Source organism: Lactuca serriola, chromosome 4 (genome assembly GCF_051521515.1).
Source record: "Lactuca serriola cultivar US96UC23 chromosome 4, Lser_US96UC23_V15, whole genome shotgun sequence".
Classification (NCBI taxonomy): Eukaryota; Viridiplantae; Streptophyta; class Magnoliopsida; order Asterales; family Asteraceae; genus Lactuca; species Lactuca serriola.
Window position 1 is genome coordinate 395,562,156 of NC_136411.1, and position 72,089 is coordinate 395,634,244.

Below are 72,089 nucleotides of genomic sequence, written 5' to 3' on the forward strand. Positions count from 1 at the left end.
TACCTTGTGATGGTGTGTATGAAACAGTGACTTGTGTTGATAGCTTAGGAAATATTGTACTTAATATTGACTTGTCTAATAGTGTAGACAAGGCATGCTTGTGGCATTGTCGTCTTGGACACATTAACAAGAAACACATAGTCCAACTCCAAAAGGATGGAGTGCTGGAATCATTTGACCTAAAATCAGATGATATGTGTGAGTCTTGTCTTTTGGGAAAGATGACAAAATCACCATTCACAGGGTCTTGTGAAAGAGGTGAAGGTATGTTAGATCTCTTACACACAGATGTGTGTAGGCCCTTCAGATCAACCACAAGGGATGCTAATCGATTCTATGTGACTTTCACTGACGATTATAGCAGATATGGTTACATCTACTTGATCAAACATAAGTCAGAAACCTTTGAAAAGTTTAAAGAGTTTAAGTATGAAGTCGAAAATCAATTGGGCAGAAAGATAAAGATACTTAGATCCAATAGAGGCGGGGAGTATCTTATTACCGAGTTCAACGACTATCTAAAAGAATGTGGGATAGTCTCACAATTGACTCCTCCTAGGACACCAAAGTTAAATGGTGTAGCTGAGAGGCATAATCGAACCTTGTTAGACATGGTTCGTTCTATGATGTGTCGTGCCTCGCTTCCTATTCACTTTTGGGGTATGCCTTAGAGACAGCCGCCCACATCCTCAATCTTGTCCCTACAAAGAAGGTTGCCAAAACACCTCACGAAATGTGGTCAGGGAAAGTTCCCTCGTTAGCACATATTAAAGTCTGGGGTTGTGAAGCTTTCGTAAGACGAGAGACTCACGACAAGCTAGCAGCTAGAAGTGAGAAATGTGTTTTCATTGGTTACCCAAAGCAGTCTTTTGGATATTTGTTCTACAGACCTAGTGAAAACGTTGTGTTTGTAGCTCGAAGAGGAGTCTTTTTGGAAAAAGAGCTCATATTCAAAGAGGACAGTGGGAGTACCATTGACCTTGAAGAGATTCAAGAGTCAACCAATGAAGGAACCTTAGATGACACTAGCACTCAACCAGAGGAAACAATTCCTGTTGAACCAGTTGATAAATCATTACCTCTTCGAAGATCCACTAGGGTGAGTGTGCCACCTGAGTTGTATGGTTTTCATATTACTTCAGATGGGGACACATTCATAAGTGAGGGAACACTGGTAAACTTAGATGAACCATTCACTTATAAGGAAGCAATGGTAGGCCCAGAGGCTTCCAAGTGTAAAGAGGCAATGGACAGCGAGATTAAGTCCATGTATGACAACCAAGTTTGGAATTTGGTTGATAGTGCACCAGGTCGGAAGACAGTTGGGTGCAAATGGATCTTCAAGAAGAAGACAGACATGGATGGGAATGTGCATACATTCAAGGCTCGACTGGTTGCAAAAGGTTTCACTCAAACCCCAGGGGTTGACTATGATGAGACTTTTTTGCCAGTAGCTAAGATTAAATCTATTAGGATATTGCTCGCCATAGCTGCCTTTCATGACTATGAAATCTGGCATATGGATGTCAAGACTGCTTTCCTTAACGGGAAGTTGGCTGAGGATGTTTACATGAGTCAGCCAAAAGGTTTTGTTGATGAAAATTTTCCCAATAGAGTGTGCAAGCTTGAGAAATCCATTTATTGATTGAAACAAGCATCTTGCAGCTGGAATCTTTGCTTCCATGAGAAATTCAAAGAGTTTGGTTTCTCTAGAAGTGAAGATGCGTTTTTTGTGTATATCAAGGCTAATGGGAGTATAGTAACTTTTCTGGTGTTGTATGTCGATGACATATTACTCATTGGTAACGACGTTCCAACCTTGAATGAAGTTAAGTCTTGGCTTGGAAAGTGTTTTGCCATGAAAGACCTTGGAGAAGCCGCCTATATTCTTGGGATTAGAATATTGAGAGATAGAAAGAAAAGACTAATTGGACTTAGTCAGAGCACATACTTGGATAAGGTACTAAAGAGGTTTAGTATGTAACATTCCAAGAAGGGAGAACTACCTATCCAGAGCAATACCAAATTGAGTAAGACTCAATGCCCAAGTACAGATGAGGAAATAGATGACATGAGTCGTGTACCTTATGCTTCCGCTGTCGAATCGATCATGTACGCTATGACATGTACTCGCCCTGATGTGGCCTTTGCTTTGAGCTTGGTCAGTCGCTATCAAGGAAACCCAGGTAGAGCACATTGGATAGCCGTAAAGAATATACTCAAGTATTTGCGAAGGACGAAGGACTGGGTCCTTGTGCTTGGTGGCAATGATACTTTGAGAGTAGATGGTTACAGTGATGCCAGCTTTCAGACGGATAGAGATAACTTCCATTCTCAGTCGGGCTGGGTATTTTTACTGAATGGAGGAGCAGTTACTTGGAAGAGTTCCAAGCAAGATACAGTGGCTGATTCTACTTGTGAATCAGAGTACATAGCAGCAAGTGAAGCATCGAAGGAAGTAGCTTGGTTGAGGAACTTCATCAGGGATCTCAGAGTTGTTCCAACCATCCAGGAGCCTATGGAACTGTTCTACGATAATGAAGGAGTGGTTTCCTTGAAAAAGGAACCGAGAGATCATGGTAAAACCAGACATATCGACAGAAAGTACCATTTCATCAGACATAGAGTAGAAGAAGGCCATCTTATAGTCAAGAGGGTGTCATCTGAAGATAACCGAACAGAACCCCTCACAAAGGGTGTGAGTAGGGCTAAGCACATTCAGCATGCTCAGATCATAGGACTGAAAGATGATATTAGTTTTAGTAGTTAGATTAGTTTTGAAACTTGTAACAAAGTAAATGTAATTGACTTTTGGTGATTAAATAATAAAGTATTATTTATAAGTTTGGGTCCTGCCTTTTGTCAATTGTTTATTATTGTGTTTCATTTTTGCATGTTTTACTTCCTGAATAATAAGATTATTCAAACTCCATAGTCGCTCGTACTTTTGGAAGTAAGTAGTGAATCAAGACTGTCATGAACTGGATTGTAGATTGTCTAAGGATAGACATGGAAATGTATTTGCTGCAACGTTCATGAGTACTCGGAAATTGAGATTTGAGTATTGGATAAACCCTCGCTCAGAGTATTACTTCATGGAATTCATCACGAGTAATACCGAGACGATAATATCTTATAATCTTGAAACAGAGATATATGAGTTGTGATTTGCAAGTCGGCTATGCATTGGTGATACGAAAACGCATCAGTAACTTGGTGTTATAAAACGTATTATCATGTATGGTTTGATGAGTAAAAGATACAAGCATATGAGTCAATGTTTATTCGTTCCTTTTTCCCTAACAGGAAAAGCGATATCTGTGGGCCTCTCGATGATTTGGTGTTGACTTATGTGCTGGGCCCAGCCAGGACTAAATTGATGTGTTCAATTAGAAGTCCTACATCATCACAAAACAGGAATAGGGAAACATAGATTCTGGACAAAGAGGTTGATTGCATTCCATGTCTTTTGTCTAGGGATATCTAGCAGAACGAAGGATTATATGATCACTTATCTTAGGACACGTAACTGACCGGGTCAGAGTTCGGCAGCAGCTTTTTGGAAGCTACAATTTGCTGGTCAAATTTAGAAGGCATACTAGCAATTATAGTTACAGACTTATCCAAGTGGGAGACTGTTGGATTAGGTGTCTAAGCCCATAACTATAATTGGTATGTACTTGAATAAATAGCAGCACAGTCCTTTTGGGTTGCCCTCAAACCTAGCAACCGGACAAGGAAATTATGAAAAGGAGAGATATTAATTTATTATAAGATTAATAAATTTATATAAATGAATTTATTAATATGTTAAAATATTAATATATTAATAAGAAATCATTATGTTTAATTAATTGTTAGCCAAAAATTAATTAGAATTAATTTTGGGGTTAAAAGAATTAATTATAAGGTGCAGGGACTAGTTTGCAATTATCTAATAGTTGAGTGGAAGGCTCTAGAACCCCCTTGGATAAGGGTGGACGAAATCTTTAGGGGAAAACCTAATAATTTCGTCCATAGGGGCTTGGATAAGGCACTTGGGTTTGCTTAGGCCCTAAGCAAAGGATAACTAGGGTTTCCCCTAAACCCTAGATCCCTCAGCTATATAAGGAGCCTCCTGGTTCATATTTTGGTCACTCTTTCTTTTGAAGAAACCCTAAGGGCCGAAATTTTGCATACTCCCTCTCCCCTCTCTCTTCTACTTTCCTTCTTGCTAGTTTGGGTGTGATTCCATTAGAGGCATTACACTTGTGGTGCTAAGCTTCCAAGAAGATCAAGATCAAGATCAAGGGAATTATCAATTGTTTACTATAACAATTGAAAGGTATGTAATTACTAAACCCTAGTTTATAGATTTCAAAAATAGCCTCTCTCCTCTAGGTTTCTTGTTTTGCAATTCAAAGTTGTATGTTCAATAGTTAAAACATAGATCCAAAGTAGGTTGCATGTGAACTTAGGAATTGTTTTTCTAGTTTATTTGTTTTACCTAAAACCCATCAATACGCACTTCCAATCAGACTAACCGGGCCAAACTCTGCCAATGTTAAAGGATCGTTGACCTTGGGCAGAAGAGTAATAAAGGAAGAGTTACTACCTCTCGAAAAACATCCAAATTCTTCAAAATGTTTCACAAACCTCATAACATCATCATGTATAAGGTCCCAAAAATGTTTAAAAAAATGGAATGTGAAACCATCAGGCCCGGGAGCCTTGTCCCCGCCACAACTCCAAACCGCATCCTTGATCTTAGCAAGGTCAAAAGGCCTCTCTAGGGAATCTCTATCACACCCAGATAAAACCTTGAAATTCTCATTAATCAGAAGAGGGCGACGAGGGTAATTCTCATGGAATTTAGAGGCAAAGAAAACTTGAGTCTCATGTTTTATGACATTTATGTCAGTGATCCATTCCCCATTGACCATTTGCCCATTAATATTGCATATTCTGTTCCTATATTTGATTGAGTTATGAAAAAACCAAGAATTCTCATCCCCATCGACAAGCCATGTGATCCTTGATTTCTGAATCAGGTCCGATTTAGCAAGCTTTTCAATCTCCAAGATTCGATGTTTTTTTCCCTCCTTTCAACAAATTCGAATTCTGATAGAAGTCTATCTTCAGCCTCAAGCTCCAACTAATCAACTCTAGCTCTCAAGTCCAACAGGGACTTATTCTCTTTTTCATATTCATCACGTCTCTAATTTTTGATACAACTCTTAACAAACCTAAGTTTATCAGAGAGCTATCGAGCCGGAGGACCTCCCCCATTGAACTTATCCCAAGCCTTAATGACAAGCTGATCAAAGCCATCCCTTAATAACCACGATTTAAAAAATCGAAAAGGGGAAGGACCAAAATCCAAGAAACAAGTTCGAAGAAGAATTGCACAGTGATCCGAGTGTTCCCTTGGCAAAGCAAGAACAACAGCACGGGGAAAGACCGCCAATAAATTAGGGCATACAAGAAAACGATCCAGTTTGCTCAATTTACAACCATCCTCACAGAAGAAAGTGAATTTTCTGCCTCCCATGTTTAAGTCAATTAATCCCGCATCCAGGATGAATTTGTTAAAAAAAAAGCAGCGATATTAAGGCATAAGACGAAATTAAACCTCTCCTCCAGATTTCTTACAACATTAAAATCACCAAAGAAGACCCAATTTCCTTGTCTAGAACTAATCAGATCTACAAAATTATTCCATAGAATATTTTTCTCACTAGGAGCCCGAGGAGCATATTTTTCTCGGCGAGTTGACAAGCTATGCAGGGACTCGGTGAGTGGCTGGATGCACTCGACAAGTCAGGTCAACCTGGACTGTTGACCTTGACCATTGGCCTTGGCTATGACCTAGGATTGATTATGTGACTTTTGGGGGTATCTTGAGAATTTATGAACTTTTTGATGTGTTGGATATAGGCGGTGGAGTTTGTGGCGGTGATCCGAGAGTTAAGCTTTCTATTTTCAGTCGGCAGTTGCAAGGTGAGTTATCCTCACTATACTCATGGGTCTAAGGCACCAAGGTCGACCCTTTGGATTTTTATCTAGTTATGTTATGCTAGTATTATCTATTAGATCGGTATCCTAGAGGGTAGGATAATATTATATGGTATGTGGTATGATCTGTTAGATAGGTATCCTAGAGGGTAGGATAATATTATATGGTATGCGGTATGATTTGTTAGATCGGTATCCTGGTAGATAAGATGGTATTATGTGCTATGTGGTATGATCCGTTAGATCAGTTGTTGCCTATAGACTGTTATGTGATTATCTGTTATATGTGCACGTGTTTGTTTGGCGGTTGAGGCTTATCTGCTTTGTGTGAAAGCCAATAGACCTGGGCATTCCAACCTGCTGGTTGTGGGCCGTGAGTATTCCATCCTGAGGATGATTGGACTCATAGTATGTTGGCATTGCAACCTATTGGTTGTGGGCCTGGGGTATTCCATCCGAGGATGATTGGACCCACAGTATGTTGGCATTCCAACCTGTTGGTTGTGGGCCTGGGGTGTTCCAACCCGATGGTTGACTGGACCCATAGTATGTTGTTTATGATTATATGTGTATTGTCTTGGGTATGGGTATTTTGGGGGAACTCACTAAGCTTCCAGGCTTACAGTTTCAGTTTATTGTTTCAGGTACATCAGGGGATCACGGCAAGGCAAAGGCGTGATCATACAGATACTCATGTTTTGTAATTGTTTCTAGGAAAACTCAGATATAGACTATTTTGGAAACAAATTTGTAATAACTGTTCATTTTAAATGTTTTTGAAAAGTTTTAAATTGGTCTAAATTTTATGGGTGTTACAAGTTGGTATCAGAGCCTTGCTTTGAGTGAATTGGAGGAACATTCGGGTGAATCCTATCTCAAATCAAGGAAAGAATTTTAAAATAATTTCATAATAATAAGTAAAGGGGGATGTAGGGTGTACTATCAGCTGGAGCCAATAAGTAAACCCCAAAATACCATACAACTATTTGATTGTGTGATATGTTAGAACAACATGCTAGTACTAGGCTAGGGATCTTCAGGAATTGCATGATAGAGTTTCCTGATTATATGATGTCTGCTAGCCTAGGGTTTTCCTTATATAGGATTGACATCATTACTGTAGTCACTTGTGTCTGTATCAAGGTTGTACATAAGTAAGATCTTATAGCCCGAGAATATTAGATTTGGCCTTATGTTCTATTCTTAATGATTAAGGCTTAGGGTAGGATCCGATATTCAAAAGTCTATAGGGTCCAACATTATGTATGGTTAGCATGCACTACTGCTGTAGGGGTCGGTGGAAGTCTCATGGATGAGTGAGGTCGAGCGACCATCATATGCATGTATAGTGTTGGGGTGTTGTGACAATACTTGAGACAAATATGGGTAGGTGTGGAAGGTAGTATGGGCCCGTACTACTGAAAGCACAGGATCCATACACATAGAAAGGAAGTCACAACCCCTAGGGTTTGGTGGGGAGTTAGTTCCCAGTTATTTATGCGGATTATCTGATATCTTCCTGTTATATTTTCAGTATGGTGGTTACGAGGCGTTTTGTGTCAGGATCCGGATCGGGATCAGGGCAGGGTGATCAGGAGGCCCCAGTAGCCCCTGAGGTTATCGGCCAGGAGGGGCCAGTATTGACAGAAGATCAAGTCAGGGAGATCATCCACGAGGAGGTGGTCGAGATTGTCCAGGGTCAGATTCCGGAATTGTTTGGGACTATTAAGTTCGCCATGATGGAGTACTTTGATGACAGATACACAGCCCTTGCAGAGACGGCTGCCGCTGCAGCTGCATCAGCTGTAACAGCGGCAAGAAGTGGAGTAGGATCCGGCCAGGCCTTCCAGTACAGGGACTTTGACAACACGAAGCCCCCTACTTTTGATGGGACTCAGGACCCCGTCAAGGCTATGAGATGGGTTTCCGATGTGGAGGGATGTTTCTTTACATGTTCATGTCCTACTGACCAGAAGGTCAGATGTGACATGAACATGCTAAGGCTCGGGGCCAAGGACTGGTGGAGGCTGACAACAGGGTCGTACACTGATGAGCAGAGAGCTGCTGTTACTTGGGAGCAGTTCTGGGACATGTTTCGCGCCCGTTACATTCTACAGGTCAAGCGAGAACGTTTTGCTCATGAGTTTTTGAGTTTGAGACAGGATGGGGAGTCGATGACGGAGATCACCCGTATGTTCATTGAAAGGGAGATGTTCTGAGCAGAGTTTGTGTCTACCCAGCAATGCTATACTCTTCTGGAGTTACAGAAGGCCGCAAGGCGACGTGAGTTGGAGATCGAGCTGCAGTTGAAGGAGTAGCGGCAGGCCCCGGTACAGTCGCAGCCAATGCCAAAGCGGTCTAAGACCACTGATACCAGGATTGGGGAACAGTCAGGCCCACTTATGGAAAGTGTTGAAAGGGTCATTCAGGGACATGCCGATCAGGGAGTGCGTGCCACCGATGTGGCAAACAGGGCCATTTGGCCATGGATTGCAGATAGCATACTCTGGCTTCCAGAGTTAGACTTTGTTATCATTGTGAGAAGGTGGGCCATATGAAGGCCAATTTCCTCTTCTAGCCGCCAAGCCAGAACAGGATGCTCTGAGGATTACAGATGGGAGGCCAGTTAAGGCAGAGCCTCCGAAGGAGGCCAGTGCAGCACCGGATGTGGTTGCTAATATGTTTCTTTCCTTTATCTCCATTATTATATCTGTGTCATGCTTATCTATTGTACCTGTGTTTAGGTACATTTTTAGTGAACTCACTGCCTGCTTTGGTTCTATTTGACTCGGGGTGAGTTGGTCTTTTGTATCTCAGACATTTAGTAGGAAGTTTAGTGTGCCACTAGGCGAGCTAGAGTGTCCGTTGTGAGTATCTATCGCCAACGAACATGGAGTTTCTGCTTCTTCGAACGCCAAGTGGGGGAGAGCTGATTGTATATGGCGAGGGCACCAGAATGGGATCAGGGTTCTATTCAGCTGCCAGGGTTCGGCAGTATATTCAGCACGAGTGTGCGGGTTTTCTGGTGTATGTGGTGGATACGCGAGCTAGGGATCAGATTTCAGTTTCCGAGGTTCCTATAGTCAGGGAGTTTGCATACGTGTTTCTAGAAGAGTTGCCAGGGATACCTACGGAGAGGCAGGTCAAGTTTCAAATCGACCTAGTGCCTGGTGCGGCCCCTATCGCCAAGGCGTCGCATCGATTGGCACCATAAGAGATGCAGGAGCTGTCGTCACAGCTATAGGAATTGCTTGGCAAGGAGTTCATTCAACCTAGCAGTTCTCCATGGGGAGCACCGATCCTCTTCGTCAGGAAGAAGGACGGATTGCACCAGATGTGCATTGATTATAGGGAGTTGAACAAGTTGACGGTGAAGAACTGTTATCCACTCCCAAGGATAGATGAACTCTTTGATCAGTTGCAGGGTGCATCTTGGTTCTCCAAGATTGATTTGAGGTCGGGGTATCATCAGGTTCGGGTTAGAGATGAGGACTAGGAGAAGACCGCGTTTTGGACTTGTTATGGTCATTAATAGTTCGTGGTGATGGCGTTTGGGCTCACCAACATGCCAACAGTATTCAAGGACCTGATGAATCGGGTCTACAGACCTATGCTTGATCACTCGGTCATCGTATTCATAGATGATGTCTTGGTGTATTCCAAGACTCGAGAGCAGCACGAGGAGCACCTTAGGGAATTATTGGGAGTTCTGAGATGAGAATGGTTGTATGCTAAGTTCTCAAAGTGTGAGTTTTGGTTGCAAGAGGTCCGGTTCCTAGGACATCTCGTTAATCAGGAGGGGATTTTGGTCGACTTGGCCAAAATTGAGGCAGTCATGCAGTGGGAGATGCCGAGATCTCCCTCGGATATCAGGAGTTTTATGGGATTAGCAGGGTACTACCGGAGATTTATTCGAGATTTCTCCAAGATTGCAGTACCCCTCACTCGTCTGACGAGGAAGGGAGTGGATTTCCGGTGGGGTCCTGAGCAACAGAGGGCGTTTGAGACCCTCTGTCAGCGGTTGTGCGAGGCTCCAGTCTTGACACTCCCGGAGGGAGTGGAGGATTTTGTGGTGTTCTGTGATGCATCCATCACAAGTTTAGGGGAAGTCCTCATGCAAAGAGGACGGGTGATAGCCTACGTGTCACAGCAGCTGAAGCCGCATGAGACGAGATATCCTACTCATGATTTAGATCTGGGAGTGGTGGTGTTCGCTCTCAAGATATGGAGACATTACCTATTTGGGGTCCGTCGTACCATATACACAGTCCACAAGAGCTTTAGATATCTCATGGATCAGCCGAACCTGAATTTGAGGCAGCGCAGGTGGCTAGATGTAGTCAAGGACTACGATTGCGAGATCCTTTACCACCCTGGTAAAGCGAATGTGGTGGCGGACGCTTTGAGCCGCAAGTTAGGTGGGTCTTCCACCCCAGCGGTATGTATGAGGATAGCGATGGATTCTTCGCTTGTGAGTTTGATCAGAGATGCTCAGGTCGAGGGCATACGGCCAGAGAACTAGAAGTTGGAAAGGATCAGGGGTGAGAACACCCGGTTTGTGCAGGATAGTCGGGGATTATTGACCCGATGCGGTCGGGTATGGGTTCCGATGTCTGGTGGGGTCAGACAGACAGTCACGGAGGAGGCTCATAAGTCTAACTTCTCTATTCAACCGAGGGCCACCAAGATGTACAGAGATCTAATTTTGAGTTATTAGTGGTCATGTATGAAGCGAGAAATCGCTTGGTACATCGAGAGGTGCTTGACCTGTAGGATGGTGAAGGCCGAGCATCAGAGGCCACATGGTATGCTGCAGCCCCTAGAGATTCCCATGTGGAAATACGAACAGATCACGATGGATTTCATTACCAAACTGTCGAGGATGGTGAAGGGGTTTGATGCTATATGGTTCATCGTAGATCGATTGACCAAGAGTGCCCATTTCTTGGCTATACAGGAGACTTCTTCGGCCGAGAAGTTGGCCGACGTGTATGTTCGCGAGATCGTCGCTCTCCATGGGGTTCCGGTCTCCATTGTTTCCGACCGAGATGTTAGATTTACCACCCGTTTCTAGCAGAAGTTCCACGAGGAACTGGGCACTCGATTGCATTTTAGTACAACATTTCATCCGCAGACCGATGGTCAGAGTGAGCGGACCATCCAGACCCTTGAGGATATGTTGAGGGCATACGTCATTAACTTCGGTGGGAGATAGGATTCCCACATACCCCTTGCGGAGTTTTCCTACAACAACTATCATTCCAGCATCGGCGCCCCGCCTTTCGAACTGTTATATGGGTGGAGATGTCGCACCCCAGTTTGTTGGGGTGAGGTCGGACACAAGGTGATGGGATGGACGTAGGTAGTTTTGCAGACTACCGAAAAGATTTACCGGATTAGGCAGCGATTGCAGACCGCTCATAGTTGGCAGAAGAGTTACACCGATAGACACCGATCTAAGTTAGAGTTTTAGGTGGGTGATATGGTACTCCTGAAGGTCTCACCCTGGAAGGGTGTGATCCGCTTCAGGAAGAGGGGGAAATTAGGTCCCCATTACATTGGGTCGTTCATGATCATTTCCAGGGTCAACAAGGTGGCATACAGGCTAGAGCTACCGGAGGAGCTTAGTGAGGTCCATAGCACTTTCCACATTTCACAGTTGCGAAAGTGCATTATGGATCAGGTGGCAGTGGTGTCATTGGATGATATTCATGTTGATGAGCGCCTGAATTACGTGGAGAGGCCTGTGGCCATACTGGAGAGGAAGATGAAAGTTCTACGGGACAAGGAGATACCTTTGGTAAAGGTGCAGTGGGAGCATCGGAGGGGATTCGAGTGGACGTAGGAGTCGGAGGCTAAGATGCGGGAGCATTACCCGGTGTTGTTTACCTCAGCGGACTTTGAGGACGAAGTCTAGTTCAAGTGGGGTAGAATTGTAACGCCCCTATTCCCATGAGATTTATGATGTTACAAGATCTTTGTGGTTTCAAGGTCTACTTGACGAGTTGGTTGCTCGACTCGTCGAGTAGCAGCGGGTTGGTCCACGTGTCTAAGTGACCTACTCACCAAGTCCAAAGAGGGACTCGACGAGTAGGTGCTGGAGGATGAAACCCTAATTTACGGGGTTTTGCACCCTATTTAAAGGATCATTGGCTATATAAGTAAGACTTAGCCATTTTGGGTTCATTTCTTACATTTCCAACTAGAGAAAACTCCCTTTTATCTCCCAAGGATCTTCAACCGTTCACCCCCAGTTGTAAGTACTTCAACCCTAGAGTGTATTAAAGGGAATTACATGCCTAGATAACATGAAAATCATCCATAAATCCCAAGGAAAAGGTGTTCACGGCCCAAGATCCTCTTGGACCGTGAACACTAAAAATGAGGCCAAAAGTGTGCCCTATGTCCCTATAGACCTTGGAACTCAACATAGAACTACCCTTGACATGTCTAGACCTTAGAAACATCATGAAACAAGGGTTAGAAGAGAGTTCACGACCAAGGATGTTCTTGGGCCGTGAACTCCCTTTTATGGTGCAAAGATGCCCCAAATTCCTTCCTTAAGCCTAGAGACTAGCCTAGCACTTTACCTTGATGTGTTTAGGACTGAAAGCAATCAAAATACCATCACCAATAGGTGATTACAGCCACAAACACATGCCAAAATGGTCCATGGGCCAAAAACTCAAGTTAGGGGAGTTTTGATGCCACAAACACTTCCTAAGGCTTAGACTTGAAGTTAGGATGCTTCATTATGAATTTTAGGACCCTAAACAACTCTCATAAACCTAAATGGCCATGAGTTTACGGTTGTAAACTCATTAGGGCCGTAAACACCCCTAAAGCTTCAAAGAAAGTGGTCTTCCTCATCCTAGGGTAGAGCTAAGGTCCCTAATGATAGGTTTTGGTCATAAGAAGATCCTATGTGCTCATACAAACCCTAATGCATGGATCTAGGTTTCTCTATTGTACATGCAATTCATCCAAGACTTCAAACCCTAGATCTAATATACAAGTAATCATATTAACATAAGAAATAGGTTTAAGATATTACCTTGATTGTTATGTATCAATAACAATCTCAAATCCTTCTTGTATTGACTTTAGAAAGCTTAGAGTCACAAATGTCACTCCTCTAATGGTTCACAAACACCAAGAGAAAAAGGATGAAGAGGAGAAAAGAAGGAGGCTGCCCAAAACGTGTGGAAACCCTAATCAATTAGTTCACCACGTTTTTGAGGCTTAAGGGTACTATATATACATGTAGGCTATTAGGGTTTTGAACTAGGAAACCCTAATTTTGATGCTTAGGCCCTAAGCAACCCATGGACCCTTCTTTAATAGGCCTTGGACGATTTCTAATGGGTTTCCCCATAGAATTCATCCAAACTTATATTATAACGTAATCCATAGCCCAATTGCAATTATCTTATAATTACAATTCTATTCCCTAAAGTTTAACTAATCTCTTTTAGCCACAAACTTAATTCTTGAATAATATTAATTAAACAATATGATTTCTCTTTTAATATATTATTCTCATAATATATTAATAAATCATATTTAATCCTTTCTCTCCATAATTCATCCTATCAAGTTGCTTTGCTGAAGGCAACCCAAAAGGACCATGCACCATCGAGTCAAGTACATACCAAAATAGTTATGGACTTAGACACTAATGCAACAGTCTACCACTTGGATAAGTCTAACAACTATTCCGCATATGACTTCAGATCCTAATCTGCAATCGTAGCTTTCTAAAGCCGCTTTTAACTCTGATCTTATCAGATACGCGTGTCCTTTAGATAAGGGATCATATATTCCTCCATTCTAGATATTGTCGTATAGACTGAGACATGGATCTAAATCATTCTCTCTATCTATGTGTTGTTTCCCGAATTCAAATTTATGACGACTGACAACAAACTACAATTGAACACATCAATTTAGTCCCGGCTTGGCCAAGCGCTTAGGTGTCATCACTAAATCATCGAGGGGCCCACGGATATCGCTTTTATCCTACTTTGGATAAAAGGAATGGATAAACTTTGAGTCAATGCTCACTTGCACTCACTCACCAAATCACACACAACAATATGTTTTATAACACCAAGTTACTGGTGCGTTTACATATTATCAATGTGCAACCGACTCGCAAGATACAACTCACACATCTCGGTTTCAAGAATATAAGATGTTATCGTCTCACCAATCACTCGTGATATAATCTATGAAGTGATCCAAGTGAGCGTGGGTTTAATCCGATGCTCAAATCATATTCATAAGAACTCATGAACGTTGCAGCAAACATTTGCTTATGTCTAATACACTTAAGACAATCCACACACCAATTCATGACAGTCTTCATTCATACCTACTTCCAACATATGAACGACTGTGGCCTGTTTGAATAATTTGACTATTCTTAACCAATTAAATTATTCAGGAAGTCAAAACATGCAAGGTGAAACATAAGAATAATACTAATCCCATATGGCCCCAAACCTTTGAGTACAAATAAAACAACTTTTATTTATCACCATATTGATTACTCATTATTTGTTGTTTCGGTTAATCAACTTCTTTACTTGAATTATTACACCACTTATCCCATGCTCTTATCATGCACCTAATGTTTACCTACGGTCCTTACTTTGTGAAATAGATCACAATTCCAATTATACTCATTTCACAACTCCCAATCCTTATCACAAGTGTAAGAATATCAAATTCTTGCCACTTATAGAATACGCTAGATTCTAACATTTTATGCAATGATCCTTTCGTAATGTCACAGCACAAAAGTCACAGGGACTATTGCCAATGAAATTACAAGGTCCTCTATCGGAGATTGTTACAAGACAATTCCATAGATGTGATGTCTCTCACTCAAAGTACATTCCTTTGAACATCCTTTTGCATAAGAGTTTCTAATCTTAGACATATATTCTCAATATCTAACTCCCAATATGGAAACCTTTCCATACTTACCATATGATAACTTATTCTCAATAGAATCTTATCTATTCATAATAATGTCGATATGCTCCATCCAATATCATACTTCCAACTACTCACAAGCGACCAATCCTTAGCAAGCTTTGGATCGTCCTTTAATTATCTTAGTCAAAACCGATTCTAGTCCTTTTTCCCTCTAAATGCGCTAGACATTTGGAAAATTTTAGAATGGTCAAATATTATAGCATTTGCAATCGATCCCATACCCGAAGCGTATTGGACACGATGCATAGTGTCTTTCATGAAGATTTAATACTTTATCAATCTTCTGCCATAATATTTTACGTGCTACGTTCTTATAATTCGAATTATGAAGAGGAATGTCGTAATCATAGTCGAAATTTAAGAACGCACTATGTATCCTTTGACTAAATTTATTAAAATTTGTCAATCTAAGCTTTAGATTTTTGAAACAAAGTACCATATTCTCTCCCTTAAATATAGCAAAACAACTATTCAACTTTTACGAGTTTGCAAAGTATGACTCTTGTTTTCTATAATTAATATTGCTAACTTGCAATACTTGCCTTAATAATCATACAATCATAACATTTATGCTCCCACTATCATGATGATTATTATAAACATAAACACTTATGCTCCCACGAGCTTTGACATGTATTCAGAAAACAACTTAACTTACAGAAAAACAATACCTATTTGAATTTCTTAAGTTCATGTTTCTAATACTTAATGCTTTGATAATCCTTTATCAAGGCTTCTTAATCTCATATACCTTTATCCAAAATAGCTCATATGTGTCTTAAACAATTAAGACTAATTGTCAAATCTCACAATTCGAATCATGGAGAGGGATACCGTAACCATAATCAAATTTGAGAATGTAATTTTACAATTGCTATCTTCTTAAAATCTCTCTTAGTGAAAGCATTTTCCCACAGTCATTTTCATGAAGGAGAAAATCTTATGACACTTAGATTTTAATGGTGTATGTGTTCCTATACATGTGAATTTGTCAAAAACAAAGTTTACGACAAATTCAAACTCATATGGACCGAACTTTCTTAATCTTGATTTCTTGCCTTATGGTAACACAGCTGCCCACCATGTCTTCCAAGTAGTTAAGCAGCTCACCCTTTCTTATCAATGTACTTTTCATTGATTAAGATGCTTGCCTTTTATGCGTTCAAATGAGAACTCATAGAACTTACATGCATAATTAACTTAATTGGAATCGCACAAAATCAAGATAGTGTCAACACGATAGGTTGTAAACCTCAAGTCGTGTGCTAGTGATGTTCGATAAGGTTTATTTTGATTTGTTCTTGAAACCTTTCAAGACCATTAAGACTCCCACTGACTCCTTGACATATAAGATTCTCTTGTCAACAAAACATTTCTTGACAAACAAATATTCAAGAGTTACTGTAGTTTTATCAAGACGAAACACTTCACAAAATTGGTCCTAGTTGATCTTTGTCTTATCCAAGACATCACAACTTTTCACATTTTATGAATGTTATAAACCTTCTTAAGACTTGTCACTTAATGTCATAATCTTAACTTCAAGACTTGTTTTGGAACGAAGTATGATTGGCTTCTTGATTTAACCATTTCTTCAATTCTTGATTCCTCTTCTTAGACATACAATTGCACTAAGACTCACTTAGAGGATCAACTGAGATATGGTTCTTAATCATTAAGACCTATCATAAAACATAATAAAAGGTACTCTTTCTTCATAGAATGGAGAAACTTTTATCTTTCTTCCTACTTGATTCTTCTTATTCATTCTGCTATTGTTTTAAACTCTTTTAAATCAACTAAGAATTACACATAATCTCGTAAGTGTAATCATATTTACTTAACCTTAGTAAATCATGACGAATATCTTTGTTACTTTTGTGGTGGACTTGATCAACACACGACCTTGTATACTTGATCTCCTAGTCCTTTACTTGACACTTTGTCAACGAATTAGTCTAACTTCCAAATGTGAAAATTTTTAATTCATCATACAATACTTGTTGCATGATTCCAAGTTTCTGTCCACTTCAAACTAGGTCGATGAGAAACTTTCCCTATTTGGTAAATTCTTGACCTTTCCACAAATAACATAATTAAGAATCACATCCATTCGTTGTAGAAACATGCAAACATCAATTTTTCATAACGATTTCATTGCAAGGAAATAAATAAATAAATGAGTCAAACCAAAATTTATTTTATTCAAAAAAGCAGCGGAAAACATTTGTCCTTACAATGCAAAATCAACTGAAAAACTATGTAATAAATATTCCTAACAACTCTATCATAACTTTCTAATCTCAAAATCTAATCTTTGAATCCATGCGATTGAGATCCATTTCTTCGTGATTAGACCCATCTTGCTTTTCCATCAAGCTTCCTCTCTTTTCATTGATCCTGCAAAAACATTCAAATGCAATCTTATCACATTATGTATTAAGAATCAATGAATATGAACTTAGATAGTGGATTTTACCTGAAGCACAGCCATACTCTTTGACTCTCCCATCTTCTGGACTCTTCAGGCTCTTAGGGCAGACTTGTACCCAACGCCCTTTCCATTGGCAGCAAACGCAAGTCGGTTCTCCTAGAACGTCCTTGGAAGCATGGTTGGTTGACTTTCCCAACAAATATGCTCCATTGCTTTGCCAAATCATTTCTGATTCAGCAGCAATGAGCATGTAAGTTAGGTCAATGAGGTTTGCGTCATGATCCATCATATAATACTTTCTTTTGAACTCATTATATGATTCAGGGAGTGACTGTAGAACCCAGCCTATAGCCAACTCATCAGGGAATGACGCACCCAACATTATCAACCTATCGATGTGTGATTTCATTCCCAAAACGTGGGCACACACGGGTTTACCATCTTCATGTTTCATTTCTAATAGGGCTTTAGTGACATTGAACCTTTCAATTCTTCGATCTTGTGGGTTAAGGAGAACAACGGGAGGAGGAGGAGGAAGTGAAGCATGATTTCTTGTTCCGCGATCGAATCGTGGAATATCATCTTCATGTGGAATGCTTGTTCCACAGGATTTGGGAAGACCATGATTGTCGTACTTTGACATCTACAAAACGGGAGAAAACAAATTCAAGTTAGTTGATTTATTGAGTCCTTATTAAATCACCCAAATGATATACTAAGGCTAGGACCCAACACAATATTCTATAACTCGGGAGAGGGATGCCGTAACCCTAATTGCAGAACATTTGAAGGTAACTGAATGACGATTCACTAATTTTCCACCATTAAAAACGAAAAAGAAATTTTAAGTTTTAAATCTATGAAAACTCCTAGATCCTATGAGATTCATTGAACATTTCAATGGCATGTTTAAATCTCAATATGCCCCTCTAGTTTGTGACTGGGATGTCGAGGATCACAAAGCGGGTGTGAATAACCATGCAAATCTACATGGTGCCCCCACATGTTACAGTCACCTATTCGATGTGCCGGTAAACCACACACGATCCACTGAACTATGACAAACATTGAGTCACCCTTTGTTACCTTTGCTTAGAACCATTTAGTGTGCCGGTTAACCACACACGCTCCACTAACGTCTTAGCAAGGGCACAAAGTGTAATTTCATGGAATTGCATCAATTCACTTTTGCCTAAGGTAACTAAGATTGGGAATTTTTATGAAAGCATTTAGTTACTTTGTACTTCATTATACTTATAATGGAAGGTTTCTGTCCTATCCTACCCGTTCAGCTAACGACCCTCCACTAGTCAAGAGTGTGGTGGGTAAGAATGGATACCCATTCAATCGCCATTTTATAGGCAATTTCCTTAAACACCCCTTATAGACCAACTTCGTGAATGAGGCCTACTAACGGTAAGACTGACTTTTACTCATACATATATATAATGTTAGACTTTTAATGTTATATATAGTATAGGGTGTAATTTACACTTTTAAAATACTAGGTGTTCTAATATAATAATTTATACTTTTAATTTAATTAAATTGTACACCAAAACTATATGGATTTATTAAATCTCCTTTTAAATTATACACCTTAATTAATTAATAAAACCATAAGGGTGTGGTTTGAACTTTTCAAAACAATATTAGGGTTTTAGAATTTAACATTCCTAAATTAAACCTTTTAATCAACTTTTAAATTCCAAAACTTGAGGGCAAGTTTTGAAACATTTCAAAACATTAGGGGTTAGAATTTAAATATTTCAAAATCAAACCTTTTAATCAAAATTTAAATTCCAAAACTTGAGGGCAAGTTTTGAAACTATTCAAAACATTAGGGTTTTAACTATTTAAATTTCAAAAACAAAAACTTTTCAGTTCAAATTTAAACTATAAAACCTAAAGGGGAAAAATTAAAACTTTTTTTCACAAGATAATTCAAATCTAAATTACAAATAATCAAACTTTATCTAATAAAACAAGTGATTATCTAAATTTTGACAATTATCTTCTATTTAGGTAAGGATAATCACCAAATATGGATAAAATTCGGATTTTATAACAAATATGTTTATGGTAACTATCCAAAGCTAAAACAGGAAGAAAAACGCGAAAATTGGCTGTCAGACGTTTCGACTCGTCGAGTCTGGGCTTGGACTCGTCGAGTACAGCTGACTCGGCGAGTGCACCAAGTGACTCGGCGAGTCAAACACTCAGAACCCAAAAACTTCGATTTTCAGTGTTGATTTCGATCAAATATGCATCAATACAATAGAAACCAATCTAGTCTCTAATACCATTGTTGGGTTTTGGTCATAAGAACATCCTATGTGCTCATACAAACCCTAATGCTTGGATCTAGGTTTCTCTATTGTACATGCAATTCATCCAAGACTTCAAACCCTAGATCTAATATACAAGTAACCATATTAACATAAGAAATAGGTTTAATATATTACCTTGATTGTTATGTAGCAATAACAATCTCAAATCCTTCTTGTATTGACTTTAGAAAGCTTAGAGTCACAAACGTCACTTCTCTAATGGTTCACAAACACCAAGAGAAAAAGGATGAAGAAGAGAAAAGAAGGAGGCTGCCCAAAACGTGTGGAAACCCTTCTTTAATAGGCCTTGGACGATTTCTAATGGGTTTCCCCATAGAATTCGTCTAACCTTATATTATAAGGTAATCCATAGCCCAATTGCAATTATCTTATAATTACAATTCTAGTCCCTAAAGTTTAATTAATCTCTTTTAGCTACAAACTTAATTCTTATTAATTCTTAACTAATATTAATTAAACAATATGATTTCTCCTTTAATATATTATTCTCATAATATATTAGTAAATCATATTTAATCCTTTCTCTCCATAATTCTCCTATCAAGTTGCTTTGCTGAAGGCAACCCAAAAGGATCATGCACCATCGGGTCAAGTACATACCAAAATAGTCATGGACTTAGACACTAATCCAACACCTAAATCATCCCTAGCCTTCAAACTTGCACTTACACATGAGTAACCATGAGTTTACGGCCGTAAACTCCCTTGGGCCGTAAACCCATGGTAGTAAACTCATGTGAGTGCCATTCTACCTTCCTTTGTTGAATCACATGTGATTCCAACACTTGGTCAAGGTCTTTCATAGTCCCGGAAGGTGTTTCATTTCATATAGTTGTTTATAAACACTATATTCATGTCAATATTTGTCCTTATATATCATTTAGGACTTATTGTGTCTCGAGACTTCATTCGTGGAACTTCTCATCCTTATACGCATACCCGTTTGAATCACCCACATCCGGCGAGTTTGTACCCCGTAATGAATCTTTTAACTATTTTAACTGTTTTAGGTGGGGGAAAACAGGTTGAACACAATGATAATTGTGTAAATGTTTGTTGTTAAACATCTTTCAAAATGTTACTTATGTTATTTATAAGTTGTCAAAACATTTCAAAACTCGTTTAAAGTTATGTTACTTTATAGTTATACAAAACTCCGTTTTTAAAAGTACAAACATAACTTAGTAGAGAAATGAGTCTTTTCAGTAACAGTCCAAGTAGAGCATTAGTGAACTATTATAGGTATAGTTTACGAGAATGATATTCATTACTTCTAGTATAATGAAGCACACAAAGAATCAATACCATAACAGAACAAACAGTGAAGAGAATCAAACAATACCATAACAGAACGAACAGTGAAGAGAATCAAACAATACCAGAACTGAAAAATAACAAACAAGTTAAGTTGCTATAGCATGAGAACACACAAACAGGATCTAATTATACCAATGAATCACTAACGCATTAGTGATAGTTATATTGGGTATACATGATCATATAACTTTAATGTGAATTACACGGCTTGCAAGAAATTGTTGGGGTCGCGTTTGGTTCCCTTAATCTCTTTACATTGAGAGCGTTTAGTAGGGGTTCTAGCTTTCACATTATGACCATAATAAAACAAATATGTTTTTAGGTTATTAATACATCCGCATGTCATTATAAACGACATCTGTGTACTTACTTTTCCCATTACTTTCATAAAGTGTCAGTACCACTTGAAAGTTGATCTATTTTCTAGTCAAGATAGTTATAAACTAGGGAGAATATACTTTTACATTTGCCAAAGGAACAGTTGGGTTTAACACAGAACAGAAGATGCCTTGGTAGAAGGCTACGATTAAAGGTTAGGATCATAATGCTAGCTTTATGATTCCTTAATGTATACACTATAGGATACATATATACTAATAGATTCCGACAGCTAATAGGATATGTGCTCTTCGCTTCATTTCCTATTCTCGTTGGATTGTGGGCTTGGAATGAGGTCACCCAATATATTATCTACCTGAATCTATATATATCTATGCTTAGTATCCATTAAGTCATCATAAGGGTACCAGGTATAGATCAGGTTATAGGACACAGAGTCAACGCACAATTTTTCTAGTACAAAACTTACTTTTCAAAGTCAGTACTTTTGGTATACAAAACTAGAGATTTCCCAGATAAGGGCTTAATCCATTTTGTTACGCCAATACAGTTTTAGAGACTTTAGGTGAGTAACTCTATAACACCTTAGTTTATACACCATGTTTATATATAAAACTAATACCCAATAGATAGTTAAATGTGTGTTTTCCGCCTTACTTCCTCTTCCCGTTGGATTGTGGGCTTAGGGCAGATTTGTGACAACCCGAAATTTCCATTCTGTACAAACCATATCAAATCAATAGAAGTTAGATCAGTTACAGAGAATTTCCAGACTTCTGGGTATAAGTTTGAGTATTTCAGGATTTACACTTAAGGAGATATTAGGAGAGTGGATGCACTAGGGTTTTGTGCAACACTGTTATTTCAAAACCCTATGATATTAGAATTCGTTTCATGAATAAAATATTTTTCTGCCAAAAATCTCAAGACTATATATAGGATTCTAAACCATATTTATTCATTAGTTACATTTCCAACAAGAGAAAAGCCGAATTCTCTCTCAAGGATCTTCGGACTTTCGTTCCGGAAAGTGAGTGCTTCTATCTAGTGTTGTTTTAAAGCTTCTTATATGCTTAATACACTAGAAATAATAGGAAAACACTAAGATCTGAGAGTTTACCGCCCAAGAACACCTTGGGGAGTAAACTCTTTTATAAGGGCCAAAGTGTGCCCAATGTCCCTCAAAGCCTTGGAACTCAACCTAGAAGCTACCATGACATGCTTAGACCACAAAATCATTAAGAAACAAAGGTTAGAAGTGAGTTCACGGCCAAGGATGTTCTTGGGCCGTGAACTCCATTTTTAGGTGCCAAAACACCATAAAAGCCTTCCTTAAGCCAAGAGACTAGTTTAGACATGTAACCTAATGAGTTTAGGACTAACAAACATCATTAGAACACCCAGAGTAAGGTGTTCACGGCCCAAGAAGTTCCAGGGTCGTGAACTCCAAACAATAGTGCCAAATGGAGCTATAAACTCTTCTAAAGCCTTGTACACTAGCTTAGTTTAGTTCATAGTTAAATTAGGGACTTGAAAACACCACAAACACCCATCCAAGGGAGATTACGGCCGTAATCTCCATGGGATTTGGTCCATGGTCCGTAAACTCAAGTTAGGGGTGTTTTGATGCCACAAACACTTTCTAAGGCTTAGGCTTGAATTTAGAATACTTCCTTATGACCTTTAGGACCCTCATAAACATAAATGGCCATGAGTTTATGGCAGTAAACTCATAAGGGCCGTGAACTCCTCAAAGAAGTTAAAAAGAAGCCCTGACACTCTAGTAAGCCTTGAAGACTTCACCACTTAAGTTGTAATAGCTTTAAGCTTCATTTAGTGCCCCAATAGAGAGTTTACGGCCAGGAGTTTACTCCCCTGGGCCGTAAACTCCAACACACATGGTCTTTGGACCATAAACTCGCGTAAGAGGTCTTGCATTCCTTTGTTGCAACCCATTAGTCTCCTAGCACTCGACCAAAGTGTTTTCCTCGCACTAGGATGTTTATACATGTTTAATTAGTGTTATAATCACTAATTGTTTATATACATATGTCTTCATATGTAATTAGGACCATTGTGTGTGTCTAAAGTCTTCACTTGACACCTAGCAGTCCTACCTCTCCAGTTCATCCGTGCCACTCACAACAGGTGAGATCATACCCCTTAATCAATGTTTTAACTGTTTTTAAATGTTTTATGGGGGGATACAAGCAGAATCATGCTAGTTACTATATCAATCACATGTGATTAGTAAGCAACATTCAAATGATTGGCTACTCATTAGTCGTTTTACCAAGCAGTTTCCTTCAAATGATCTTCATAAACATTTTAAATGATTAAACTGTTCAGTTTATGCTGTATGTTTCATTTCAAACTCATTTACAATTGTGTTTCAAACAAATGTTTCCTTATACTTAAACTGTTTTATCAAACCCATGCTTCCAACCCGTTTTATAGATTGACATCAAGTCGATCTTTTCTTAGATAATAATTATGTTCAAAGGTTTTACAAAACTTATTTTATGCTTTTATATTATAAATTGCATGCCTATATATGTATAGTTATATAAGAAATGTTTAAAAGACTTAGGAAGGCTATCCAACCTATTTCCTTTTCGCGCTTGAGATGTGGTCTGGTGGGACATCGGGTATCTGTCCGATGGTTGTTTAAATATTAGTTATATATCATATGTACATATATAGTCATAAAGGTCCTTCCAGTTCATCCAATTCCCTTGGGTAGCAAGGGTATACATCCATGTTCATACGTACCTGTTAAATTACTAGTAAACTACCATATGGGTAGTTTAGGAAGATACTAGAACAATTTCTAGAACGCGATATCATACAATGAGTCAGTTCATTCATGAGTCAATACTTGCTAGATAGAGAGAACATACATTACAGCTAGTACACACTGTACATTATTATACATGCTAGATAGAGAGAGAACATACATTACAGCTAGCACATGCAGAACATTACAGTACATTATTGTACCTGCTAGATAGAGAGAGAACATACATTATAGCTAGCACATGTAGAACGATTAACAATACATTACATATACATGAATACGTTAACAAAATTGTGATCCACTGTATCGAAGCATGCCTTCAATGTCATGGCCCGAGTTGTAGCCAGAGTCTCTTGGAGGGAGAGCGTGAGTTTGCGTATAGATCTATACTGGATTGACTATCCTACACCTTGCTGCTAGCTACAGCCGGACCTGCAGGTCTGCGGGTGCCAAACGTCATACCTTTTTACGACCTACATTTGTCGTTGTTACCTAGTCGATAGTATGATACAATTAATCACATAACACCTTAATATAAATCCGGTTTAAGGTAGTTAGTACGGTAGTAGTTATTCGATACTACACCAGAGTACTATTTCATTTTCCCATTACATTCACTTCGTGAACATTCACACGATGCACGGTAATGTAGAACTATATTTTTGGTTAATGATAGTCAGATTTGGGAAAATACACACTCTTACAAGAGACACACACATGGATAGTAGATGCCTTGGTAGAAGGATACAGTTAGTAGGAAACATAGGGTTTTCTAGGATGTTCATTTAAATACAAATACTTACAGTTCACTTACATACAAATACTTACAGTTCATTCGTACAAATACTTACATTTCAAATACATACAAGTACTTACATACAAATTAAGACACTAAAATGCATATGATCTCACCAGCTTTAAAGCTGATACTCTCTTTCAAAATAACTTGTATCCTCAGGGCAACCATAGCCAGGTACCGATGCAATGTTTAGAGAAGATGGTGCTCGTTCAAGACTCATCTTTCATTTTGATTTATTCTTTAGTGTCTATTATAATTTGACAGAACATACTTGTATTAAAATTATATTATTAATGCAATGGATGATGTTGTTGCTTGTTTACTACTTTTCATTGTTGTGATACTGTACATGACGTCCTCCACCCCAGAACGTTTCCGCCGTTCTTGGTTTTGGGGTGTGACAGATTGGTATCACAGCATTGTTTACAGTGAATTAAGTATATCAACCCATAAAAGATATACATACTATAAATACAATGGGATTAAAAATACTCTGACCAAGAGTTTATACTTTAAATAATAAAATATTTAATTAAGTATACGTGTTGCATTCATACTAAAATCAGTGTCACTAGGACAGTACAAAAGAATTACGATTGTTGGGCAACACAGGTGGACTTAGAGACATATAGTCAAAACTAGGAAGATATAGCTTGATCAACTATATTATCTGAGGGTTGACTAGCATGTGCCTAAGTGTAGTTGTGTGGTTGCAACAAGTCTAAAATTTTACCAACCCTACCACAATGAGAACAGTAGAACATAACATTAAACTTAAAATACAATAGGAGTATTTGGTGTTACTATAAGTACTTTATACTTGAGAACTAAAGCGGGATCTTCATTACTATGTTGATAGTTGCTAATTGGATACACTAAGGCTATATGTAATTAGGATGCTATAGACTTAGAATCTGTGTAAATTTTACTTTACCCCTATTCTGTGTGAATTTGGAGTTAAGATCACTTATTCGAAGGCCTATCCTGTTTCGATTACATATAACTGGTATGCACTTCACAAATAGCGATGTAACTAATGAAGATTTTCTAAATAATTATCTAGATAGTTCGTCTACTAATTATTTTCTTACCCCAATTCTCGTGTAGATAACATGGCTGGACTCCATCCCCACGGCAACCCGTATCTTCCGAACGAAGTCATTGCTGAATGGTTTGGAGAAGAACCAGAGAATGATCATCTTATCCCTGTGAATGATCACCATGATGAAGACCTCTCGGACGGTGCTAACTCCGAACCCGAGGTTGAGAACCTACCACAGGAAGCTCCATTTCCAATTCCTAACACTCGTCCGACTTTTCATGGCCCGACGCCTCCATGGGTGGAATGCTTGGAAACATGTAGCCAAGGACAAGATCAGCCCATGCCATTTAATGGTGACCGAAGCTTTTATGACCTGAGCAATGGGGGCTCAGCAGACAGAATCTTGCCAATCTTGGTCCGCAGAGTGGCCCGAAATGAGATTCAAGGCAGGACAGCCCTACATCAGATCACCGAAGTTGTCGCCAATGTGAGAATGCATACCCTCCGCATCATTCGTCTAGAAGATGCTCATGAGAGATCTGAAAGAGACCACGAAGCCCTGCTTCAAGCACTGGCTGAATCACGAGCCGAAGTCATAGAACTCCGCGTACGCCAGAGAGTGTACGAAAGGCACCTACTTGATATGGAACGTCAACTGGCTGAACTGAGAGTTCACCAGAGGGATGACTGTCGCCAGTAGTAGATGCTTTACTTTATTTTCCTTGTTAAAAGGAATCGTTTTTCTGTCTATGCTCTATGTGGCATTTTCTATGAAACTATATTGTACTGTAAGTACTTTTGGTTAAGTCTTTATGCTATCAAGAACTATCTTCTCTGGATATGATGTAAGACCTTTTACAAGGTCATTTTCCAAACTTTTACGTCGTGAATATCAAAGATATTGACAGTCGGCTAACTTTTGTTTCATTCTTTATTCAAGTACTCGTATCATACTTTCATTGGAGTCTATCTGAAACATGCTTTATTCAAGTCATTGGACTATAGCAAGTTAGCTCCGGAGACATTTCCAAGTCTGTTTTAGTGGTTGAATCATGTTATTCTCCAACCATCGATACCTCGGCTTGAACGACAAACGTCTTGAGACCATTCTACGAACTCACTTCCGCTCATTACTAGGACTGAATCATAGGGATGTAGGTCAAACCCTCATGAACACACTTCCACTCAGTACTAGGACTGCATCATAGGGATGTAGGTCAAACCTCCGCGAACATACTTCCAATCCGTACTAAGACTGCATCATAGGGATGTAGGTCAAACTATCGAAAGCATACTCTTACTCTTTGATTGAGCAATCGCCGTACACCTAGGGTCAACCAGAATCGCTCACAAAATCCTTATCTTTCGTGTTACAAAATCATGTGGTCATCAGGAAGCAATCAGTCGAACAACGCAACCTCCGCTTTTACTATGGATGCCGCTACTTTCCAAACCGCAGTTACAGCTGCCGTGATAGCTGTCGTAACCGCTGTCCTTGCGCACCGTAGCGCTATCAGCACAATCAATGCTGATGATGGGGTTGAAGTTTCTAATCAGGGTATCCATCCAGGAAGTCATCAAACGGTAATAGCCACAGGCTCGCAAAGCCGAAAAACAGAGAACAAGAAACGAAAGCTCCAAGCCCAGAAAGAACGCAAGAAATCCCAAAAACTTGCCATGCAACAAAAACAACAAGTGGAAACCCCTGCCATCCCCATACCGAGCAGGCCATACGAGGGAAAACTCCCGAAGTGTGATAAGTGTAGTTTCCATCATCATGGGGCTTGCCAGGAGATGTAATGTTGCAATTGCCTAAAAATAGGGCACCATGCTCGTAGCTGTGGAGCACCGAAACGGCCCATCACTCAAGTCCCTATCATCGGGACCAACCCTACACACAAAGGTAGTGATAAAGTCGAACGCTTTAGGAAGCAATTTCCAAGGTGGAGTAATGAGGAAGGCACTCGTGTCCACATAATACTGGCTAAACACCTCACTTCCACCACCAATGTTGTTGCTGTCCAGATATGTCACCAATGCAGTGAAATTGGAAACCTCAAGAAGGATTGCCCGATAGCGAAGAACTCGGGTGTTGATGGGAAGATTCTCAGGATCACAGCTGCAGGAGAAACTACGTCGGACCCTCGTTAATGTAATTTGGGCGTTTCGTTGTAACAGACTTACAAACCACCCAAAACTAGTGCAACTAGAGTCTTACCTTTTGCGATATCCTGTCGGTATAGGGATGCTCGTGCTACGTATAATTGCCTTTTGTAGTATACCTCATTCGCAGCAATGGTCTTGTAGTAAGTCTAAAGTACTGTAACTCTGTTGATGGTTGCTCGATTGTGTTTTATCTGTATCGCCTTATGTTCAAATCTAATGTCTTTAATTTTCCTTATGATTCCGACATTATCATACAACTAGGTTCAATTTGAATCCGCACCATACCAGCTTCATAAGTACATCTCTTTCTCAGTAAACGTCTTTTTAGCGAAGCCATCATCTCAGAACACCGAAGTACTCATGCATGGAGTACCTCATAGTTCTTTTCCTTGCCGAAGAAATCCCCGAAGTACCACTCGTACAGTACGTCAAGTTCAATCCAAAGATCCATACGGTTGATCTGTCGCTGAAGAATGTATACATGGGGCGATATATAATCAAGGTTCTACAGGTTTAGAATTGATGATTCCGCTTTGACTTCTTTTTCCTCGATAGGATGTGAGCTTAAAGAAGAATCAGTTATTCGACTATCTTTTCAATCTTAATTATATACGACTCGTATACACGAGATTGTGATTGTCGAAACAAGTATGGATTCTAAAATGAACTTCAGGACGGAGAACTGCCCAAGACTACGAGTAATCGCATCCTCATGTGAACAAACTTAGAATCCAGTAAGACTTCTGTAAACATATTGCCCTTCAGTCTAAACACCTACGGAGGTACAAGAACAGTCCGGATAACTTAGCGAACTACACAGAAATAGAATTGGAAGACTAGGCATCTCACCCTGGAGAACTCCGGTCTTATTCTTCCAGAGATCGACGGATTGCATCGTATGTACCTCGGCTATCGAGGACTCGGTCAAGATTTTTTTATTAGAAATCGTTATCTCTGCCTCGCATAGATGAATCAATTGAGAAAACGCAAGGAACGAGTTACCTTCAGAAATGGACCGAGATCCGAATATCAGCAGTTTCGAGTGATAAAGAAGGATGTCTCGAAGACTACCTTCCGAACTCGATACGGACACTCCGAGTCCGTAGTGATACCCATCGGATAGGACCAATACGCCCGAAACATTCATGAGTTAATGAATAGAGTCTGTCCTTCTTACTTGAATCAGTTCGTTATTTTCCATGTAACGACTTACTTATCTACCCTAGTAGTAAGAAGAAACCCACGGAAACCTTACCCTCAGAGATACTTTTCGCAAAGTTCTCTGAACACGAGTTTGGAATTGAAGAGTCAAATTTCTAAAGACCCACTATTAGTGATGTGGAAATTTTGAGTACTCTTACAATTTGTCAAAACCGTTGAGAATTTGTCGACACCAGAGACGCCGACGTACATTCGCCAAATTCTAGGTCCTACAAACCTATTATCACAGTTCGTCCATAACTCCTCGCAAATCACAGAAACCCGTACGACTTTGACCCAGCAAGGGGTGGCCCTTGAAGGGGAAGATAAGCAAGAGAAAGAACCTTTGGAATTCCAAGTGAGAGACCAAATTCTTTAGGAAGTATCACTCTGGGAATGGCTTAATACGCTTCTTAAAGCGTGGAAAGATAAATCCAAGATAGATAGGACCTCCGAGATTCTTACCAGAATCAGTCCTGTACCTCACAAACTAGACCTACTGCGCGAACTTAGTAATGTACGTTTTACCCTTCGCGTATCGATTGTGAAATTGTACCTTTCCGTTAGGACTCTTGTAAGTCCACTCGTCGAGATCCTCGCCTTCGTATTAGAACCCTAGTGACCCTAGGCATAGAGGTCAAGCGGACGAAGCAATGCAGTCGCCCGTTAGTGAAGGTTCGTTGCGATACCAACCGAGGACCCGATTTCACTTAGGAGAGCGAGAACCAATCGATTAGGAAGTTTTCCACCTCACGACTCGATCATTCATACCTACTTCCTTACCTAAATTCTAATTTCGGGACGAAATTCCCTTTGACAGGGGGATATTGTGACAACCCGAAATTTCCATTCTATACAAACCATATCAAATCAATAGAAGTTAGATCAGTTGCAGAGAATTTCCAGACTTCTGGGTGTAAGTTTGAGTATTTCAGGATTTACACTTAAGGAGATATCAGGAGAGTGGATGCAATAGGGTTTTGTGCAACACTGTTATTTCAAAACCCTATGATATAAGAATTCGTTTCGTGAATAAAATATTTTTCTGCCAAAAATCCCAGGATTATATAGGATTCTGAACCATATTTATTCATTAGTTACATTTCCAACTAGAGAAAAGTCGAATTCTCTCTCAAGGATCTTGGGACTTTCGTTCCGGAAAGTGAATGCTTCTATCTAGTGTTGTTTTAAAGCTTCTTATATGCTTAATACACTAGAAATCATAGGAAAACACTAAGATCCGAGAGTTTACCGCCCAAGAACACCTTGGGGAGTAAACTCTTTTATAAGGGCCAAAGTGTGCCCAATGTCCCTCAAAGCCTTGGAACTCAACCTAGAAGCTACCATGACATGTTTAGACCACAAAATCATTAAGAAACAAAGGTTAGAAGTGAGTTCACGACCAAGGATGTTCTTGGGCCGTGAACTACATTTTTAGGTGCCAAAACACCCTAAAAGCCTTCCTTAAGCCAAGAGACTAGTTTATACATGTACCCTAATGAGTTTAATACTAGCAAACACCATTAGAACACCAAGAGTAAGGTGTTCACGGCCCAAGAAGTTCCAGGGTCGTGAACTCCAAACAATAGTGTCAAATGGAGCTATAAACTCTTCTAAAGCCTTGTACACTAGCATAGTTTAGTTCCTAGTTAAATTAGGGACTTGAAAACACCACAAACACCCATCCAAGGGAGATTACGGCCGTAATCTCCATGGGATTTCGTCCATGGGCCGTAAACTCAAGTTAGGGGTGTTTTGATGCCACAAACACTTTCTAAGGCTAAGGCTTGAATTTAGAATGCTTCCTTATGACCTTTAGGACCCTCATAAACATAAATGGCCATGAGTTTACGGCAGTAAACTCATAAGGGCCGTGAACTCCTCAAAGGAGTTAAAAAGAAGCCCTGACACTCTAGTAAGCCTTGAAGACTTCACCACTTAAGTTGTAATAGCTTTAAGCTTCATTTAGTGCCCCAATAGAGAGTTTACCGCCAGGATTTCACTCCCCTGGGCCGTAAACTCCAACACACATGGTCTTTAGACCATAAACTCCCGTAAGAGGTCTTGCACTCCTTTGTTGCAACCCATTAGCCTCCTAGCACTCGACCAAAGTGTTTTCCTCACATTAGGATGTTTATACATGTTTAATTAGTGTTATAATCACTAATTGTTTATATACATATGTCTTCATATGTAATTAGGACCATTGTGTGTGTCTAAAGTCTTCACTTGACACCTAGCAGTCCTACCTCTCCAGTTCATCCGTGCCACTCACATCAGGTGAGATCATACCCTTTAATCAATGTTTTAACTGTTTTAAAATGTTTTATGGGGGGATACAAGCAGAATCATGCTAGTTACTATATCAATCACATGTGATTAGTAAGCAACATTCAAATGAATGGCTACTCAATAGCCGTTTTACCAAGTAGTTTCATTCAAATGATCTTCATAAACATTTTAAATGATTAAACTGTTCAGTTTACGATGTATGTTTCATTTCAAACTCATTTACAATTGTGTTTCAAACAAATGTTTCCTTATACTTAAACTGTTTTATCAAACCCATGCTTCCAACCCGTTTTATAGATTGACATCAAGTCGATCTTTTCTTAGATAATAATTATGTTCAAAGGTTTTACAAAACTTATTTTATGCTTTTATATTATAAATCGCATGCCTATATATGTATAGTTATATAAGAAATGTTTAAAAGACTGAGGAAGTCTATCCACCTTATTTCATGAGTCAATATTTGCTAGATAGAGAGAACATACATTACAGCTAGTACACACTATACATTATTATACATGCTAGATAGAGAGAGAACATACATTACAACTAGCACACACAGAACATTACGGTACATTATTATGCCTGCTAGATAGAGAGAGAACATACATTACAGCTAACACACGTAGAACGATTAACAATACATTACATATACATAAATATGTTAACAAAATTATGATCCACTGTATCGGAGCATGCCTTCAATGTCATGGCCCGAGTTGTAGCTAGAGTCTCTTGGAGGGAGAGCGTGAGTTTGCATATAGATCTATATTGGATTGACTATCCTACACCTTGCTGCTAGCTACAGCCAGACCTGCAGGTCTGCGGATGCCAAACGTCATACCTTTTTACGACCTACATTTTTCGTTGTTACCTAGTCGATAGTATGGTACATTTAATCACATAATCACTTAATATAAATCCGGTTTAAGATAGTTAGTACGGTAGTAGTTATTCGATACTACACCATAGTACTATTTCATTTTCCCATTACATTCACTTCGTGAACATTCACACGATGCACGGTAATGTAGAACTATATTTTTAGTTAATGATAGTCACATTTGGGAAAATACACACTCTTACAAGAGACACACACATGGATAGTAGATGCCTTGGTAGAAGGATACAGTTAGTAGGAAACATAGGGTTTTCTAGGATGTTCATTTACATACAAATACTTACAGTTCACTTACATACAAATACTTACATTTCAAATACATACAAGTACTTACATACAAATTATGACACTAAAATGCTTACGATCTCACCAGCTTTAAAGCTGATACTCTCTTTCAAAATAACTTGTATCCTCAAGTCAACCATAGCCAGGTACTGATGCAAGGTTTAGAGAAGATGGTGGTCGTTCAAGACTCATCTTTCATTTAGATTTATTCTTTAGTGTCTATTATAATTTGACAGAACATACTTGTATTAAAATTATATTATTAATGCAATGGATGATGTTGTTGCTTGTTTACTACTTTTCATTGGTATGATATTGTACATGACGTCCTCCGCCCCAAAACGTTTTCGCCATTCTTGGTTTTGGGGTGTGACAAGATTCATCCAATTAACTTTCTACCCGATATCAGAATATATATAGCAGTATAAACAAAGCTGTTATAAAAGTAGTCACCGCAGTCATTATTTTACTATAAGAAAAATAGGTTTTCTTAAAGAACTTTTTATTAAATATAAAGGAACCATTACAAATAACTCCATGAGTAACAAGTGAATACACCAGGGTTATATATGACAACGATCTAACAACCAATTGAATGTGTGCTATCCGCCTTACTTTCTGTTCCCCGTTGGGTTGTGAGCTTAGGGCAGATGCGCACAATCGATTGTTTGTTTACTCTGAGTATATATGGATTGTACTCACTTAGTGCCCATAGAAAGGCTTGTAGTGTCATTTTACTTAACTTTCATTTAGGTAGGAAATATAGGATTTTCTAGAGGAACAGGCGAACTTTTCAAAACATATCTTACAGCTTACATCACTTTTACATATACATTTTCAACCATATTTTACAGCTTACTCACATCACTAAAATCTTATGAACTCACCAGCTTAATTGTTGATCAACTCTTTCAAATAACTTGTATTCTCAGTAGACTATTAGACAGGTGCTCGTGCTGGGAATTTAGAAGATGGAGCATTACAGCTTCAAGTCTTGTATTGTTATTTGTTTATGACTTCTATGTTTTGTGAACACACACATTATAAACACTCTCTTTCTAAATGAAATGGTTGTTCATTACTTGCTTACCATATACATATCTCATGATACTTGACATGACGTCCTCCACCCCCGAACGTTTCCGCTATTCCGGTTTTGGGGTGTGACAAGATCCATCAGGTCCAGGTCCATACTCAGGAAACTTTTACACCTGATAGTTTGCAATAGTGATACAATAATTTAGACCCAAAAAATACAACTTCTAAGAAACAAAACAAATGGGAAGGAAAAGTAGACGATTGCAGTAATGAACACACTACACCACAAACACATAAATTAGAATGAAAAAGTGACAACTTACAGGATTCATTTGTTTCAAGGAACCCTGGATAGTTAGCTTCAACTTTCTTATAATTTGTGCTATAGCCAGTGTATAAACACTCAAGAATTCCATTATGATGCCAAGATAGAACCATTAACAATACCTAATGGCAAGTGATGGCGTACATATATTTTGATTCCCTAGGAGAATGCCATTATTTTTGTCACTGTATCAATCAAGTTTGTTCCCTTTTCAGAATATGATGAAAGAAACTGTGAACATATGTCACACCCCAAAACCAAGAACGGCGGACATGTTCTGGGGCAGAGGACGTCATGTACAGTATCACAACAATGAAAAGTAGTAAACAAGCAACAACATCATCCATTGCATTAATAATATAATTATTATACAAGTGTGTTCTGTCAAATTTTGATAAACACTAAAGCATAAATCAAAATGAAAGATGAGTCTTGAACGAGCTCCATCTTCCCTAATCCTTGCATCGGTACCTGTCTATGATGACCTGATGATACAAGTAATTTTGAAAGCGAGTATTAGCTTTGAAGCTGGTGAGATCATAAGTATATTAGTGTCTTAATTTGTATGTATGTGAATTGTAAGTATTGAAAATGTATGTGAATCGTAAGTATGAAAATGTTTGTAAAACAACTGTAAATGTTTGAAAACCCCTAGAAATCCCTATGATTCCTACTATTATAACAGGGAGTCTTCTACCAAGACTTAGCTGATCTCGATGTAGCCTTCTACCAAGGCATCTAGTGTTTGTGTGTGTCTCTAGTAAGAGTGTGTATTTTCCCAAGTCCGACTATCATTAGCCAAAAATATAGGTTTGTACATTACTGTACGTCGTGTGAATATTCACGAAGTGAACGTAATGGGAAAATGAAATAGTACTATGGTGTAGTACCGAACTACAACCGTACCAATTGCCTTAAGTCTATGGTAATTCTTTTAAGTACTGTAGCATTTGTAATAAATAACTACATCGGTACTCAACTGCCTTATTTGAGGGATAAGGTATAATGTGATGTCTAGATCCCAGACTATACGATCCCCTATCATAGGGATTTTGGGACCTACCCACGACCCCTGCATGTATGCAAGCCGTGAGCATCCACATTACTATGATCATGTATACCTGATATAACTATCACAATTGCGTTGTGATTCATCAGTATAGTTAGATCCTGAACTGGTTCCATGCTATAGCATCTAGTGACATCTGTTCTATGTATATGTAAGCGTACTCATGTAAGTGTCATCATGTAATTGTACTCATGTAAGTGTGATCATGTAATAGTGTAGTAGTGTACTGTAATGTTCTACGCATGCTAGCTGTAATGTGTGTTCTCTCTCTATCTAGCATGTATAGTAATGTACTGTAATGCTCTAGCTTTAATGTATGCTCTCTCTATCTAGCAAGTATAGTAATGTACTGTAATGTTATAGCTGTAATGTACGTGCTCTCTACCTAGCAAGTATAGTAATGTACTGTAATGTTCTAGAAAGTATTGAATCATGAATGAACTGACTCATTGTATGATATTGCGTTCTAGTAATAGTGCTAGTATCTTCCTAAACTACCCATATGGTAGTTTACTAGTAATCTAACTGGTACGTATGGACATGGATGTATACCCTTGCTACCCAAGGGCATGGGATGAACTGGAAGGGCCTTTATGACTATATATGTACATATATTATATAACTAATATTTAAACGACCTTCGGACGAGTACCCGATATCCCACCAGACCACATCTCAAGCGCGAAAAGGAAATAGGGTGGATAGCCTTCCTAAGTCTTTTAAACATTTCTTATATAACTATACATATAGAGGCATGCAATTTATAATATAAAATCATAAATAAGTTTTGTAAAACCTTTGAACATAATTATTATCTTAAGAAAAGATCGACTTGATGTCGATCTATAAAACGGTTTTGAAGGCATGGGTTTGATAAAACAGTTTAGTATAAAGAAACATTTGTTTGAAACACAATTGTAAATAAGTTTGAAATGTAATATACAGAGTAAAATGTACAGTGTAATAAAGAGTTTAAAACACATAAAGTGTTTATGAAAAATATTTGAAGGAAACTGTTTGGTAAAACGGCTAATGAGTAGCCAATCATTTGAATGCTACTTATTAATCACTTGTGATTGATATAATAATTAGCATAATTCTACTTGTATCCCCCCCATAAAACATTTAAAAACTGTTAAAACATTGTTTAAGGGGTATGAACTCACCTGCAGTAAGTGACTGGAATTGAACGGACGGTTATCGTAAGGAAGGATCGGACAAGTGCTTGGTGTCAAGTGAAGACTTTAGACACACACAATGATCCTAATTACATATGAATACATATGTATATAAATAATTAGTGATTAAAGCACTAATTATACAAGTATAAACATTTTAACGCGGGGAAAACACTTTTGGTCAAGTGCTAGGAGGCTAATGGGTTGCAACAAAGGAGTGCAAGGCCTCTAATGGGAGTTTATGGTCAAATGACCATATGTTTTGGAGTTTACGGCCCAGGGGAGTAAACTCCTGGCCGTAAACTCTCTTTAGGGTCACTAAATGAAGCCTAACTTTAATACAACTCTAGTGGTGAATTGGTCCAAGGCTTAAACAAGTGTTTGGGCTTCCTATTAACTCCTTTGAGGAGTTCACGGCCATGGGACCATATCCCATGGAGATTACGGTCGTAATCTCCCTTGGGGAAAGGTTTATGGTGCTTTCAAGTCCCTAATTTATCAATGAATGCATTAAGGCAATTGTCCAAGGCTTGAGGAGGATTTATGGCACCATTTGGCACCATTTATTGGAGTTCACGGCCCTGGAACATATTGGGTCATGAATACCCTTTTCTTGGTGTTTTAATGGTGTTTTCTTGCTCCAAACACACTAGGGTACTTGTCCTAATTTGTCTCTTGGCTTAAGGAAGATTTTCAAGGCATTTTGACACCTAAACATGGAGTTCACGGCCCAAGAACCTCCTTGGCCGTGAACTCTCTTTTACCCTTGAATCTTAATTGTTTTGGTGTCCTAAACATGCAATGGTGGGTTCTAGTTCGAGTTCCATGGCTTTGAGGGACTTTGGGACACCATAGGCCCTTAAAATGGAGTTTACTCCCCAAGTGTTCTTGGGCGGTAAACTCGCGAATCTTGGGGTTTTGGCATGATTTTGATGTTATAAACTATAATCTAAGCTATATTATATAACTAGATCGAAGTACTCACAATTTGGGATAAAAACCCGAAGATCCGTGAGAGAGAGAGAATTTGGCTTTTCTCTAATTGGAAATCTAACTAATGAATTATTTGGTTCATATTTCTATATATAGTCCTGGGATTTTTGGCAGAAAATATTTTTATTCCCGGAATGAACTTTACTATCCTAGAGTATTGGAATAACAGTTTTGCACAAAACCCTAGTGCATCCACTCTCCTGATATCTCCTTAAGTGTAAATCCTGAAAAACTGCCAAACTTATACTCGAAATCTGAATTTTCACTGTATTTGTTCTACTTCTATTGGCTTGATATGGTTTGTTAAGAATGGAAATTTCGGGTTGTCACATCATCCCCCTGTTGAAGGGAATTTCATCCCGAAATTAGAATTTAGGTAAGGATGTATGTACGAATGATCGAGTTGTGAGGAGGAAACTTCCTAATCGATTGGTTCTAGCGCACCTTAGTGAAATCGGGTTCTCGGTTGGAATCCCAATGAACCTTCACTATCGGGCGATGGCGTTGCTTCGTCCGTTTGACCTCTCGGTCGAGGGTCACTACGGTTCTAATACGAAGGAGAGGATCTTGACGAGTGGACTTACAAGAGTCCTAATGGAAAGGTATGGTTTCACGATCGAAACGCTAAGAGTAGAATGTACATTACTGAGTTCGCGGAGTAAATCTAGTTTGCGAGGTACAGGACCGATTCTGGTAAGAATCTCGGAGGTCCTAACTATATTGGATTTAGCTTTCCATGCGATACGAAGCGTATTAAGCCATTCCCAGAGTGAGTTCTCCTAAAGAACTTGGTCACTCACTTGGAATCTCCAAGGTTTCTTTTTCTTGTTTAACTTCCCAGTCAAGGGCCACCCCGTGTTGGGTCAGAGTCGTAAAGGTTTCTGTAATTTGTGAGGGGTTCTGAATGAACTATGACAGTAGGTCGGTAAGACCTAGAATTCGGTGAATGTCTGTCGGCGTCTCAGGTGTCGACAAATTTCTCAACTTTTTTGACAAATTGTAAGAGTACTCAAAATTTCCCACATCACTAACAGTGTGTCATAGAAATTTGACTCTTCAAATTCAAAACTCGTGCTTAGAGAACTTCGCGAAAAGTACCTCTGAAGGTAATGTTTCCAGGGGCTCCTTCTTACTACGAGGGTAGATAAGTAAGTCATTATATGGAGAAATGACGAACTGATCCAAGTAAGAAAGATGTACCCTATTCATTTAGCTCATGAAAACTATGGGCGTATTGGTCCTATCCGATGGGTATCACTACGGACTCGAAGTGTCCGCATCGAGTTTGGAAGATAGTCTTACGAACATCCTTCCCCAACACTCAAACTGGTGATATTCGGATCTCAGATCCATTCCTGGAAGTAGTTTATTTCCTTGCGTTTGCTCAACCATTTCATCTACGCGAGGCAGAGATAACGATTTCTAATGAAAATCTTGACGGAGTCCTCGATATCCGAGGCACATACGATGCAATCCGTCAATCTCTGGGAGAATAAGACTGGGGTTCTCCAGGGTGAGAAGCCTAGTTGTCTAACTCTCTTTCTGTGTAGTTCGTTAAGTTGTCAGTACTGTTCTGGTATCTCCGTAGGTGCTTAGACTATAGGGCGATCAGTTTACAAGGGTCCTACTGGGTTCTAAGTTCGTTCACATGACGATGTGATTACTCGTAGACTTAGGCAGTTCTCCGTCATGAAGTTCATATTAGAATTCACACATGGTTTCAAAATCACAATCTTGTGTACACGAGTCGTATATAATTAAGATTGAAAAGGTAGTCGAATAACTGATTCTTCTTTAATCTCACATCCCATCGAGGGAAAAGAAGTTAAAGTGGAATCATCAATTCTAAACCTGTAGAACCTTGATTATATATCACTCTTATGCATACATTCCTCAGTGATAGATCAACCGCATGAATCCCTGGATTAAACTTGACGTACTGCACGAGTGGTACTTCGGGGGTTTCTTCGGAAAGAAAGGAACTATGAGGTACTCCTGGCATGAGTACTTCGGTGTTCTGATATGACGGTTTCGCTAAAAGACATTTACTGAAAAGGAGACGTACGTATGAAGCTGTTTTTGTGAGGATCAAACTGAATCGAGTCGTATGATAATGTCGAAGTCATACTGAAACTTAAAGACATTAGATTTGAACATAAGACGTTTACAGACAAAACACAACCGTGCAACCATGAACAAAGTTACAGTACTTTAGACTTACAATAAGACCATCGCTGCGAATTAGGTATACTACAAAAGACAAGTATACGCAGCACGAGCATCCTTATACTGACAGGATCTCAAGGTAAGACTCTAGTTGCACTATAACTGGATAGTTTATAAGTCTGTTACAACGAAACGCCTTAATTATATTAACGTGGGTTCCGGAGCAGGTTCTCCCGCAGCTGTGATCCTGAGAATCCTCCCATCTATGCCAGAGTTCTTTCCTATAGGGCAATCCTTCTTGAAGTGCCCTATCTCCCCGCATTGGTGGCATAACTGGCTAGTACTAGCTTTGGTGACGGGATTGCGGTGTTTAGCCAGTGTTATGTGGACACGAGTGCCTTCCTCGTTACTCCACTTTGAAAATTGCTTCCTAAAGCGTTCGGCTTTATAAGTACTCTCGTGTGTAGGGTTAGTCCCGATGAAAGGGACTTGAGTGATGGGTCGTGTCGGTGCTCCACAGCCACGAGCATGGTGCCCTATGTTTAGGCAATTGCAACATTACATCTCATGGAAAGCCCATGATGATGGAAACTACACTTATCACACTTCGGGAGTTTTCCCTCGTATGGCCGGCTCGGTACGGGAATGGCAGGGGTTTTCACTTGCTGTTGTTGCATAGCCAGCCTTTGGGATCTCTTGCGTTCTTTCTGGGCTTGACGCTTTCGTTTCTTGTTCTGTGCTTTTCGGCTTTGCGAGCCTGTGACTGTTACTGTTTGGCGGCTTCCTGGATGGATACCACGATTGGAAACTTCATTCCCATCAGCAGCATTGACTGTGCTGATAGCGCTACGGTGCGCAAGGACTGCAGTTACGACAGCCACCACGGCAGCTGTAACTGCTGTTTGAAAGGTAGCGGCGTCCATAGGAAAGGCGGAGGTTTCGCTGTTCGACTGATTGCTTCCGGATGACGACATGATTCTATAACACAAATAATAAGGATTTTGTGAGCGATTCTGGTTGACCCTTGATGTACTTAGTTTGTTCATGTAAGGAGTACGACTCTGTTCTCGAAAGTTTGACCTACATCCCTATGATGCAGTCCTAGTACGGAATGGAAGTGAGGTTGTAGAATGGTCTCAAGACGTTTGTCGTTCAAGCCGAGGTATCGTTGGTTGGTGAATAACAAGATCCAACCACTGAAAGCGACTTGGAAATTTCTCCGGATCTAACTTGTTATAGTCCAATGACTTGACTAAAGCAGGTTTCAGATAGACTCCAATGAAAGTATGATGCGAGTACTTGAATAAAGGAATGACACAGAAGTTAGCTGACTGTCAATATCTTTGATAATCACGATGTAAAGATTCGGGAAAATGACCTTGTAAAGGTCTTACATCATATCCAGAGAAGATAGTTCTTGACAGCATAAAGACCTAACCTAAAGTACTTACAGTACAAGGTAATTTCATAGAAAATGCCACATCGGGCAAAGACAGAAAATGATTACTTTCTAACAAGGTGAGTAAGGTAAAGAATCTACTATTGACGACGGTCATCCCTCAGGTGAACTCTCAGTTCAGCCAGTTGACGTTCTACATCAAGTAGGCGTCTTTCGTACACCCTCTGGCGTACTCGGAGCTCTATGACTTCGGCTCGTAATTCAGCCAGTGCTTGCAGCAGGGTTTCATGGTTTCTCTCTGATCTCTCATGAGCATTCGGTGACAACTTCGGTAATCTGATATAGGGCTGTCCTGCCTTGAATCTCATTTCGGGCCACTCTGCGGACCAAGATTGGCAAGATTCTGTATGCTGAGCCCCCATTGCTCAGGTCGTAAAAGCTTCGGTCAACATTAAATGGAATGGGCTGATCTTGTCCTTGGCTCCCTGTTTCCAAGCATTCCACCCACTCAGGGGTCGGGCCATGAAAAGTCAGACGAGGGTTAGGAATTGGAAAGGGAGTTGCTCGGAGTAGGTTCTCAACCTCTGGTTCGGAATTAGCATCGTCCGAAGGGTTTTCATCATGGTGATCATTCACGGGGATCGGATGATCATTCTTTGGTTCTTCTCCAAACCAACCAGCAATGACCTCATTCGGGAGGTACTGGTTGTCGTGGGGATGGAGTCCAGCCATGTTATCTATGCGAGAATTGGGGGTAAGAAAATAATTATTAGACGAACTATCTAGATAATTATTTAGAAAATCTTCATCAGTTACATCGCTATTTGTGAAGTGCATACCAGTTATATGTAATCGAAACAGGATAAGCCTTCGAATAAGTGACCTTAACTCCATATTCACACAGAATAGGGGTGAAGTAAAATTTTCACAGATTCTCAGTCTATAACATCCTAATTACATATAGCCTTAGTGTATCCACTTAGCAACTATCAACTTAGTAATGAAGATCCCATTTTAGTTCTCAAGTATAAAGTACTTATAGTAACACCAAATACTCCTATAGTATTTTAATTTTAATGTTATGTTCTATTGTTCTTATTGTGGTAGGGTTGGTAAGATTTTAGACTTGTTGCAACCACAACACTACACTTAGGCACATGCTAGTCAACCCTCGGATAATATAGGTGATCAGGCTATATCTTCCCAGTTTTGACCATATGTCTCTAAGCCCGCTTGTGTTGCCCAACAATCGTAATTCTTTTGTATTGTCCTAGTGACACTGATTTTAGTATGAATGCAGGCACGTATACTTAATTAAATATTTTATTATTTGAAGTACAAACTCTTGGTCAGAGTATTTTAAATCCCTTATGTATTTATAGTTAGTATATCTTTTATGGGTTGATATACTTAATTCACTATAAACAATGCTCTGATACCAATCTGTCACACCCCAAAACCAAGAACGGCGGAAACGTTCTGGGGCGGAGGACGTCATGTACAGTATCACAACAATGAAAAGTAGTAAACAAGCAACAACATCATCCATTGCACTAATAATATAATTATTACACAAGTGTGTTCTATCAAATTTTGATAAACACTAAAGCATAAATCAAGATGAAAGATAAGTCTTGAACGAGCTCCATCTTCCCTAATCCTTGCATCGGTACCTGTCTATGATGACCTGAGGATACAAGTAATTTTGAAAGCGAGTATCAGCTTTGAAGCTGGTGAGATCATAAGTATTTTAGTGTCTTAATTTGTATGTAAGAATTTGTATGTATGTGAATTGTAAGTATTGAAAACGTATGTGAATTGTAAGTATGAAAATGTTTGTAAAACAACTGTAAATGTTTGAAAACCCCTAGAAATCCCTATGATTCCTACTATTATAACAGGGAGTCTTCTACCAAGACTTAACTGATCTCGATGTAGCCTTCTACCAAGGCATCTAGTGTCTGTGTGTGTCTCTAGTAAGAGTGTGTATTTTACCAAGTCCGACTATCATTAGCCAAAAATATAGTTTTTTACATTACTGTACGTCGTGTGAATATTCACGAAGAGAATGTAATGGGAAAATGAAATAGTTCTATGGTGCATTACCGAACTACAACCATACCAATTGCCTTAAGTATATGGTAATTCTTCTAAGTACTGTAGCATTTGTAATAAATAACTACATCGGTACTCAACTGCCTTATTTGAGGGATAAGGTATAATGTGATGTCTAGATCCCAGACTATACGCTCCCTTATCAAAGGGATTTTGGGACCCACCCACGACCCCTGCATGTATGCAAGCCATGAGCATCCACATTACTTTGATCATGTATACCTTATATAACTATCACAATTGCGTTGTGATTCATTAGTATAGTTAGATCCTGAACTGGTTCCATGCTATAGCACCTAGTGACGTCTGTTCTATGTATATGTAAGCGTACTCATGTAAGTGTGATCATGTAATTGTACTCATGTAAGTGTGATCATGTAAGTGTACTCATGTAATAGTGTAGTAGTGTACTGTAATGTTCTGCGCGTGCTAGTTGTAATGTGTGTTCTCTCTCTATCTAGCATGTATAGTAATGTACTGTAATGCTCTAGCTGTAATGTATGCTCTCTCTATCTAGCAAGTATAGTAATGTACTGTAATGTTATAGCTGTAATGTACGTACTCTCTACCTAGCAAGTATAGTAATGTACTGTAATGTTCTAGAAAGTATTGACTCATGAATGACTTGACTCATTGTATGATATTGCGTTCTAGTAATAGTTCTAGTATCTTCCTAAACTACCCATATGGTAGTTTACTAGTAATCTAACTGGTACGTATGGACATGGATGTATACCCTTGCTACCCAAGGGCATGGGATGAACTGGAAGGGCCTTTATGACTATATATGTACATATATTATATAACTAATATTTAAACGACCTTCGGACGAGTACCCGATATCCCACCAGACCACATCTCAAGCGCGAAAAGGAAATAGGGTGGATAGCCTTCCTAAGTCTTTTAAACATTTCTTATATAACTATACATATAGAGGCATGCAATTTATAATATAAAATCATAAATAAGTTTTGTAAAACCTTTGAACATAATTATTATCTTAAGAAAAGATCGACTTGATGTCGATCTATAAAACGGTTTTGAAGGCATGGGTTTGATAAAACAGTTTAGTATAAAGAAACATTTGTTTGAAACACAATTGTAGATAAGTTTGAAATGTAATATACAGAGTAAAATGTATATTGTAATAAAGAGTTTAAAACACATAAAGTGTTTATGAAAAATATTTGAAGGAAACTGTTTGGTAAAACGGCTAATGAGTAGCCAATCATTTGAATGCTACTTATTAATCACTTGTGATTGATATAATAATTAGCAAAATTCTACTTGTATCCCCCCCATAAAACATTTAAAAATTGTTAAAACATTGTTTAAGGGGTATGAACTCACCTGCAGTAAGTGACTGGAATTGAACGGACGGTTATCGTAAGGAAGGATCGGACAAGTGCTTGGTGTCAAGTGAAGACTTTAGACACACACAATGATCCTAATTACATATGAAGACATATGTATATAAATAATTAGTGATTAAAGCACTAATTATACAAGTATAAACATTTTAACGCGGGGAAAACACTTTTGGTCAAGTGCTAGGAGGCTAATGGGTTGCAACAAAGGAGTGCAAGGCCTCTAATGGGAGTTTATGGTCAAATGACCATATGTTTTGGAGTTTACGGCCCAGGGGAGTAAACTCCTGGCCGTAAACTCTCTTTAGGGTCACTAAATGAAGCCTAACTTTAATACAACTCTAGTGGTGAATTGGTCCAAGGCTTAAACAAGTGTTTGGGCTTCCTATTAACTCCTTTGAGGAGTTCACGGCCCTGGGACCATATCCCATGGAGATTATGGTCGTAATCTCCCTTGGGGAAAGGTTTATGGTGCTTTCAAGTCCCTAATTTATCAATGAATGCATTAAGGCAATTGTCCAAGGCTTTAGGAGGATTTATGGCACCATTTGGCACCATTTATTGGAGTTCACGGCCCTGGAACATCTTGGGCCGTGAACACCCTTTTCTTGGTGTTTTAATGGTGTTTGCTTGCTCCAAACACGCTAGGGTACTTGTCCTAATTTGTCTCTTGGCTTAAGGAAGATTTTCAAGGCATTTTGACACCTAAACATGGAGTTCACGGCCCAAGAACCTCCTTGGCCGTGAACTCTCTTTTACCCTTGAATCTTAATTGTTTTGGTGTCCTAAACATGCAATGGTGGGTTCTAGTTCGAGTTCCATGGCTTTGAGGGACTTTGGGACACCATAGGCCCTTAAAATGGAGTTTACTCCCCAAGTGTTCTTGGGCGGTAAACTCCCGAATCTTGGGGTTTTGGCATGATTTTGATGTTATAAACTATAATCTAAGCTATATTATATAACTAGATCGAAGTACGCACAATTTGGGATAAAAACCCGAAGATCCGTGAGAGAGAGAGAGAGAATTTGACTTTTCTCTAATTGGAAATGTAACTAATGAATTATTTGGTTCATATTTCTATATATAGTCCTGGGATTTTTGGCAGAAAATATTTTTATTCCCGGAATGAACTCTACTATCCTAGAGTATTGGAATAACAGTGCTGCACAAAACCCTAGTGCATCCACTCTCCTGATATCTCCTTAAGTGTAAATCCTGAAAAACTGCCAAACTTATACTCGAAGACTGAATTTTCACTGTATTTGTTCTACTTCTATTGGCTTGATATGATTTGTTCAGAATGGAAATTTCGGGTTGTCACAACATAGTACCAATCTCATGGTAGGAAGAAGAAAACGGTCTTTGATAAATATAGAAATAAGTTATCTAAACATGTATAATACATAAATGTAATAAAATTCAAGATCGGGTGAGGCATCCATGGGCACCTAGGCGAAGACTTTGAAGAAAAAAAACCCTAAAACAAAGACGAAGAACAATTCTTGTGGGAATCTTGGAAAATCAAATTGGGGTGATGTTAACAAAGGAAAGAAGTGAAGGTGTCGTTGGAAGACAGGTTTGGTCGGATAAAACCATATGGGAAAAGAGGATGCATCGTCAACTATCAAAATTTTAACCAGAAGAAGAGTTGGGGCACTGATGGAGGCATGAAAGTGAGTGGGCGATATAAGAGAATAGATTGCAAGAAAAAAAAGAACAACAAAAAAGGATTTCGCTTTTGGAAATACGATCTCATAAGAATGAATTTCAAAAAACACGGAGGAGAAAGGAATAGACAAGAAGGGGATCAGAGACAAAGAAAGAAAGGGGCATGGAATAGGCGTATGGGAGGTCGTGTTGATTCGATGAATTGTTTTCTAGAAACTGTGATAAACATTAAAATGACATTGAGACGACTGTTGGAGAGTTGGGAAGAGACGTATAGAAACAGGTAGAAGACTAAAGAGGCAAAAGAGAGAAACGGTGGTCGGAAACAAGTGTCTATGAGCGAAGCAACGCGAAGCAGGAGATTAAACGGTAAAAGATCATGTATGTCAACGCGCATTGTTTAGAAAGAAAATGACGTGGCGACCATTGAACCATGTAAATTTGATTTTTGAGACACGAGAGAAATAGGGTTTTTATAAATAGTAATGATATAGGGGAATTACAACTCCACAAGCACCCTGGATTCATCGCAGCCCTCTTTGCATCTAGTACGGATCCTCTGCTTCCAATAGTACAGGCCCATACTACCTTCCACATCTATCCATACTTTCCTCAATAAGTGCCTCAACTTAGCCAGGTTACTTATATCCGACAACTCCTCATAGGCAAGGATCCTAACACTAAATCTCATCCTAGGTTTTCCTAGGGAAAACTCCACACCACTCTCTGCCATCAGCTGTAGAAGGAACTCCTACTTACTGTTGGATTAATGTCTAAGTCCATAACTATAATTGTTAAGACTTGACCCGACCCGGCATGGTCCATTTGGGTTGCATGGCATCGGGACAATTGGATAGACAAGATGAGGTAAAAGTACACTAGTGATTTATTTTAATATATTATAAGTTCTAATATATTAATATATAATCATATTATTTAATTAGTATTGATCAAGAACTAATTTATAATTAATTAATTGATCAAAAGGAACTAATTAAATATGGACTCTTAGATATATATGTGTGATGGGTCAAGTTCATTTAGGTTGGGCTAGCTTCCATGGATAGTCCATGGAGTATTTAACCCATGGATCATATGAAATGAAGGGTCATGGGTTTAACCCTAATCTCCACACTATATAAAGATGTCCTTGGTTGGTGAAATGGGCACTAGTGTGTGTACACAAAAGGGCAAGGCCGATTTCACTAGAGAGAACCAAAAGTATCCTTATTCTCAAGGTTATTCCAAGTGTTCATGGTGTTGTGTGAACCATTTGAGGTGTCACACTTGGGGCACTAGGCACTCAAGCTTCATGAAGACAAGTTACATAAAAAATGTATGTATTCTAACTTGTTATATTACCCTAGTATTAAAAGATTGTATGCTAGATAGGATAATACCTTGGAATATTCATATTGGCATGTATAATTGAGAAAACGTAGATCCAAGATTTAGGGTTGCATGTACACTTAGGAGTGTTAGAATGCTCAAAACCCAACAGTGGTATCAGAGCCATGGGTTGTTTTCTGTTATATTGATGCAAATGTTTTATTTTCAAAGTTGAAAAAAAAGGGAAAAAACATGACGTTTGTCAAAATTTAAGATAATTACTTGTTCTTGTGAAAAACTAATTATTTGTAAAATTTGAATCATTTGCTATATGAGTTCAATTAGGTCAAATTTAGTAAAAGATAAAATGATATGATTATTTTATTAGTTTTAACAGTTTGATCTAAAGAGTTTTTTTTTTTTTTTGAAACCTCCATAAGTTATGGATATGAAAAGGTTTTTAAAAAAATAGATTCAAAGTTTTTATGGAGTTACAAAATTTGGTGTTAATGTTTTAAAAGAATTCCATAACTTATTCTTAAGTTATTGAACATGAAAAGTTTCATCATAAAACAAGCATTTAACTCCATAAGTTATGGATTACCAAAAGTTTTATGTTTCCTTGATTTATGAGTTAGTTTAGATTAATGGAAAAAAAATTGTGTTTTAGTTGTTTTCAATCCTAATTAATCTGGATGTAGTTCATAAAATGTGTTTTGTAACTTGTTTTCAAGTTACATAAAGGGTCACATTTATGAATCTTAAAACTCATAAAAGTGTCATAGGTTACATAAATAAAATGAAGAATCTTTTTTATTAAATAGTATTATGACTCCATAACTTGTCCTCAAGTTATGGATATTTAAGAGTCACTTCTTTAAAAGTGTTATTAAAGAATAAGAGGTTACAAAAATGAAGAGTCTTTTCATATAAATAGTTTTTATGGCTCCATAACTTGTCCTCAAGTTATGGATGTCCAAGAGTCTCTTCATTAAAAGTTTTTAAAACTTTAATTAAACTCATAAGTTATGAAAATCCAAGAGTTTTGAATAGTTTCAAAACTTGCCCTCAAGTTTTGGAATTTGTAAAGTTTTCCCATGAATACTTTAATTCCAAGTTAAGCCCTTAGAATTTTAGAAGTTAAAATTCAACCCTTATACTTTATAATATTATAAGTTAATAATATATATATATATATATATATATATATATATATATATATATATATATAAGATCGAGTCATCTTACCATTAGTAGGCCTCATTCACGAAGCCGGTCTATAAGGGGGATATAAGGTTACTGCCTATAAAATGGCAGTTTAATGGGTGTCCACTCTCACCCACCGCTTCCTTGACTGGTGGAGGGTCGTTAGCCGAACGGGTAGGACAAGGACTATAATTCTCCCTTCATTAAAAGTATTAATGATAAATATAAAGTAACTAAATGTTTTTTATAATTCCCAATCTTAGTTACTTTAGGAAAATGTGAATAAGGTGCTAATCCATTAAATTACACTTTGCACTTTGTTTAAGTCGGTTAGTGGAGCGTGTGTGGTTAACTGGCACACTAACTCGTATTTAACAAGGTAGGCAAAGGGTAACTTAATGTTTATCATAGTATCGATGGAGCGTGTGTGGTTAACCGGCACATCGATTGAGGGGTAAACACTTAAGAGTACCAAGTGATTTGCATGGTTACTTCACACCTTGTTTTGTGATCCTTGGCATCCCAGTCACAAAACCTGAAGGGAACACTCGAGATTGAAACATGCCATTGAACAGTTCAATGAATCTCAAAAGATCTAGGAGTTTCAAATCCAATTAAAAAACCTAATAAATTATTTCGTTTTTAAATGGTGGAAATTGGTGAATCGTCATTCACCTACCTTCAAATATTCTATTGCTTGGATTACGACATCCCTCTTCCAAGTTATAAAATATTGTGTTGGGTCCTAGCCTTAATATTTCATATTGGGTGTTATATTATGTACTTTAGATTAACTATCTTGAAGATCTCCCAAAAGATGTCTAGTTCAGATATCTATGATCTTCCCAAATCTCTTGGAGCTTCACTTCCTCCACCTCCTCTAATTATTCTCCCTAACCCACAAGTTCAAGGTCACTCAAGCCATAATGGCAAGCAAGGTCTATGTCTGCTCACATCTTGGAGATGAAGTCACATATTGACAAGTCGGGAGAGTTGGGTGTCAAAGTCTTATGAAAGTTGGATGTTCAATCACTTTCTAAGTCACATAGAGAGTTACCTTGGGGATTACTATGAAATAGACTATAACATGACCCTTAATGATCTTATCTATTTGCTTGGTACTGCTGGATCAGCAATGATTTGGAGCTTTGGTAAAGAAAATTTGATTAGTAGATCAAGTTTCCAAACCTTCAATGGACATTGACAATGGTTGCATTGGATACCCAGTAAAAGCCTTCTCTTCCTAATGTAAAGGGATTGGCCATAGTCAACTCGGTTGACCCAATGGTAAAGAGAAAGGCTAAATCTAAGATTGTCTCATGTATCATTCCTAAAGGGTCAATATGGTTTTATTGCCAAAAGGAAAGGGCATGGGTTGCGAAGTTGCCAAATTTACCTGAAAGATCATAAGGCTGGCTCTACTTCAGGTAAAGTCCACTATCTAACTCGATTAAGCTTCTATTCTTAGATTCTTATTACATGATGTGACTGGGTGACATGTTGATGTTTTAAGAATCAAAGGAAAAAGTGAAGGAAATTTAAAGAAAGAGTATACTGAATCTGATCGCGAAAATGGATTTCTATTGCTTGATTGAAGATCAGATTCTTGAGCTACTCTTAGGAGTTATGATAGATTGCTAGGAAAATGTAATAGCATAGTTTTCATTTAAAGTTGCATTGTAAGGAAAAGTTTTTTCCGCATTTTATAAATAAAAGTTTGTTTACTTTATTTTATATCTCCTTGCAATGGGATTTATGAAAACTTGATGTTTGTATGTTTCTAGCAATATTGAAAATATGAATTTGATTCTTTCATTTGTGGTAGTGTCTAAATTTACCAAATAAGGGAAGCCTCTCATCATCCAAGTTTTTAGTTGGATAGAAGCTTGGAATCATACAAGTTGTACAGTATGATGAATAAGAACTTTCAGCTTTGGAAAATTAAGACTAGTTCCTTGTTCACATGTATATGTGAGTCAAGTGAAGGACTAAGGGATCGAGTACACATTCTTGTGCACTAATCAAGTCCACCAATAAAGATCTATAAAACTATTCATCATGTTTTACTAAAGTTTAGTAAATATGGTTACACTTACAAGTTTAAGTGTAATTTTGATACATTGGAAAAAATTTCGATGTATGGTAGAACGAATGAGAAGAATCAAATTAGGCAGAAGGATAAAACTTTCTCAAATCTGAAAAGATGGGAGAGTACTTTAGTATCATGTTATATGATCATCTTAATGATTAATAGACCTTATCACAATTCATCCTCTAAGTGCATTCTGATAGCTAAGAAGAGGAGCTATGAATTGTTGAAGTGTTCAAATCAAGAAGATGATTCATACCTCGTTCCAAAAACAATTCTTAGAGTCATACTCCAAGATTGTAACTTGAGTGACATATCTTAAAGGAAGGTTTATTAACACTAGTCAAATGTAAGAGTAAAGTGTGTCCTACTCTTGTACATTTGAAATTCGTAAGTTGTGATGTTTTGGATAAAACAAAGACCAACTAAGGCCAATTGTGTGAAGTGTTTGTCTTGATAAAGAATCTGCACTATCACTTGAATATTTGGCAAGATAGTCTTATATGTCAAGAGGACAGTGGGAGTCTTAAAGATCCTGGAAGAATTGAAGATCTAATCAAGAATAAAAATATGTAGTTTAACACTAGCACACGATGTGAGGTTTATAACCTATCGTGTTGACATATTTCTATTTCTGTGCCCAATCCAGTTAAAGTTGGCTTTGCATATGAGTTCTTAGAGTTCTCAATTGGTTGCATGACAACTTGGAAGCAATGGAAGGCCCTTGTGTTGCCAGGTGGCAAGAAATTAAGATTGTGTTCAGTCCATATGAGTTTGGATTTGTCATTATCCTTGTCTTGTGATTATGGTTTTGACAAATTCACGTGGATAAGAACACATACACCATAAAATCTAAAGGTCATAAGGTTTCTCTCTGATTCTTGAAAATGATGGTGAGGAGACACTTCCACCAAGTAGATTTGATGCAGATGGCAAAAGGTCTAAACAATTGAGACTATGATTATGGCATCCCTTTTCATAGTTCTGAAATTGTTTAGACACACATGCATGCTATCTAAGGAAAGGTGTGTGATATTGATAAAGTTTTATCAAAGCATCTTGTATCAGAAGTCTGAAATTTGGTAAGAAAGTCAATAAAGTATTGATTTCTAGAAGTCCAGCTGATTTCTGAGTACATGTCAAAGCTAGTGGGAGCATGAGTGTATTGCTAATAATCATCATGTTAGTGGGAGCATGATAATTATGATAAAGGTTGCAAGTTAGCAATGTTAATTATAGAAAACGAAAGTTTCAATTCGTGGAGTTGTAGGGGTTGAAAAGTTGTTTTGCTATAATTAAATGAGAGGAAATTATATTTCATTTCAATTCTAAAAGCTTAGATTGAGGTTTTAATCATCTTTAGTTAAGGATATATATATATATATATATATATATATATATATATATATATATATATATATATATGAATTTTGTTTTGGAATGGCTCACCATAAGGAAATTCTATATATGGGTCTATTATTTGCGTTCTAAAATTCAATTATGATTACGGCATCCCTTTTCATAATCTAAATTATGAGAACCTGGCAAATAGAAATATTGTAGCAAAAGGACTGGTCCAGTATCATGTCTTTATGTGAGACATCATGAATCGTATCCCATATGTTTCGGATATAGGATCGATTGCATGTGCTATAATATCCATCCTTTCTAAATTTTCCAAATGCCTGGGGCATTAAGAGGGAAAAGGTCTAGATATGGATATGACTAAAAGGATTAAGCAATTGTTGAGGACAATCTAAGGTTTACCAAAGATTGGTTGCTCAGGGACAGCTGGAAGTATAGTGTTAATTTTGGAAGGACCATATTGTCATATTCTGAAAAGAGGCAACTCTTGTTCAGAAGTGATAGTCAAAATAGGAATATGCGAAGGTGGAAGTTGTGTAAGATTAGGAAACTTAAGGCAAGAAGGATGTTTCCATGGAATTGATCTCCATTGGAATACTGTATAATGTCTTTTGACAAGTCTTTGTGACTTTTTACATATTCATTACAAGAGGATTTGTGCATATAAGTTTAAAATCTAAAAGATTTCGATAAATGATAGGAATTTGGAATTCTTACATTTCGATAAGGATTTAGGAGTGTGAAATTAGAATCATTGAAATTATGTTCAATTGGTTTATTTCACAAAGTAAGGATCATAGACAAACATAGAGTGCATACTTTGTGTATGGCAAAGCTATTGTTTAGAAAAACATAGTGTACATGCTTGGAGCATGGGACAACTAGTGTTTTTAATTCAAGTACAAAGTCGATAAAACCGAAACAATGAATAATGAGTAATCAATATGGTGATAAATAAAACTGTTCTATTTATATTCATAAGTTTTGATACCAAACTAGATGCCGACCCGTCCGACCCACCCGTCCGACCGACCCGCCGTCCCATCCGACCCGCCAGACTGATCCGTCCCATCCGAAGCCGAGGCAGTCGAGGCTTCGGTCATGCATGACGTACGCGTACGCGCTGCGTACGAGCGTACTCCCCGCGTACGAGGCTTCTCAGACCCCCTATAAATAGCATGCGAAGGCTTCCGAAAAACTTGCTCATTTCTCTTCTTTCTCTCACGATATTGCCTCGTTTTCCGTGCCCGTTCAAACCTGAAGCTCTGGTCTTTTTGCTCAAGTCCCGAGGGTCGATTTTACTCCCGAGATTCCCGAGAATCCCGAGAAAAATCCGTTTCCCGAGACGAAACTCTGCCCGGTTTTCCATCTCGCTATCTTCAAACTTTCAAGTGAGTTCATACCCCTTAATTTACCTTTTAAATGTTCTATAAATTCTTTTATATGCTTTCAAGGGGGGGATTACAAGTAAAACACACGAGTATTATCGTGTGTTACATAAAGAACTATTTTATATGCTTTTATATATCCAAATCACATGCGATTTACAAACTTTATAAGGAACTTTCATATATATAACATATGTTAAACTAGCATTCTATCTTTTGAAATATAAATTGTTGTAATGCATGTATAAACTAAACTTTTCTTAGATTATATGTATACTTGTCTATCTTAGACTCTACACCAAAAATCTATGCTTTCATAACAAATGATTCCTTTTTTCTAGGTATTTCTAAACAAACGAGGCACACTTTTAGAAAACTATAATAGGTATAGTTTTACGAACAAATTTCTAACTCTTATGTACTAGAAACATGAATTTCAAGAAGTCACTTTCGTATACAAGAACAAACGTAACATTTTAACAAGTAGATCTGTTTTTATACCACGGTTTTATGAGACACTAACTTCATGTAAGTTCGAGTACACATTTCAAGTCCTGTATTATATACCAGAATCCCTTGGAGGGGGAGCATGGTGTTTGTGTATAGATCTATACGGGCTTGACAACCCGCGCCCTGACTGTTAGCTGCAGTCCACCGTTTGGGGTGACAAACGTCATAACATTCCAATGCCTGAAGAACGTTGTGTATAGGCATTCCGAGTCAATAGTATGGTTATAAAACTCACATGGGGTATTAAAAATGCATTGATTTACAAGGTTTTCAAACACATTGGTTATTTTACACTTACATACATTTTTAGAAACAAACATTGGTCTTGAGTGAAGGCTACTTTTATACTAGTAGAAAATATAGGATTTTCTAAACACAAACAAACAAAGACAAAACATTTCATTTCATACAAACACTGTCACTTAAATACTTATGAAACTCACCAGCTTAAATGCTGATCTACTCTTTCAAAATTTCTTGTATGTCCCAGGAAATCAGTAATTTCAGGTATTCATTTTGCTTTTTGACGAAGGGATGCTGCGGCGCCAGTTTAATCTCGTATTTTGACATCATATTGTAATTGGTCTGGAACATGTAACTTTTGACAAATGTAAACTTTCAGTTATATATATGATGGTTGTATTGCTTTCTTTACTATGTATTCATTTGTTACGTTACCACATGAAGTCATCCGCCCCCGAACGTTTCCGCCGTTCAGGTTTGGGGGTGTGACAGATTGGTATCAGAGCAATGTTTATAGTGAACTAAGTATATCGAACCACATAAGATATACAAACTATAAATGCTTAAGGGACTAATACTCTCTGACAAAACAAATTTTCTTTTTACGCTTGAGCAGCATTGCGTTCAACTTAAATTGATAGTTCATTTAAGTACAATTACATGCGTACCACAAATTATTTTCATGTTATCTAACTATACAAGTATTTAGACAAGTTGACATTACAATTGAGACTCGATATATGTAATCAGATTTTGGACAAATATAGCGTGATCAACTATATTTGCCCGAGATTGGACCAACGTATATCGAGGAATGATCGTAGTAAGCAACAAGTCAAAACTTACCAAACCATTACTAGAATCAAACACAAGAATTTAAATACTATAGGAGTATTTGCTATCTAAACTAGTTTAACTTACATGTTTTGCATGTTTCAACTTTATTCCATTCTTATAAACCTATTTCTCGCACAGTCAAATGGCTGGATTTCACCACCCTGGCGACCCCTAATTTCCCAACCAAGGCAACGGAGGATGGATCGAAGATGATCCCGAAGAGGACGAGGAACCCATAGAAGTGGGTGATGACTCCGGTACCGACTCAGAGCCGGAAGTTATCGATCCACCACCCATTCAACCTACCGTCTTCATAAGGAACTTTCAAGGACTGACTCCCATCTGGGGAAGTCACCTCCACCATTGGAGCCAACAGCAAAACCTACGCCCTCCCTACGGCATGTGTCGGGACTTCTATGATGTCTGCGGCGGAGGTTCGGCTGATCGAGCACTTCCGGTAATGGTGGGTAAGTTAGCTAATCAGTCCTATCAGTCTGGAGTTCAAGCTAGTCAACTCCGGGATGTCAACGTGGAAGTGCAGGTTCACACTTCTGACATCCGTAGGCTGGACAAGATACAAGACAATGCTCAACTCCAAACCGAAGCATTTCAAGCGCAAATGATTGCAGCCCTCGCCGAACTGAGGGAACAACAAGCTGCTTTTGATAGGCGTCTAATGGAGTCGAAGCAATCAGATGCGGAGTCAAGCTCCAAGCGCAACCTACGTCGCAAGTAGTGCTTGTCAAGGACTCAAATTTTGTTATAGCTTAGGACATCGGCTAAAAGTCTTTAAAATTTCTCGAACTTTGTAATCGGAGACCCTTATAGGGGTCAAATTTTCATGATCGTTGTAACAACTTTTATATTAATATAAGTGACACTATTATTACTATGTTAAGTATTTCGTTCAAACCTTGAAGGGTCTTTGTGAAACCAAATACTTGTTTCATACCTTCAGTCTTACAAATAACTTTCATTCTTCTATTTTAAGACTCATACTATCATCTGTTGTTGAACTATAGCGATTTAGTTCATGAGACACATACATTTTCTATTCTATGAAATTCTTATCCTTGTCTTTTCAACCTATAGTTGAAGGATGCCTCCGCGTAGGAATCCAAGGCGAAACAACGGTGGGGAAGCACCTGTACCACCACTACCTCCACCACCTCAATTTGATGCTGTTATGTTCCAAGCAGCAGTCACCGTAGCGGTGGCAGCTGCCATGTCACAGATCAATAACTCGAGTACAAATGGCTCGGGATCTGGCACACACCCATCCAACCATGGCGAGAGTCATGGACCACCTCGAGAATGCACCTATAAGGACTTCACTAATGCCAAACCCCGGATGTTTTATGGAACTGGTGGTGTGATGGCCCTGAGGCAGTGGATTGAAAGGACGGAGGCAGTCTTTGAAATCTGCTCCTGTCCCGAGCACAGCAAAGTCAAATTTGCAACTTTCACCCTTATTGATAAAGCTTTAACTTGGTGGAATGGCCACGTTAAAGTACTTACCCTAATCGTGGCAAACTCCATAAGCTGGGAGAGCCTGAAAGCCATGATGATGAGAGAATACTGCCCACGGGGAGAGATTCAAAAGCTCGAACACGAACTATGGACTCTCGGAATGGTTGGTAACGACATCGCTACTTATACCAACAGATTCTGCGAGTTGGCAATCCTTTGTCCAGATATGATTGCTCCCGAGAGCAAGAAAATAGAAAGGTACATCTGGGGATTGACGCCCCAAATACGATCAAGCATGTTAGCTTCCAAACCTGGCACCTTTGAAAGTGCTAAGGAACTGGCACAATCTCTGATTGACTACGGAGATCATCAGAACTCAACCACTTCTGCACCAGAACCACAGAAAGGAAACAACAATAACTACAACAACAACAATAGCAGAACGAGAGTGTGGAATAAAGGGAAGGGTGGGTCTTCCCAAGAATCCGCAAAGAAACAGCTGGTTTCAGTGAATGCTGCCACTATACCTACTACAGCTCCTACAAATACCTACCCAACAAAGCCTTATGTAGGTAACCTCCCAAAGTGCACCAAATGCAATTACCACCACCATGGACCTTGTCGGGAAATGCAGTGTGCCAACTGCAACAGGAAGGGACACACAACCCGTTTCTGCAAGGACCCCGCAAAGCCGATCACTCAAGTTCCTGGTGCAGGTGTAGGACAGACTTGCTACGGTTGTGGCGAGGTGGGCCACTACAAGAGGAACTGTCCTAAGGCAACAGGCACCGGCGGTGTGGGACGAGTTTTGGCAATAGGCCACGACGAAGCTGTAGCTGAGCCAACTATAGTTGCTGGTACATTCCTTCTCGATAATTCATATGCATGCATATTATTCGATAGTGGAGCGGAGAGAAGCTTCGTGAGTCAAAACTTTATTCATTTACTTAAACCTAAACCTAGCAAGTTAGAAAAATCATTCATTGTAGAGATGGCCAATGGAAAAACCGAAAACACTAACTGCATATACATGGGTTGTACGTTAACTTTAGACGGCCATTCTTTTCCAATCAATCTCATGCCGGTCCAAATTAAAAGTTTCGACATCATAGTCGGCATGGATTGGTTGAGTCTTCTTCGTGCCGACATCATGTGCTTTGAAAAAGCAGTTCGTCTTAACCTCCCTAACAACGAAACATTAGTTATCTACGGCGACAAATCTAGTACAAACCTTCGCATCATTTCGTGCATCCAAGCTCGAAAGTGCTTGCGGAAGGAATGTCGAGCATTCCTAGCGCACATCGTTGATACAAGTCAAGAACTGAAGGACATCAAGAACATCTCGGTAGTACGCGACTTTCCCGATATCTTTCCAGAAGAACTACCAGGATTACCCTCGCAACGCCAAGTCGAGTTCAGAATCGACTTAGTTCCAAGAGCTACCCCAGTAGCGAAGTCGCCTTATCGTCTCGCACCAGCAGAGATGCAGGAACTTTCCAGTCAAATTAATGAACTCCTTCAAAAATGATTCATAAGACCAAGTTTCTCACCTTGGGGAGCACCGGTCTTGTTTGTAAAGAAGAAAGATGGATCGTTCCGTATGTGCATCGACTACAGAGAGCTGAACAAACTTACTGTCAAGAACCGCTATCCTCTACCCCGTATTGACGACCTATTCGATCAACTTCAAGGAGCGAACTACTTCTCAAAGATAGATCTACGATCCGGATATCACCAATTACGAGTTCTAGAGGGGGATATTCCAAAGACAGCTTTCCGAACTCGTTATGGACACTACGAATTTGTAGTGATGCCGTTTGGATTAACCAATGCTCCAGCAGTATTTATGGACCTAATGAATAGGGTATGCCGTCCTTACTTGGATCAGTTCTTCATCGTCTTTATCGATGATATACTTGTCTACTCCCGAAGTGAGGAAGAGCATAGTCAGCACCTACGAGAAGTCCTAGAAACACTGCGAACGGAGAAACTCTATGCGAAGTTCTCTAAATGCGAATTTTGGATTCGAAGAGTCGAATTTTTAGGCCACGTTGTTAGCGAGAAAGGTATACACGTGGACCCCTCCAAAATTAAGGCCATTGAGAACTGGTCGGCACCAAAGACACCTACAGAAATTCGTCAATTTCTAGGTCTAGCTGGCTACAATCGCAGATTCATAAAGAACTTCTCTAGCATTACGAAACCTCTTACTACATTAACCCAGAAAGGCGTGGCCTTTGACTGGGAAGCGAAACAAGAAAATGCATTCCAGACACTAAAACAGGCCTTGTGCACCGCACCGATACTATCCCTCCCCGAAGGGATAGAAGACTTCGTAGTGTATTGCGATGCGTCAAATCAGGGACTTGGTTGTGTTCTTATGCAGAGAGGGAAGGTAATCGCTTATGCCTCCCGACAGCTTAAGACACACGAAGTGAACTATACGACACACGATCTCGAGTTAGGAGCAGTGGTATTTGCTCTGAAGATCTGGAGACACTACTTATACGGAACCAAGAGTACTATTTTCACCGATCACAAGAGCCTTCAACACATTTTCGATCAGAAGGAACTCAACATGCGACAACGACGATGGGTTGAGTTACTAAGTGACTACGAATGTGAAATTCGTTATCATCCTGGCAAGGCCAACGTAGTAGCTGACGCCCTCAGTCGAAAGGAATACACAGGTTGGAGGGTCAAATCTCTGACTATGACTATCCATTCCCACTTATCCACACAAATTAAGGAGGCACAAATGGAAGCTTTGCAACCTGAAAATGTGGCAGGTGAATCCCTGCGAGGAATGGAAAAGAATCTAGAAGTCAAGGGTGGCGGAGCCTACTATCTCATGGACCGAATCTGGACCCTGAAACATGGTGGTTTCAGAAACGTAGTCATGACCGAAGCTCACAACTCAAGGTATTCCGTTCACCCGGGTTCAGATAAAATGTATCTGGATCTTAAGAAACTGTACTGGTGGCCTAACATGAAAGCAGAAATTGCTACCTTCGTAAGTAAATGTCTTACTTGCGCTAAGGTTAAGGTCGAGTATCAGAAACCGTCAGGATTACTACAACAACCAGAGATACCAGAATGGAAATGGGAGCGGATTACTATGGACTTCATAACCAAGTTACCCAATACGACAAGTGGACTCGATACCATATAGGTCATTGTCGACAGATTGACCAAATCCGCGCATTTCCTACCCATCAAGGAGACTGACAAAATGGAGAAGCTTACAAGAACTTACTTAAGGGAAGTAGTGCGACTGCATGGTGTTCCGATATCCATTATCTCCGATAGAGATAGTAGATTCACTTCAAGATTCTGGCAGTCACTACAAAGTTCCCTGGGGACTAGGCTAGACATGAGTACAACCTACCACTCACAAACAGACGGACAAAGTGAGAGAACGATACAAACCTTAGAAGATATGTTGAGAGCCTGTGTGATTGACTTTGGAAAGGCATGGGATATGCATTTACCCCTTGTCGAATTTTCATACAACAATAGTTATCATACAAGCATAAAGGCTGCTCCGTTTGAAGCCCTCTATGGTCGAAAGTGCAGATCCCCTCTGTGCTGGACTGAAGTTGGCGATACCCAATTAGCTAGAGGAAGAGTTCCTGAAAGCACTCTCACCGGTCCGGAAATCATACGAGAAACGACAGAGAAGATCGTTCAGATTCGTGAACGATTGAAAGCCTCTAGAGACCGACAGAAAAGCTACGCTGACCAAAGGAGGAAACCTTTGGAATTCCAGGTAGGAGACCACGTCTTATTAAAGGTCTCACCGTGGAAGGGTTTAATACGCTTTGGAAAGCGTGGGAAACTAAATCCAAGATACATAGGGCCTTTTGAGATTCTTTCCAGAATCGGCCCTGTGGCTTACAAGCTTAACCTACCGCGCGAACTTAGTAACATCCATCCAACCTTCCACGTCTCAAACTTGAAAAATTATCTGGCCGACGAGACTCTTGTTATTCCACTCGACGAGATCGAGATCAACGAGAGCCTCAACTTTGTGGAAGAACCAGTAGAAATCATGGACCGAGAGGTCAAACAAACAAAACAAAGTCGCATACCCATCGTGAAGGTTCGCTGGAACGCCAAGCGGGGACCTGAATTCACATGGGAACGCGAAGATCAGATGAAACAAAAGTACCCTCATCTCTTTCATGTTCACTAGTATCTTTACTACTTTAAATTTCGGGACAAAATTCTCTCTAACGGGGGAATGATGTGACAACCCGATATTTCAACTCTTTGTAATGACCTAAAAGGTCAAGTATTGTAAACACTTTTGAGTTAATAAAATTAAATTTCATAATAAAATGTACAAATAGTTCTATTTAAATTCCTTCTATGTTTAAATGTCTTTAAACCATGATCGTACGTAAAAAGAACGCCCAAATCCGACTTCGTATATTGAAGTTATGATTTTTCCAAGTTCAGCTTAGCAACAGACAGCTAAAAACTCGAATCGGAGATCGAGCGACTTTTGGCCGGAATGACCTAAACGAGAATCGAAGGTCTCGACATTGGTATTTCAGAGGTAAAAAGTCTGGCGAAAACCGACGTCAGATAAAGAAGTTATGAATTTTTGAAGAAAATTCCTTAAACACGATGAGTTATAAAAAAATAATAAAAATAATTTCGGAATTTGCCAACGGAGTCTAAACGGAAGTTGTAGAGCGTAGTCTCACCTACGCGTGGATATAAAGACCATCAAAAACGGAGTTCGTATGACGAAGATATGAATTTTTGAAGTTTATTAAATAAAATTATATTTATTTAATTCAAAAATCAAGCATTATCCGAAGAGGAGTCAGCGTCCTCATCCGAGGTACGCGCTGCGTTCCCCTGTACGCCCTGCGTACCCGAGGGCCTTGGCCTCTGATCGTCCACGTCGCCCTATGCGAGGCTGCCGACCCGTCCGACCCGCCCGTCCGACCGACCCACCGTCCCATCCGACCCGCCAGACTGATCTGTCCCATCCGAAGCCGAGGCAGTCGAGGCTTCGGTCATGCATGACGTACGCGTACGCGCTGCGTACGAACGTACACCCCGCGTACAAGGCTTCTCAGACCCCCCTATAAATAGCATGCGAAGGCTTCCGAAAAACTTGCTCATTTCTCTTCTTTCTCTCACGATATTGCCTCGTTTTCCGTGCCCATTCAAACCCGAAGCTCTGGTCTTTTTGCTCAAGTCCCGAGGGTCGATTTTACTCCTGAGATTCCCGAGAATCCCGAGAAAAATTCGTTTCCCGAGACGAAACTCTGCCCGGTTTTCCATCTCGCTATCTTCAAACTTTCAAGTGAGTTCATACCCCTTAATTTACCTTTTAAATGTTCTATAAATTCTTTTATATGCTTTCAAGGGGGGGATTACAAGTAAAACACACGAGTATTATCGTGTGTTACATAAAGAACTATTTTATATGCTTTTATATATCCAAATCACATGCGATTTACAAACTTTATAAGGAACTTTCATATATATAACATATGTTAAACTAGCATTCTATCTTTTGAAATATAAATTGTTGTAATGCATGTATAAACTAAACTTTTCTTAGATTATATGTATACTTGTCTATCTTAGACTCTACACCAAAAATCTATGCTTTCATAACAAATGATTCCTTTTTTCTAGGTATTTCTAAACAAACGAGGCACACTTTTAGAAAACTATAATAGGTATAGTTTTACGAACAAATTTCTAACTCTTATGTACTAGAAACATGAATTTCAAGAAGTCACTTTCGTATACAAGAACAAACGTAACATTTTAACAAGTAGATCTGTTTTTATACCACGGTTTTGTGAGACACTAACTTCATGTACGTTCGAGTACACATTTCAAGTCCTGTATTATATACCAGAATCCCTTGGAGGGGGAGCATGGTGTTTGTGTATAGATCTATACGGGCTTGACAACCCGCGCCCTGACTGTTAGCTGCAGTCCACCATTTGGGGTGACAAACGTCATAACATTCCAACGCCTGAAGAACGTTGTGTATAGGCATTCCGAGTCAATAGTATGGTTATAAAACTCACATGGGGTATTAAAAGTGCATTGATTTACAATGTTTTCAAACACATTGGTTATTTTACACTTACATACATTTTTAGAAACAAACATTGGTCTTGAGTGAAGGCTACTTTTATACTAGTAGAAAATATAGGATTTTCTAAACACAAACAAACAAAGACAAAACATTTCATTTCATACAAACACTGTCACTTAAATACTTATGAAACTCACCAGCTTAAATGCTGATCTACTCTTTCAAAATTTCTTGTATGTCCCAGGAAATCAGTAATTTCAGGTATTCATTTTGCTTTTTGACGAAGGGATGCTGCGACGCCAGTTTAATCTCGTATTTTGACATCATATTGTAATTGGTCTTGAACATGTAACTTTTGACAAATGTAAACTTTCAATTATATATATGATGGTTGTATTGCTTTCTTTACTATGTATTCATTTGTTACGTTACCACATGAAGTCATCCGCCCCCGAACGTTTCCGCCGTTCAGGTTTGGGGGTGTGACAACTAAGTTACTCAAACCATCCACAGTCGTTCATATGTTGGAAGTAGATATGAATCAAGATTGTCATGGGTTGGCTTGTAGAGGTCTAAGATGTTGGACAAAGTGGTACTACAACACTCATGAGTGCTCATAAGTTCTGAGTATTGGATTCAACCCGCGCTCATTGGAATCACTTCATAGATTTTATCACGAGTGATCATGAGACGATAATATCTTATATTCTTCAAACCTAGAGATATGAGTTGTTACTATGAGTTGGTTATACATTGATTGCACGAAACCGCATTGGTAACTCGATGTCATAAAACGTCCCTTTGTGTATGATTCAACAAGTAGTAGAACAAGCCATATGAGTTGAAGTTTATACATTCCTTTTACCTTCGGGATAAAAGCGATATCTGTGGCCCCTTGATGATACATGTGAGCGCTTGGCCAAGCCAGGACTGATTTGATTTGGTCGATCAGTCAGTCGTCAGGAATCGGAAATCGGGAAACCACAAATAGAAAGAGAGAATGATTTATAATCCATGTCTCAGTCCATATGATATCTAGAATGGAGGAATATATGATCCCTTATTTAATGGACAAGTCATTGACAAGATCAAAGTTCAAATAACACGTCAGAGTTCGACAGAAGCTTTTGAGACTTACGATTGCTAGTCGGGTTTTGAAGTCATACTTAATAATAGTTTTAGACTTATCCAAGTGGGAGACTGTTGGATTAATGTCTAAGTCCATAACTATAATTGGTAAGACTTGACCCGACCCGGCATGGTCCATTTGGGTTGCATGGCATCGGGACAATTAGATAGACAAGATGAGGAAAAAGGATACTAGTGATTTATATTAATATATTATAAGTTATAATATATTAATATATAATCATATTATTTAATTAGTATTGATCCAAGAATTAATTTAAAATTAATTAATTGATCAAAAGGAACTAATTAAATATGGAATCTTCGATATATATATATATATATATATATATATATATATATATATGTGTGTGTGTGTGTGTGTGTGTGTGTGTGTGATGGACCAAGTTCATTTAGGTTGGGCTAAGCTTCCATGGATAGTCAATGGAGTGTTTAACCCATGGATCATATGAAATGAAGGGTCATGGGTTTAACCCTAATCTCCACACTATATAAAGACGTCCTTGGTTGGTGAAATGGGCACTAGTGTGTGTACACAAAAGGGCAAGGCCGATTTCACTAGAGAGAACCAAAAGTATCCTTATTCTCAAGGTTATTCTAAGTGTTCATGGTGTTGTGTGAGCCATTTGAGGTGTCACACTTGGGGCACTAGGCACTCAAGCTTCATGAAGACAAGTTACATCAAAAAGGTATGTATTCTAACTTGTTATATTGCCCAAGTATTAAAAGATTGTATGTTAGATAGGATAATACCTTGGAATATTTATATTTGCATGTATAATAGAGAAAACATAGATCCAAGGTATTTAGGGTTGCATGTACACTTAGGAGTGTTAGAATGCTCAAAACCCAACACTAACTTCCTTTAACTAGCCACGAATACAATTACATATTACAAAAACAAGATAATTCTCAAATGAGAGGTCTCACACTACAACGGGTGGACTCAAACAAGAGCTGCGCAATAGAGTTAATACCTATCCTTCTAAAATTATTTAGTTCCTATAATATGTAACTTATCATATTCGTTTACTAGTTAGTTAAAGCTAACTAGAACTCCTACAAGCACAAAGTAAATAGCATTCGAGCATCGAGTACCCGAACCAAGCATAACCTAATCAGGCTATCCTATCATTAACTGATTAGCACTAGCATGCAAGTCTATAAGCTCATACAGTAGGCATGCAAAAGACATATCTCCTAGATCCTTAGCCCTACTCTAGCATGCTATTCATAGATTCACAATTCAAAACATATCACAAACATGTATGGATATTTTGGGAAACTTACTTGAGCTCGACAGATTGCATGCACCACACCCTTCCTTATTTTAGAAAACTCTTTTCTTAAAATACTTTTCCTTTTTGAAAACTTTACCAAGTCCTCAGTTTGAGTCCATACACACCCGAGAGCGTGCTCGAATCTGTAACGCCGTAATTTTTACATCCAAAAATTTTGTTTATAAAAAATTACTTAGGAAACATTAATAATTAAAACATTGTTTAATTAAACCATTTCACATCGAAAACCAAATTGAAATCCACAACATTTGATCAACCAAAATATCAGAGTGTCAATCCCAGAATAAACTCGTAATTGCGGAACAAGAGTGTGTGTGACATGCTACTACCGAGCCGACTCCTTTCCCCTAGCTGAAGAGGTACCTGAAACCAAAACTGAAAAACGTAAGCACAAAGCTTAGTGAGTTCCCCCACTGTACCACATACCATAAATCACATAACATACATAAATTGTCAGGCATATATGGGTCCCCGACCTACCCCTTCGGTCCTCTCGACCGGACGTCGCCTAGCATACCCGGGTGCTGGCCTCCCCTTCGGTCCTCTCGACCGGATACTGCCTAGCATATCTGGGTGCCGGCCTCCCCTTCGGTCCTCTCGACCGGATACTGCCTAGCATATCTGGGTGCTGGCCTCCCCTTCGTCCTCTCGACCGGAAACTGGGGAACTATTTCTCCCCTCTACTACTACCACATAACATGTATCATAATATCATAATCTATCTAGCATGACTGAGTATGACTACCCCTTCGGCCCTATTGACCGGATATCTTGGGGACTATCTCCCCCTACTGTCACTGGAACATATCATCATCTCATACTAGCACATAAACATAACACAGGTAGTAGAAATCCCTAGATGAATATCACAAAGACAACCATCTACATACAACTCCTACTGGTGGGCCGGCATTGTGGCCGTAGACCCACCGCTACTGGAAGGTAACTCACCTCGAAGTAGTTGTTGATCTGATCGGGAACTGACTGTCTACTGTTGCTACTGTTGCTCCGGAAATCCTCCGGCTGTAATTCCCACAACATACTTAATCAATCACTGCTAACTGTCCTTTGGGTAAAATGACCATTTTACCCCTGATCATGTCATAAGTCAAAGTCAGAGCCAACTTTCGGTTGACCCGACTCGCCGAGTTGGCTCGCCAACTCGCCGAGTCCCTATCCAATCGACTGTCCTGGATCCCGTCCCTACTCGTCGAGTTAGACGTTGACTCGACGAGTTCTCCTTCTAAACTGAGATTCAAGTCCTTCATCCTACTCGCCGAGTTGTATGAACAACTCGCCGAGTCTGTTCTTGATCTAAGGAGATTGCCTTGAACTCGCCGATTCATGGCAATGACTCGCCGAGTTCCTTCATGGGTGAGTTCGGCTTCCAACTCACTGAGTCACACCCCGTGACTCACTGCTCTCACTCGAAACAACGAAAAGGGGACAACTCGGAGACTCGCAAGCAGACTCGCCGAGTCAGATGAACGACTCGCCGAGTCGTTACCATGCACTCACTATATACGCGATGTTGCTCAATTCCAGTCCATGCCATTCACAGATCTGGGTTCCTAGAGCATAAAGAACACGTAAAGTTTCCAACTTTACGTGTAAATATTCCTCAACGAGAGATTTAGGGTTCAAAATGCACCAAAAGCGGTAGATCTAGGGTGTACAAGCAACATGGGTCCATAAAGGCGGTAGATCCAAGTTCCAGGGACTGAATAGGGTCCAGATCTAAAGGCTAATCAACTTGAATCAACCAACAATGCACAACCAAGCTTGGGGAAGAGCTCAAGAAAGACTTTAATGGAGGAATAAGCATGGAAACAGAGGGAAAATGAGTTTTACCTCAAGGGAAGCTCTGAGATTGTTCCAAGATGGCTGACCTCCTCTTCTTCTTCTTCTTGATCCACTCTTCTCCCTTCTCCAAATCTTCAAAACACACAAGAATGCCTCAAGTTCTCAAGGAAATAAGCTTTGAACGAGGGTTGGGGGCTCTGAGGGTGAATGGGTTGGCTTGGGGCGGAAATGAGTGATTAAATAGGGTGCAAACCCCTGAAACTTAGGGTTTCATCCAACAGCGGTGACTCGCCGAGTCCAGGATATGGACTCGCCGAGTCGCCAACTTAAACGTGTCCCGGGTCCCGTCTCTACTCGGCGAGTCGGACCTATGACTCGCCGAGTCCAAGGCTAAAAATGGAAAATACTCAAATAAGATTTACGTACCAGGAACCAAGTGCTACAGAATCCCTCAAATCAAGGCCGTAACAACCAAAAATTATGACCCAAAAATTTCATTTTTGATTAAAGTAAAAACAGTTTTCCAAAACATTGTTCATACATCCCAATATAAAAAATATAGCAAGTATCATCAAGATTAGAGTATGTCCCAGAAACAGAATACAAATGGTGTGTGCAATGCAGTCAACCCGAGCTCTTCCCCTTTGAACTGGAAGTACCTGAAACATAAACTAAAAACCGTAAGCCCAAAGCTTAATGAGTTCCCAAATCCGCTCAAAGAGAAATGGTCCCTGCCCACACTCGCAGAACGGTCCTTGCCCAATAAGAAACGGGCCTTGCCCACGCTCGCAATATGAGCCCCGCCCCATTAGATACGGGCCCCGCCCACACTCACAATCTGGGACCCACCCAATGTGCACACATAAACAAGCACATACAAGTATCACACAGACAACAAGTATCTCAACAAAATAATCAAGGGTCGGCCTTGGTGCCTTAAACCCGCTAAACCCAGTGAGAAAACTCACCTTAGTCTGCTGAATACAAAAGTTGCTCGACTACCAGACCAATATCTCACTCTGAATAATATACAGATACCCCTAGTTAGAATTATGGCATAATCTAGACATGGGCCCAAGATCCTAAATCCAAGTCCATTCATAATGGCCCAAAGGCCTTTCCTTAACTAATGGGCCTAACATTAAAATTCAATTCAATATTAGGCCACAAGGCCCAACATCTCAGTCTAAGGCCCTCCATTAAATCCATTTGTCTATCTCACATTAATGGGCCTAAGATCAAAGTCCAAACTATAATGGGCCACATGGCCCAATAAGGCCCAACCAGGGCACCAATGCCCCAAACTAGAACAAAGTCCAAAAGATGGCCCAAGGAAAGCCCACTGATGGATCGAATGTTGGACGTTCCCTTATGGAATGTTGGGCGTTCGTCACCAGCCAATAGATCACGAATCTTAACCGGAACGATGGGCATTCCTTGACCCAAGGAAACCCCACTTAATACATAAAGCCACAAGGTCAGAACATTGGTCCAAGTCCTAAAGAACATCTACAACCATAAAGTCACTGACTTGGCGGCTTTACATGCCCTAAAAGGTCCCAAATTCAAGATATAACATTCAACTTCCATAAAAAGGGCTTAATCTCATACAATTCTAAAGATGCAAACTTTATGAATCTAGAACCTCAGAAACACCAAGAGGACCAACTCAAAGCTTCTGGAGTGATAACAAACAACAAGATCTCAAATATGGGGCTAAAATCCATAAAGACTTAGATCTAAGCTTCTAATGGGCAAGGTTAGAGCTTTATACCTCAAATGAGTTGGAAATGGAGTAGAGAACCAAGATCTATAAGCTCCTACTTGAACCACCACCTTGCACCAAGTTTCTCTTCCTTGAATGAGCTTCAAACACACACACACACACACACAATGAGCTCAGAACAATCTTAGAGGCTATAGGGTTTCAAGATTAGGGTATTGGGGGCTATGGAGGCTGGAAATGAGGCCAACACCTAGGACTTAATGTGTTTAAATAGGTCTCAAAACCTAAAATTAAGGTTTGAGCTCCATGTGTAAATGCCCTATGTTCCCCAGGGGAACGCCCCGCGTTCGAGATCTGCCTCCAAAAGTGCAAACTTGGTAGAAATGGTCCCTCCTCCCCCTCAAACTTGCAAAACAAGGCCAAAAAGCAATAACTTAATATATAAGGGACCAAAAATGAATAATACCTGGATCGAGCATTACATAAAGATATTACAGATAGTGGTGCAAAAGATTTAAAGTGTCTAGAAACCATGCATACTTCAGATATTAACCTTACAGAAGCTGCAAATGGGGATTTGGTAAAAGGGTTGCAAGATATGTAGATGGAAGTTTCACCAATTTTAGATGAGGCATGCCAGATTCAACTTGATGATGTCAATGTTGAGGCAATAATGGAAGTTTTGAATACTGAAGGCATGGATGTTATGTATCTGGATGTAGAAGATAAGTTACAACAAGTAAGCACAGGTAATAATGATGAAAGTTATGTTTCTTATGTGATACCTATAGAACCAGTTCTAGAGGAGGAGGAAAAGCAGCCATGTTCAACCCTTGTTGAGCTTAAGCATAACATCCAAGTTTTAGATATTGAAGTTCATGATAATAAAGATCATAGTTTAGATGATATGATTTTACAAATCATTAAAGAGGATGCATGTGATAATTACATCAAGGATGTTGAGCGATCATTGCAGTGAACCATTGCATTGTATATTTAAACTTTTTTTTCAAGAAAACATATGCATCAAGGAAATTACCACTTTGAGTTATGATGGTCCATGGAATGGATGATAAGTACTGATTCGGTCCATTTGTAATTCTTGACCATTGATTGAACACTTGGTATACGTCACTAACCAATCTTTAATCAAATCCAGGGATAACTATAAACTCATAAACCTAATGTGAACTTGATTTGAAACAAAGAAGCAAGAAATGAAGGAACATAATTTTTATCCTTATTTAACCATCTGTATATCGATTTCTATCAAATCAGTGTCGCCGCAGGCGTCGACTACCCTCTGTATCTCGATTTCTTTCAACCAAATATCCTCAGTCGGTTTCTCCTTCTTTAAATTAGCTCCGATCTCGTCGTCTCTCCTGAGTTTTACGACCACATGCACCCAAACGTGATGATGAAAGATAAGTGTTGTCAATCGATTGAAGAGGTTGGGATCGATTGGAGAGGCTGAGAAACTAGGGCGGTGTCAATGGAAGCGAGGAAAACAATTTACAGTGAGGGAAAGAAATCCACGGTTTGTTGGGTCGCTCTTGTAATAAGATTTTGATGTTAGTCTTTATTTTCTCTCTCTCTCTCTCTCTCTCTATATATATATATATATATATATATATATATATATATATATATATATATATATATATATATATATATATATATAGCAAAAGTAAATATACTCTTAAGGGTATATAAGCTTAGGTACCCGAACTCATCATATTACGTCGTTTTATATCATATATGCACATTGTAAGTATCCAATGTTCTTCTAATTCAACTTCTAACTTGATTTAATTCTAAGATTTTTATAAATTTTATATTTATTTTCTTCTTACATAATTTTCATTTTCAACTATAATATATATAGCATACTAGGTGTTCGGCATAAATATGTCATGTAAAAGGAAGATAATAATGAAATTTCGAAAATTTTGAAAGTAAATCAAGTTAGGGACTGAAGTTTAAGAGCATTATAATAAATATATCAAACAGAACGACATGTTATGGTAGGTTTTGGTACCTAAGCTGATATACATTTAAGGGTATATTCATTTATATATATATATATATATATATATATATATATATATATATATATATATATATATATATATATATATTTGTGTAATATACGGATTTCACAACTAGTAAATATAATTTATGTATTTTATAAGTAACTTTATTCGAAATTACCGCATCTAGTTTCGACGTTGGACATAGTCTATTAAGTATATTTATTCATGTATTTGTATATATTTTCTAAATTTTAATTAAGAGGAATAGAAATTATTAATATTCATGAAAGGTAGATAACATGTGGATGTTGGGTGGGGCATATCTTAGGAGATAGTGTGTATCCCATTGAGATTTTAGAAGAATAATTTTATATTTAAATAATTTAAATCTTTTTGTCATTTCAGTTTCAAATGTTTAACTCTCTAAAGATATTTATTCTCAAAGTTTACAACATCGCTATTGTAAACAAATAATTATATGATCACTTGAATAAAGTAAAACAGAAACTTGATTTTATAGGGCTAGATTATAACTGTGTCGATGTATATATGAACGCGGACCAATGTTTTTAGTTATATAAAGAAAGTAATTTAGTTATATTATTGCATTAATTAAAATAGAAAAATGTCTTAGTAATTGAATGAGACAGGCATGAAAAGGTATTACTGTACATTTTGATTACCTTCATAACATGAAAGGACGATTTAATTTGTTAACTATCTCATTATCTCCAATTTCTAGCACACATTAATTCAATTGCAATTTTAACATATATTTTTTTATCATTTTCGATTTTATTTTATTTATTCTTTAAGAATGATACATGTATCTATTTTTTAAGAAATAAACTCATTTATTTTATAAGTTGGAGCAAGAATGATAGGAAATCAATAAAAATAAAACAAACAAACAAACATTCATTATTGCAAACAACAATCCATGTTTTGAAAGAATTACAACAAACACGGAAAATATAAATACATTCTTACAGAAAGAAGGTTCTTGTGTTTGTAAGATGGATCATTCTATTCTAAAAGATTGTTGTTTTTATAAGATGAACCTTCATATTTTGAAAGAATGTTGACAATATATTTTATTTTCCTAAAGAAAGAATGTTCTTGTATTTGTAAGATTGACCATTCTATTCTGAAAGATTATTGTTTTTGTTAGATGAACCTTGATATTCTGAAAGAATATTGATGTTTTTTGTAAGATGAATATTAATTTTCTTAAAGAATATTGTTGTTTTTGTAAAATGAACCCTAAAATTCTGAAAAAATGTAAAAAGTATTACAAACTTTTATCCTCTGTCTGTGACCTGCAA